The sequence below is a fragment of the Meriones unguiculatus genome (assembly GCF_030254825.1).
Source record: "Meriones unguiculatus strain TT.TT164.6M chromosome 13 unlocalized genomic scaffold, Bangor_MerUng_6.1 Chr13_unordered_Scaffold_34, whole genome shotgun sequence".
In the NCBI taxonomy this organism is placed as follows: domain Eukaryota; kingdom Metazoa; phylum Chordata; class Mammalia; order Rodentia; family Muridae; genus Meriones; species Meriones unguiculatus.
The window spans coordinates 899,955-972,043 of record NW_026843646.1 but is presented as its reverse complement, the minus strand read 5'-3'; the positions used below and the strand labels follow the sequence as shown (position 1 = coordinate 972,043).

The 72,089-nt window shown below is 40.1% G+C and overlaps 1 pseudogene; it reads right to left on the bottom strand.

The window, feature by feature from the left end:
* Nucleotides 1-25,465: 25,465 nt before the first annotated feature.
* On the bottom strand, nt 25,466-61,121 carry LOC132650896 (zinc finger protein 431-like; annotated as a pseudogene).
* Nucleotides 61,122-72,089: the final 10,968 nt, after the last annotated feature.

Genomic DNA, 72,089 nt, shown 5'->3' with positions numbered 1-72,089 from the left:
CTTCTCTCCCCCAGTACTACCCTCCATTCCTATTCCCCCTATTCCCTTTCCCCTCTTGAAAAGGGAGGTCATTTCCATTGAGCTAGTTTTACAGTTCTGTTGGATCTCAGTGGATCAAAGTACACAAAGGCCTTTCCACATTGCTTATACTCACAGAATTCCTCTCCAGTAAAGATACTTTTATGATAATGATGACTCTAGATTTGTGCAAGGCCTCACCATTTTAACACATTCAAAAGTTTTTCCTCCATTATGAATCCTTTCATGATGATGAAGATTATACAAATGTGGAATGGTTTCACCATGTTAAAAACACTCACAGGCTTTCTGTACATTAGGATTTCTTTCATGAGTGTGGAGATTATTCTGAAGTCCAAAATTTTTTTTTTCACATTGGTTACAGTTAGACATCTTTCCAGTATGTGTTCCTTTATGTATTAGGAGATGTTATGTGCAAAGGCTTTACCACATAGTTGTATTCATATGGTTTCCCTCCAGAATGTGTTGTTGTCTTAGGAGATGACTGTTACTTGCAAAGGCTTTATCACAGTAATTACCCTAACAAGGTTTCTCTCCACTGTGTGTTTTTTCATGTTTTTGGTGACTACTCTGTTGTGCAAGGGCTTTATCATGTTGAGTATATTTATAAGGTTTCTTTCCAGTATGTGTTGTTTTATGCCGTTTGAGATTATTCTTTTCTGCAAAGGCTTTACCACACTGGTCACATTCATAATGTTTCTCCCCAGTGTGTGTTCTTTTATGGCTTAAGATAGTACTGTTTTGTGAAAAGGCTTTACCACACTGGTTACATTCATGAGGCTTCTCTCCAATATGTGTTCTTCTATGGCTTTTGAGATGACTGTTTTGTGCAAAGGTTTACCACATTGATTACATTTGTAAGACTTCTCTACAGTGTGTGTTCTTTTATGCCATACGAGTTCAGTGGTATAGAGGAAGGCTTTACCACATAGAGTGCATTTAGAAAGTTTCTCTCCAGTATGACTTCTTTCATGCCTGCAAAGATAATTAGCACATGTGAAAGATTTACCACAGTCATTGCATTATACTAATAAATATATTTATCTATATGAATTAATTTCATAATTTTATCTAATGGTAAAGAAGCATCAAATTTTAAATTTTTATCACTTTATTTATATTCATGTCTTTTCCCTTCATTATGGGTATTTTTGAAGATCCCTGTGATGGTAAGAGCATTTGTTACGTGGTTCACTTTTATAATATTATTTTTCACAAGAGGTTTTTTGTATATACGAAGAGTATTGTAATAATTCAGAGCTTTACCACAGCAATTCCGTTCACAATTTTTTGTACTGTATGAATGACAATTCCTTTGCAAAGTGAGCCAGGACATGCAGAAGAAGTTCCAAATTCCTAGTATTCATAGGTATTTTCAGTTGTATGTGTTTGCTGATCAATTCTCAGTGAAGTTGCAAAACCAATTAACAGTAACCGTTTATAGCATTCAGAAAATCTACTCAAAGTGGGGACTACTACAAAATTAATTGTTCTTGGAGAAAGGCAGGTCCACTGCTTCTTTCAATATCCCTATGTTCATGTGTCTTAGAAACATTGTGACATATGATATGACAATTTAAATTACAAGAATAAGAAAAGATTCTCCATTGAATTAACACAGTTGGTTTTTTGTTCATCATAGACATGTCATACAGCAATTAAGGTTTCTCCACAACAATATTCTTGACTCTCATAAGCTCCTCCTTTCACTAAACATTACAATGTTTTGCATGAATATGAGTAACACTGGTTATACTATGAAATATTTGTGTATTAGAACGTTTTGGACACATACTAATCACCTATTGTATACCTCTTACAATATCTGAGTAGATAGAATGAGACTAAACAGATTGGCAATTCAACTCAGTAGCTGTAATGTCCATATGATTCAAATGGTATTTTCAGTTACAACATTATTTTATTTTCTTCTATCCTAGGGGAGTGCCTTGCAAACACAAATCAGATACCTGAGATTGAAGTACATGGAATTGTGAGATTTTAATGATTATCATTACACTTAAATCAGTGCTGTTTTTACACTGTTGCTTTTCTTTAAAACTTCCAGGACACAGCCAGGTGTGCTGGTCTATGCCTTTAATCCCTGCACTTGTGGAGGCAGAAGTAGGCAGATCTGTGTGATTTTGAGGTCAGGCTGGTCTAACAAGCAATTCTATGTCAAGCCATAGCTACATAAAAAAACTATTTAAGAAACAGAAAATAAAAACCTGCCAACAAACAAACAAACAAACAAAAAAGCAAACAGAAAATAAAAACCAGCCAACAAACAAACAAACAAAAAACAAACTTTCAGGACACAGTAAAATTTATTAAGATTCATATCTGTATCAGCATGCAAATAAATTTACCTTTTATTACTGTAGAACTTTGAAAATATTCTTCAATAGTGTGCTCTTCCCAATTGTAGCCTAAAATATAGTACCAGGAAATATATATTGTTGGAAATATCATATTATTATTAAGGCAAAACTTAAATCACTATCTTCTGTGACCCTTAGAAACATACCTGATTTATTCACCTCATTCCTCCTCATTTTCAATTGAAATTACAGAAGAGGATCAATAACAAAGTAAGAATTGTCTCCTTATTTTTAAAAGAAAATTTGCTGTCTTACCTATAGCAGTAAGGTTTTTACAAGTCTCCAGCATCACATCTTTGTAGAGTTGCTTCTGGGAAGGTTCCAGCAAAACCCACTCTTCTTGGCTAAATTTCACGTGCACATCATTGAAGGTCACTGAATTCTAAAATATGCCATACATTTGTATGGCAGAAAGAGTGGCAGCAGTATAAATTTATACTTCATTGGCAATATAATCATATAATTCTAGTGTTTCTTCCATTTATTTTCTGACACAGAAGTGCTAGTGTTAGACAGTTGGGTTCTGTGCATCAGGAGAAGGAGGGGAGAAGAAAAAGCCTAAAGGTTAGATTGTAAGGAAAATCAAAGGTGTGCTTTGAAAACCTGTGTTAAAGGAGTTTCATTAATTTATAAGACATGAATATGAAGTAGCCATTAGTTGGGTTCTTGAGCAACCTATGAATCATCTTCAGTTACTTGGGCGAGTAGGTCACAACCCTGTCATGAGACAGTTGGAAAGAAAAAAACACAGTCATCATATTTTATCTGCAACAAATGAGATGTGGCTATCAGGAGACAGTGAACAGTTGGTGGCATCAGTCAAAAGACAACATGGCACTGAATATCATGTTTTGACCAGGGATCAGAGATGTGGCTTATCAGTATGTGAAGAAGGAGGCTCATATATATGTGGAAGTGAAAGTGGACTACAGTGAATACATGGATAAAAATAATGTGAGTGGCAAGCAACAATAATCATAGCTGATAACATCATTTTTTGAGTGACCAGACAAAAGAAAAGGCATAGGACACATGATTATTCTTTGATCATTGTTTTGTATATTCTCCTTTCTAAATCATGTATATAATCTATAGGTTAAAAATAAAAAGTAAAACACTTCTATTAAAAAAGAAGTGTTGGGGGGGCGGAGCCAAGATGGCGACTAGCACACACAGTTTCTGAGTGGTGGGATACCTGATCTTCTGAGTTGGAGAATGGAAGGACCCCCAACCCAGGAAAACCACAGCGAGGCTTTCTGAACACCAGGGAACATCGCAGAAGTTGAAAACTTTGGCCTCCAGTCACCGAGAGACTTGCTTGGGGAAGGAGAGAAATGATCCTTTGTTCTTGCTGCACTCCCTTCCCCCAGACCTCCTTCCTCCTCGGCACAGTGGCACAGCGGACTCATCTTTCTCAGCACAGACCTAACTGCCTGGGGTATACAGCCACTGAGACGGAGCCCCAAGCACTTTAGTGGCAGACAAAAGCCAGCAGTACATGCCCCGAAGTCCCAGATTCGCGCAGCAGCTGCACCATCCTCCCAGGGCGCGAATCTGCTAGACACCATACTAGCTCCGCAGGATCGCCATCACTGACTTTACGGCCCGCCCAATCCCACAGTGACAGAGAATACGCTATATACTCACCAAAACCAGGCAGAAATGTCATACAACCTGGACACACCAGGCGCTGGGCCTCCCAAGCTTGGAGAGCACAACAAAGAGATCCCAGGACTTCCCAGAAAGCATAGGGACTAGCAACCCAGTCTCCAGTTACAGCGGGAAGTGGCAGCAGAGCAGCACTGAACTGGCGGGGCACCACAGCCCTCCAGTTTAAGACTAACCAGGGCCAAACCAGAGAACAGAGAGCCTGGTTACCCCATCCCTGCTGAAGTGACCACCCTGAAATCTCCAGCTGCAGCAAGACCTCAGAACCTGACAGTGACAGCAGCACAGAACTGGCGGAACACATCAAAGAAGCAGGGCCAAACCAGAGAGCAGAGAGCCCTGGATACCAAGATCTCTGCCAAGAGACCTGCCTGTACAGCTAGTCCTCAGCACACGCTGAGAGTGCTCAGCTTCCTGAAGAACTCTCCAGACACCAGAGAGAGACAGCACCAGTCTGATCTGCAGAATCCAAAAACAAACAGGGAAGGTTTCAGATAAGCCAATGGCCAGAGGTAGGCGAAAGAACACTTCCAACATAAATCAGGACATCATGACTTCACCAGCAAACCCCAAAATTGATGGATACACCAATTCAGCAGAAGCACAGTAAAATGATTTTAAAGCCATGCTTGCCCAATTATTTGAGGCTCATAAGGAGGAAATAAACAAATATTTCAAAGAGATGGCCAGTCAATTGGAGGCAAAGAAAGAAGAAATAGACAATATCCTTAAAGAAACACAGGCAAACATAGCCAAACAAATAGATACACAAGTAGAGGAAAAATTAGTGGCATATAAGAAGGAAATGAAAAAAGAAATAGAGACCATCATAGAGAGACAGGAATCCATATTCAAACACATGAAAGAAATGGTGCAAGGCATGAAAACTAAATTAGAATCAATAAAGAAAACACAAAATGAGAAAACCCTTGAGCTGGAGAACTTGGAGAAAAGATCAGGAACCACAAAAGTAAGCATCACCAACAGAATACAAGGGATGGAAGAGAGAATCTCTGGAGGTGAAGACACACTTGCAGAAATGGATACTTCTCTCAAAGAATAAGTAAAATCAGAAAAGTTCCAATCACAAAATATCCAAGAAATCAAGGATGCTATGAAAAGACAGAAATCTAAGAATAATAGGAATTCATGAAAAAGAAGACTCCAGACTCCAAGGTCCAGAAAATGTTTTCAAGAAAATCATAGAAGAAAATTTTCCCAACTTAAAGAAAGAGATGTCCATAAATATACAAGAGGCCTACAGAACTCCAAATAGACTAGACCAGAAAAGAAACACATCACGTCACATCATAGTCAGAACACTAAATCTACACAACAAAGAAAAGATATTAAAAGCAGCAAGGGAAAAAGGCCAAGTAACATATGAAGGTAGACCTATCAGAATCACACCGGACTTCTCATCAGAAACTATGAAAGCCAGAAGGGCCTGGGCAAGTATCATGGAGACTCTAAGAGATCACAAATGTCAACCCAGACTACTATACCCTGCAAAGCTTTCAATCAACATAGATGGAGAAAACAAAATATTCCATGACAAAACTAAATTTACATAATATCTACACAGCAAACCATCCCTACAGAAGATACTAGAAGGAAAACTCCAATCCAATGAAAAGAAATTCACCCAAGAAAACAGGGCATACAGATAATGTCCCAACAAAAATGAAAAGAAAACAAGCAATGAAACAGGGTTAGATCATTGACTCCATTACAAAAGGAACTAACATGCATTGGTCACTATTATCTATCAATATCAATGGACTCAACTCACCAATAAAAAGACACAGGCTAACAGGATGGTTAAGGAAACAGGATCCAACATTCTGTTGCATCCAAGAAACACACCTATGCAACAAAGACAAACACTACCTCAGAGTAAAGGGCTGGAAAACTGTTTTTCAAGCAAATGGTTCCAGAAAACAAGCTGGAGTAGCCATCCGAATATCTAATAAAATAGACTTTCAACCCAAGTTAATCAAAAAAGATAAGGAGGGCCACTATATTCTCATCAAAGGAAAAATCCACCAAGAGGACATCACAATCTTGAATATCTATGCCCCAAACACAAGAGCACCGACATTCGTAAATGAAACATTATTAAAGCTTAAATCATACATTGATCCTAATACCTTAATAGTGGGAGACTTCAACACTCCACTCTCACCAAGGGACAGATCAACTAGACAGACACCAAATAGGGAAATAAAAGCACTTACAGAGTCCCTAAATCAAATGGACCTAATAGACGTCTAAAGATCATTTCACCCAAACTCAAAAGTGTACACCTTCTTTTCAGCACCGCATGGAACCTTTTCCAAAATAGACCATATAGTGGGTCACAAAGCAAGCCTCAACAGATATAAAAAGATTGAGATAATCCCTTGTATTCTATCAGACCACCATGGACTAAAGCTGGACATCAACAACAAGGGAAACAACAAAAAGCCGACACGCACATGGAAACTGAACAACTTATTACTCAATGACAGCTGGGTTAAGGAAGAAATAAAGAAAGAAATTAAAGACTTCCTAGAATTCAGTGAAAAGGAAGGCACAACATACCCAAATTTATGGGACACATTGAAAGCAGTGCTCAGAGGAAAATTTATAGCACTAAGTGCCTGCAAGAAGAAATTCGTAACATCACATACAAACAACTTAATGGCCCAACTGAAAACCCTAGAAAAAAAAAGAAGCAGATACACCCAAGAGGAGCAGACGGCTGGAGATAATCAAACTAAGGGCTGAAATCAATCAACTAGAAACAAATAAAACTATCCAAAGAATCAATGAAACAAAAAGCTGGTTCTTTGAGAAAATCAACAAGATAGACAAACCCTTAGCCAAACTAACTAAAAAGCAGAGAGAAACTATCCAGATCAGCAAAATCAGAAATGAAAATGGGGACATAACCACAGACATTGAGGAAATCCAAACAATTATTAGGTCATACTACAAAAGCCTATATGCCACAAAATTTGAGAATCTAAATGAAATGGATAATTTTCTTGAAAGATTCCATCTACCAAAACTAAGTCAATCAGGTAGAAAGACTGAATAGCCCTATATCTCCCAAGGAAATCGAAGTAGTCATTAACAGTCTCCCCTCCAAAAAAAGCCCTGGACCAGATGGCTTCAGCGCAGAATTCTACAAGACCTTCAAAGAAGTGCTAACTCCAATTCTCCTCAAGCTATTCCACAAAATAGAAACAGAAGGAACACTACCAAACTCATTCTATGAAGCCACAGTCACCTTAATACCTAAAGCACACAAAGACCCAACAAAAAAAGAGAACTTCAGGCCTATCTCTCTTATGAACATTGACGCAAAAATACTTAATAAAATACTTGCAAACCGAATCCAAGAACACATCAAAGATATCATCCACCATGACCAAGTAGGCTTCATCCCAGGCATGCAAGGGTGGTTCAACATACGGAAATCCATCAATGTATTCCACTACATAAACAAACTGAAGGAGAAAAACCACATGATCATCTCCTTAGATGCCGAAAAAGCATTTGACAAAGTCCAACATACATTCATGTTTAAAGTCTTGGAGAGATCAGGGATACAAGGCACATACCTAAACATAGTAAAGGCAATATATAGCAAGCCTATAGCTAACATCAAACTCAATGGAGAGAAGCTTAAATCAATCCCACTGAAATCAGGGACAAGACAAGGCTGTCCATTGTCCCCATATCTCTTCAACATAGTACTTGAAGTCCTAGCCAGAGCAATAAGACAACTAAAGGAGATCAAGGGGATACAAATCGGAAAGGAAGAGGTCAAAGTGTCACTATTTGCAGATGATATGATAGTATACATGAGCGACCCCAAAAATTCAACCAGAGAACTCCTTCAGCTGATAAACACCTTCAGCAAAGTGGCAGGATACAAAATCAACTCAAAAAAATCAGAAGCCCTCCTATATACCAAAGACAAAAAGGCTGAGAAAGAAATTAGGGAAACAACACCCTTCACAATAGCCACTAATACCATAAAGTACCTTGGTGTGACTCTAACCAAGCAAGTGAAAGACCTGTTTGAGAAAAACTTCAAGTCTCTGAAGAAAGAAATCGAAGAAGATATCAGAAGATGGAAAGATCTCCCATGCTCATGGATTGGTAGGATTAACATTGTGAAAATGGCCATACTGCCAAAAGCAATCTACAGATTCAATGCAATTCCCATCAAAATACCAACTCAATTCTTTACAGACCTTGAAGAAAAGATTCTCAGCTTCATATGGAGAAACAAAAAACCCAGAATTTCCAAAACGATCCTGTATGACAACAGATCATCTGGAGGTATCTCCATTCCTGATCTCAAGCTGTACTACAGGGCAACAGTAATAAAAACTGCATGGTATTGGCATAGAAACAGAAAGGAGGATCAATGGAACTGCATAGAAGACCCAGAAATAAATCCACACACCCATGAATACTTGATATTCGACAAAGAAGCCAATTCCATTCAATGGAAAAATGACAGCATCTTCAACAAATGGTGCTGGACTAACTGGATGTCTACATGCAGAAAAATGAAAATAGATCCATATTTATCACCCTGCACAAAACTAAAGTCAAAGTGGATCAAGGACCTCAACATAAAACCAGATATCCTAAATCAATTGGAAAAAAAGTGGGGAACAGCCTAGAACTCATTGGCACAGGAGACAACTTCCTGAACAGAACACCAACAGCACAGGCTCTAAGAGCAACAATCAATAAATGGGACCTCATGAAACTGAAAAGTTTCTGTAAAGCAAAGGATACTGTCATCAAAACAAAACGACTGCCTACAGATTGGGAAAGAATCTTCACTAACCCTTTATCTGACAGAGGACTAATATCCAGTATATACAAAGAACTAAAGAAGCTGAAAAGCAGCAAACCAAGTAATCCAATTAAAAAATGGGGAACAGAGCTAAACAGAGAATTCTCGACAGAGGAATATCGAATGGCAGAAAAACACTTAAAGAAATGCTCATCCTCATTAGCCATCAGGGAAATGCAAATCAAAACGACCCTGAGATATCACCTTACACCCATCAGAATGGCCAAGGTGAAAAACTCAAGCGATAACACATGCTGGAGAGGTTGTGGAGAAAGGGGAACCCTCCTCCACTGCTGGTGGGAATGTAAACTGGTACAACCACTCTGGAAAGCTATCTGGCGCTTTCTAAGACAAATAGGAATAGTGCTTCCTCCAGACCCAGCTATACCACTGCTAGGTATATACCCAAAGTTTGTTCAAGTACACAAAAAGGACACTTGCTCAACCATGTTTATAGCAGCTCTATTTGTAATAGTCAGAACCTGGAAACAACCCAGATGTCCATCAACGGTGGAATGGGTACAGAAATTGTGGTATTTTTATACAATGGAATACTACTCAGCAATCAAAAAGGAGGAAATCATGAAATTTGCAGGCAAATGGTGGGATCTAGAAAAGATCATTCTGAGTGAAATATCCCAGAAGGAGAAAGACAAACATGGGATATACTCACTTATATAGACCTATAAGATATGATAAACATAATGAAATCTATACGCCTAAAAAAGATAATCAATTGAGCGGACATGGGGTAAGATGATCAATCCTCGTTTAGAAAGACAGATGGGATGTGCATTGAACGTATGACAGGAGTCTACTGAGCGCATCTGAAAGACTCTAACTAGCAGTGTTTTCAAAGCAAAGACTCATGACCAAACCTTTGGCAGAGTACAGGGAATCATAAGAAAGATTGGGAGTTAGTCTGATGGGGAAAGGATAGGAGCTCCACAAGGACCAAATATATCTGGGCCCAGGGTCTTTTCTGAGACTGACATTCAACCAAGGACCATGTATGGATATAACCTAGAACCTCCACTCAGATGTAGCCTGTGGTAGCTCAGTAACCAATTGGTTTCCCAAAGTGAGGGGAACAGGGACTATTTCTAACAGGAACTCAATGACTGGCTCTTTGGTCTCCCCACCCCCGAAGGGAGGAGCAGTCCTGTTAGGCCACAGAGGAGGGCTTTGCAGCCAGTCCTGAAGATATCTGATAAAACAGGATCAGATGAATGGGGAGGAGGTCCCCCCTATCAGTGGACTTGCAAAGGGGCACGGTGGAGATGAGGGAGGGAGGGAGGGAGGGAGGGACTGGGAGGGAATGAGGGATTGGGACACAGCTGGGATACAGAGTTAATAAAATGTAACTGATAAAAAAAATAAAATAAATAAAAAAAAGATTTATTTATTTTATGTGAGTGCTCTATTTGCATGTATACTTGCATGCCAGAAGAGGGCATCAGATCCCAGTACAGATGGTCATGAGCCACCATGTGGGTGCTGAGAATTGAACTCAGGACCTCTGGAAGAGCAACCAGTGCTTTAGAGTTAAGACCACTGAGCCATCTCTTTAGCCCCACTCATATACTTTCTATACATGGTCATGGTGCTAGACAGAAATAATGCCCCAAACCACCAGTGGATAAGAAAAGCCTGGTTTGTACATACAGTGGAGGGTTATTCAACAGTAAGGAAGAATGCATTACTGATGATCTGATTTAGAAGAAGGGAGTACTAATGATACAGCAGGGATAAAACTAGGAAACAAGCCAGGGGATGGTGTGGTGGCTCACACCTTTAATACCAGCACTCAGGAGCCTGAGGCAGGCAGATGTCTGTGAGTTCTAGGCCACCCTTGTCTACAAACAGAATTCCAGGACAGCCAAAGCAACATAGGGAAACCCTGTCTCAAAAACCCAAGTAACAAGCAAAACCCAAAAACCTAGGAAACAATATACCAATCATGATTAATTCAAGTTATATTGAAGAGTTTAAGTTAGCCTGAATATAACTCCATTTTGAAATAAAGATCATGACTGGAAACTGAATTCAGGTACCAGGAAATATCAAAGAATGTACACCTGGCAGAAAACAAAGTTAACTCTCCTAGCAACAGCCTCCAGGAAATGTAACAGAATAAGTGCTTCATAGAAAATAGAGACAAACTCCCTTGTAATAATCAATGGGAATCAGTTGGAAATCGGGTGGGAAAATTCAGATGTTTCAGATATGCTTGAAAAAAATAGCCATTGTGATTATATGTAGCCATTGTGATTGTGTGTCTCAGAAAAGGTCACCGCTCACTGCTAAACTTCACTCAATTCTGTAAGCCAAGACTTGTGCTCCCCTGCTTGTTGCCATGGAAACCCACCCCCTGATCAGACTTTCCCTTTAACAATCCTATTCACTCAAAGCTCATGGTCACACTTCTCTACTGCTGTGTCAGTGGGACTTGGGTCCTGAGTTTGATCACTCTCAGAATAAAGCTCTCTTGCTATTGCATCACGTCTATTACACCATCTCCTGGTGGTCTCTGAGGGTCCCATGAACCTGGCATTACAATATGAAATAGGCAAACCCATAGAATCAGAAAGCAAGTGTTATTGGCAGGGACTAGAGATGGAAATGGTAGTGTCTGTTTAATGGATTTTAAAGAAGAAGAAGAAGAGGAAAATATTTTGAAACTAGATAGATGTATTCATTGTCCAACAGTGAGATATATTAAATGCCACTGGAGTGTACATATAATTTGATGATATATAAACTTTATCACAGGTATAAAAAGATTTAAAAAATTATGTGTGTGGATTTTGCATGTTCATGTTCCCCATGCATGTCTGTTTCTGGAGGAGACCAGAGGAGGATCCCATGTACCTGGTGTTACAGATGGATTGTTGTGGACTGTCAAGCAAATGCTGGGAGTCAAATCTGGTCTTCTGGAAGAGAAACACAGTGCTCTCAACTGTGTAGTCATCTCTCCAGTCCCTTATCTCAAATTTCAAAAAGAAGGTAAAATTGGTGGGGGAGGGGACCCCACATGAATAATTTTTAAAAAAATTACACACAGTCATGTGGTGTCCCTCCCCTTCTGGTAGCTTCAGAGAACATGTGGGAGATTACAGGGGGCCAACTCTGACTTCATAACTCTGCTGTTAAGCCATGGAACAGGTTGTCTCTCGAGGAATTGAGATTACTCTTTTCTGAAAAGGTAGAGGAAGAGCTCCCAGGGACATGACGGGGAAAATGTCTACAGGAAATGTGGTGGGAGGTTTTTTTTGCTTTAATTATTTTGAAAACCAACCTACTCTTCATCACTTATGCTGACTCCCCCGGCCGACGAGGAACCATTTACAAAGGAGGTCCTGACTTAAAGGACCCCCTCAGTTTCAATTCTTCTATCATGGCCCGGCCCAACTGGGCCGCTCAGACCCCTGCTGAAAAAGTCTGCCCTGTCACTGGGAATATAGCTTAATGGTAGAAGGCTTTCCTAGCATGTATGAGACCATAAGTTCAATTACCAGCACGGAATCGGGAAGGGAAACGCTGGCCCATAAAAGCGAACTAGTCAATCAGAGCGTCTGAGCTCATGACTCTGAGTTCACAGCTCTAGTCACTAGCATTCTGCTAGTCATTGGCAGAGGGTGTATGTGTTGCACTAAGCACATTGGCATCTACTATATACAACATGTAAGGATCAAACTCCTCAGCTAATGATGTCCTTACAAAGATAGTTTTTAAACCACAGGTTTTGAAAACTTCAGTCTTAATTTGGGTACATATTCAACTACTAAAACTCCATGATCATTAAGAAGTGACAAAGTAAACTCATCCAAGTGTTGTGCCAGCCAAATCTGAAAACATCAATAGCGGATATTTTGACAACAGTGACTCTCTCTGACATGAACTGATTGGCCTGCTCTTTGATCACCTTCCCCTGAGGGGGGAGCAGCTTTACCAGTCCACAGAGGAAGACAATGCAGCCAGTCCTTATGAGACCTGATAGACTAGGATCAGAATGAAGGGGAGGAAAACCACCTCTATCAGTGGACTGGCGGAGGGACATGGGTGGAGATGGGTGGAGGGTGGGTGGCATTTGGGAGGGGAAGAGGCAGGGAGCTATGGGGGGGATACAAAGTGAATAAATTGTAACTAATGGAAATTAAAAAAATAAAAATAAAGAAATAAAAAATAAACTCATTTGACTAGGATAATCTCTTGACTGGACAAAGAGCCCGATGAATTTATTCGATTGTGTTTTCACAGCAGAACAACTTGGAAGTTAACACCTGCTTCAGCTACCAGAGCCTTGAAACAAAAAAGCAGTGAAAGTCAGGTGGGCAGGGCCGGGGGGGAGGATACAGGGCCATTTCAGGAGGATCCCTGGGATGCCTTGATGCCCTGTCCCTAGGAGGAACCCAACTCTCTTGGGCACTCAGAGGAAAGCACAAGGTGAACGCCCCCAGCCCAGGAATCCCAGAAACCATAGGCGCTTCTGAGGATTGCACAAGTCTTTTCCTCCCCCTGCCAGCTCGGTGTCTTGTTTCTAAAATCCCCCTCTGCACAACATAAGCAGGAAACGTGCAGCAAAAACCTTGGAGGTGCAAATTCCAACCTTCCAGCAGAGGGCGGGAGAATCTCTGCTGTGCGACCAGTGGCAAGCAGGCAGCAGGGAAGTGCAAACTTTCCAGTGACCCCGCGACCCTCCATGCCCTTCTCCCCACACTGCAAAAGAGAGAAGGCAGAAGGAAAGACCCCTGATACAGGAAAATAAAGAATAGGGGAGGGGGGCATTGAGGCAGAGGCCGGGCATCTAAGAGCTCGGCCTTGGTGGTAAGAATGCGCCCAGCCGCCCACTGTCCAAGCCGAGGGTCCGAGAGGCCTCGGAGGAACCCGAAGGCGGAACCCTCTCGGGTAGGGTGGGGGAGGGGCTGTCACGAGGCTCGGCGCAGGCGCAGTGCGGGCCTCCATTGTCAAGTGTGATGTAAGTGCCATTGCTATAGCTACAGACGCTGAAGGGAAAACTCTGAGCTCCTCCCGGACCTCATGGGCGGCGGCGGCGGCTAGGGCAGCGACGGGAACCCTCTTCCAGGCACTCCGCTAGTGGACTACTTCATCTTGATCGGGTGAGACCAGGAGAAGCCAGGTAAGGCTGTGGGGTGGGAGCTGCCTGGGCCCCGCCTCCCCTGGCTCTGCCTCCGCCTCCCTCCTCCGCTCTGCCTCCCCACGGGCTCCCCCTCCGCCTCTCCCCGCCCCCGGCTCCGCCTCCAGCCCTGCAGCCTTCCAGTAGGCTGGGCGGGGTGGGGCTTTGAGGCTGGGTGGCGGGGAGGCTAGAAGGTTGATTCCCACGGTGGAGGAACAGCGGGTCAGGTGTCAGAGCCTAGCTGGCTGTGGGCACGTGTGAGGGACCACCCGGCAGGCGGTCGCAGGGTTAAGCCTCAGCATTGCAGCCAGGGGCTGGCGGGCTAGGCGGGTCGGGAGTGCCTGCCCGTGTTCAGACAAGAGCTTCTGTGCTGGCTACTGGTACCCGGGACCGCCCCCTTTGGCCACCAGTGATGGGAGGGCGGGAGCATATTGTGTGGAGTTCCTAGGGATACACTTTGCGCCCTGCATCCTGAGGAAGAGTGATTCAGGCCCAGGCCTCCTGGAAAGGAAGTACAGAGAGTCCAGTTCTGCCTCCTGCCTGCCCTGGGGCTCGTGGGGTGGGGGAGCTGGGACATTCGGGTCGAAAGAAAGCAGGGTACTTGGAAAGTCCACAGAATCCATGCACATTTCTAGGAACATTGTTTGAGGACCTATGTGCAGGCATTCCAGAATGAAGTGACTCTTCTTAAGTAAAGACAGCCACTGCAGGTGCTCTCTTTCTCTCACTTAGCTTCCACGTGATTTGATTGTTCTCTTTATTCCTCAGAGAATTCTTCATAAGGAACAGTTTGGCAGATACATTGTTGTTTATACTTTGATGGACTTGCACAACCAGGAGTATGAAGGGTTCATGCCGGCTTATTTTCCTATTTGTATTTCTTTGTGTTGCTATGTGTAGATAATCAGGATGTAATAACAAGGTTACTGTAGAGCTGGGAAAGCTCTTTTATTTCAGGTTTAATCCAGTTTTACACTTGCAAGGAATTTTAGCTACCAGCCCAGCATCCTCTTGTCTCAGGAGGTGCTTAGGTTGTTTTTGGATGATTGTTAGTCATTGGTAGCACTAGTGTACTAATGTTCTACTCTTCTCTCTTTTCATTGTTTATTCATCCCTAAGAAATTGTTTAGGAGAAGGAACCCTTCACATTTTTTTTCTCATTATTACCTAATTGAGGTCATTTAAGAGAATCGCTTGCAGGTCGGTAGGATGGCTTAGCAGATAAAGGCTCTTCCTGGGCAAGCCTGGAGACCTGAGTTTGATCCCTGAATTCCTGAAAAGGTGGAAGGGACAGAGTTGTCATCTGACCTTCCCATGTGCTCACTAGTATTCATCCTTTACCTACATCATGAACACTCCTCCCACTCACACATACACAATAAAAAAATAAGACTGTGGGCTGTATTTAGAGAATCTTCTTGCTGCTCCAAAATGTCATGACATTTCATTTTTCAATCTCTTACATAGTCTTATCCAGACTGCCAGTGTGGAGAATCAGCTTTGTTTTTAATCTTGTTCAGTTTTCAGTTACATTGTTCTCCTTACAACAATTTTATTTAGTTTGTTTTTTTGAAACAAATTCTCTCTACAGAGACCTGGTTGTCCTGGGCTTCCCTATGTAGACTAGGCTGGTGTTGAACCTACAGAGATCTGCCTTCCTCTGCCTCCCAAGTGCTAGAGTTAAAGACCACGTGCAGCTTTCCCACAACAATTTTGAAACAATAACAAACTTGAAGATTGTTCCAACTATGTACAGTTAATTGCTCTTTCACTTTGGACATTTTGAGAGGAAGCTGCTGACCTTTTGCCCTGTCACTCAGAATGGTTTAGTGTTGATTTTATACAAACAAGAACTTTGTCTTACATAATGACAGTGCAGTTATCAAAACGGGTAATTCACAATGACACATTATTGCATTTAATTTGGGCTATGTTGACTATGTTATTATTCACATAATTGTCGAGGAAGTTGGTACATTTAAGTGTTGTATTGTTTTCTTATCTCTTTAGTCTCTTTCAATATGGAATAGTTCCATCATCTTTTTCACGATCCTGTCACTTTTGATGACTGTGGGTCAATTGTATTTTGTTTTCATTAATTTATTTATTTGTTGATTTTACATCCCACTCACAACCTCATTCCCTCCTCTCCTCTGAGTCCCGCCCTCATCCCATTCACCCATTTTCCCCAAATAGCCACCAACCAACCCACCCTGTCACATCAAGTTACATCAGTATTAAGTGCCTCCTCTTTGACTGAGGCAAGACAAGGCAGCCCTGCTAGAAAAATGGGATCCAGAGGGAGGAACAGAGATAGGAGCCCAAGTCAGAGACAGCTCCTTATCTAGTTGTTAGGGGACCCACTTGAGGACAAACAGCCCATCAATTTCATATGTGGAGGGGTCCTAGGACTAGTCCAGGCATGTTCTTTTATTGGTGGTTCAGTCTCTATGAGGCCCCATGGTCCCAGGTGAGCTGGATATGTAAGTCTTCTGGTGTACTACCCCCCTCCCAGGTCCCTAAATCTTTCCTCTAACTCTTTCAAAAGACTCTCCAAATTCTGCCTAATGTTTGTTTGGCTGAGGGTCTCTGTAACTGTTTCCATTATCTGTTGGATGAAGCCTCTCAGATGATAGTTAAGCTAGTCCCCTATCTACAAACATAACAGAGTATTATTAACAGTGTCAGAAGTTGAGTTTTTCCCATGGGTTAGGTCTCAAGTTGTGCCAGTTATTGGTTGGCCATTTCCTCAATCTCTATTCCATCTTTTATTCCTGCATGTCTTGTAGGTGACAAATTTGGGTGGAGGGTTTTGTGAGTTGATTGGTGTCCCCCTCCCTCCACTGGCTAAAAGATGGGTCCACTTCAGTCTCAATATCCCTGCTGCTGGGCATCTCAGATACACAAGAGAACCACATATTTTCCCAGGTACCTCCAGAATTTCAGGTCTTCATCTTATCTCAGAGATGCTGCAACACTAATTTCCCTTCTCTCCTAGCCCTCTCATCCCCATCTGCACTTTTCCCCCACCTGATCCATCCTGTTTCTCTCTTCATTCCCTCTCCCACCCACTTCCTCTCTCCCTCCACTTCCCATGTCTGTCCCCTCCTTAGTGGGATTCAAGTATCCTCTCTTCTACCCTCCATGTTATTTAGTTTATTTAGGTCTGTGGGTTGTAACATGGTTATCTTGTACTATATGGCTAATATCCCAGGTTAGTTATTTTTATAGTCTCTCTATAAGCTCTCTGTGTTCTCATGCATCAATACATAAACTGGGACAAGGGTATCACAAAAGTGTAACACATTGTGTCCTATCAGGTGGGACATATTTTCACTTTGCTTACTTGTAATCAGTGTTTTCCAGGCTTTTCTGCTATACAGTTAACACCCTGCACCCCCATGAGTACCTTGACATTCTGTGTCTTTGGTGCTCATCAGAATGTTAATGCATTTGCCATACACTTACATCAATATGGATTCATGATTTATGTGTCTTCTGTAGTGGACTTGACTGTTACTGTTTGTTTTAGTCTGCTGGAGCTAAGTGACAAATGATTTATAAACAAAGGCTTTACTTTTCATAGTAGTGAACTCTGGAAAGTCTAAAGTTAAATTATGAGGTCTAGTTGGGTCCATGCTTGTCTACAGTCATGTTCTCACTTTAAACTCAGTGTTTTAAATGGCCACATGATTTTATAGGATCTCTTCAATAAAGTTATGAACCTATTTATAAGGGCTTCACCTCCCAGACCTGAGTACCTCCCAAAGATCTCATACAGTTATGTTACTTTTGGTCTCAGGACTTCAATACAGGAATTTTGGGAGGATATAGATATGCAGATCATTTTGATGTTTAAATTGTTTTGTCATTTGACCAATGAGAGCTTATATATCTGGCTTCTGTGTCTTTTTTTCTTTCCATTTTTCCCTCCATGTCCCCTCCCTCCTCCTCTCACAATCCCATTCTCCCTCCTCCTTCTCCACACATGTGCCTCCCCAAGTCCACTGATAGGGAAGGTCCTCCTCTCCCTCCTTCTGATCATTGTCTATCAGGGCTGATCAGGAATAGATTCACTGGATTCCTCTGTGGCCTGGTAAGGTTGCTTTCCCCCCAGGGGGAAGTGATCAAAGAGCAGGCTAATCAGTTCATGTCAGAGACAGTCCCTCTTCCCATTACAATGGAACCCAGTTGGACAATGAACTGCCATTGGCAACATCTGTGCAGGGTTCTAGTTTATCTCCATCAATGGTCCTTGGTTAGAATATCAGTCTCAGAAAAGACCCCTGTGCCCAGATATTTTGGTTCTCTTGCTCTCCTTGTGGAGCACCTGTCCGCTCCATGTCTTATTTCCTACTTCTTTCATGAAGTGCTCTGCACTCTGCCTAAAATTTGGCTACAAGTCTCAGCATCTTCTCTGATACCCTGCAGGGTAGAGCCTTTCAGATTTCCTCTGTCGTAGGCTCCTATCACATTCCCTGTTTACTCCCTCTTCTGATGTCCATCCTCTTTGCCTTTCTGAATGAGGATTCAGCATCTTAGCTAGAGTCCTCCTCCTTCATAAGTTTCTTTAGTTGTACAGATTTTAGTATGTTTATCCTATATTATATATCTAATATCCACTTATGAGAGAGTATATCCCATGTGTGTCTTTCTGCTTCTGGGATACCTCACTCAGGATGATCTTTTTCAGTCCCCATCATTTGCCTGCAATTTTCATGATTTTCTTATTTTTTTATTGCTGAATAATATTCCATTATGTAGATGTACCAAAATTTTTGTATCCATTCCTCAGTTGAGGGGCATTTGGGTTGTTTCCAACTTCTGACTATTACAAATAAAGCTGTTACAAACATGGTTGGACAAATGTCTTTGTTGTATTCTTGAGCAACTTTTGGATATATGCCTAGGAGTGGTATAGCTGAATCTTGAGAAAGCACTATTCCTAATTGTCTGAGAAAGTGACAGATTGATTTCCAAAGTGATTGTACAAATTTACATTCCTACCAGGAGTGGAGCAGGGTTCCTTTTTCTCAACATTCTCTTCAGCATGTATTGTTATTTGAGCATTAGATCTTAGCTATTCTGATGGCTGTAAGGTGAAATCTCATGACTGTCTTGATTTGCATTTCCCTGATGACTAAGGGCATTGAGCATTTCTTTAAGTTTTTCTCTGTCATTCGTCTATTGAGAATTCTCTGTTTAGCTCTGTGTCCCATTTTTTATTGGATTACTTGAATTGTTGCTGTTTAACTTCTTGAGTTTTCTATATATTCTAGATATTAGCCCTTTTGTCAGATATAGGGTTAGTGAACCCTATATTCTTTCCCAATCTGTAGACAGTGTCCTTTGCTTTACAGAAGCTTTTCAGCTTCATGAGGTCCCATTTATTGATTGTTGCTTAGAGCCTGTGTTGTTGGTGTTTTGTTACACCAGCCAAGACACAAGACCTGAGAAAGATATTTTCCTGGCACAGTCAAGAGGAGCACAAGAGGCCTTTCCAAAGCAATGATTTTCTTCAACAAAGCAAGCACCAGGATTTAACTTAGGGCATGTGGATATGTTCAAATGTGGGTTCCCTACTCAGAGCCATGCTAAATTAAGTCATATTCTGAAAGTGATCATATTGTAAAATCAGAAATAAAAAGGCACTTTTGGCTCGAAGTCATGTGGAAATATGTGTAAAATTTTTAAAATGGACAGAAATGACACTGAGATGTTTAATTGTGATCACAAGTTCTTAACTGAAAATGAAGTAAATGAGGCCATGAAACTAGACTGCACAGGAGGCAATGCCATCTGGTAATCATGACGTCTGATCTATGAGGGGGATGTTTCAATGCTACTTTTCTCACTTACACAAAGGACAGAGAGCACAAATTCAGAAAAGTTCTAGCATCCCTGTGTATACTATCCCTCAGGAAAAAAATCTATAACTTTAAATATAGTTTTCATTTTGAAATCATTTTGATACATGATATTTCTACATAGCCATGGCTGTTTTAGAACTGTCCATGGAGCTGGGAATGGTGGGACACACCTGTAATCCCAGCACTCAAGGAAGAAGAGGCAGACAGATTTATGTGATTTTGAGGATGCCTGGGACTACAAAGTGAGTTCAGAACAGGCAAAGCTACACAACAAAGTTGTGTCTCAAAAACAAACAAACAAAAACAGAGAACACACTCTGTGGAACAATCTGGCCTCAGTCTCAGAGAGATCAGCCTGCCACTGAATCCTAGGTTTAGGATGAGAGGGATGCACGTCTGAGCCAAGCTGTGATTTTTAAGTGGTCTATTCTTGAATGAATGAATTAAAGGATAAAATAAGATGTACAAAAGAACCATTTTCCTTTTAATGAACAGCAATAAGTCTTCAAATTCTACCAAAAAAAAAATTCTGTCATCTATAAGTGGCTGCATTGCTTTATTAATTTCATAATTTATAACTGGATATTAGACATATAATATAGGATAATCATACTAAAATCTGTACAGCTAAAGAAGCTAATTAAGAAGGCAGACCCTGGGTAAGATGTTCAATCTTCATTCAGAAAGGCAAACGGGATGGACATCAGAAGACAGAGAAAACAAGGATCTGGACAGGAACCTACCATAGAGGGCCACTGAAAGACTGTATCGAGTAGGGTATCAAAACATATGCTAAGACTTATAACCAACCTTTGGGCAGAGTACAGGTAATCTTATGAAAGAAGGGGAAGATAGAAAGAACTGGAGGGGACAGGAGCTCCACAAGGAGAGAAATAGAAGGAAAAAATCTGGGCACAGGGATCTTTGGAGACTCATACTCCAAACAAGGACCACAAATGGAGATAATATAGTACCACTGACAGATTTAACACATTGCACTTCAGTGTCCAACAGGGTACCCTAGTAATGGGAAAAAAGACTGTCTCTGACCTGAACTGAGGGCCTGGCTCTTTGATCACCTCTGCTTGTGGGGGAACAGCCTTACCAGTCCACAGAGGAAGACAATGAAGACAGTCCGGATGAGACCTGATAGACTAGGTTCAGATGGAAGGAGAGAAGTACCTCCCCTATCAGTGGATTGGGGGAGGGGCATAGGAGAAGAGGGAGAGAGGGTAGGATTGGGAGGGGATGAGGAGGGGTCTATAGCAGAGATACAAAGTGAATGAACTGTAATCAATAAAAATAAAAATAAATTTAAAAATGCTGGAGTGTGTTTGTGTATACATACATGTTATTGTGTATACGTGCTAGTGAGAGTACAAATTATTGCTATTTATTATCTACATCCCATATATAAGTTCCTGACATGGAACACATAGAGTCTTGGCCAATGACCACACTGGCCCTTATTTAGCCTGAAAATATATTTATGTATCTGCTAGTGTGTGAATCTGCATATACAGCAGCCCAAATATAGAAACATTAGAAAAATCTGTAGCAGTGACATGGACTACTCAGAGATTGAGCTCAAATCATCAGGCTTAGCAATAACTAATAATTTACCCACTGAGACAATTCTCTGACATTCACTTGCAGTTTTGAGAAAGTCTTATGAACAAGTCTTTACTCCTAAGAAAGAACCAAAACGAACCAAAATGAGACAGGAGTGTATAATTTTCATTTGCAAGTAGCATTTATTATTCAAATCATTTTATATTTTTCCATCCTCAGATGACAATATATTCATAATTTGAATAAAATACAATATTGTACTGATGTAATGTTTCAACTAAGTTTTATGAATCTCAATGAGCTTAGTGGGAAGACTTTGTGTTGTGCAAAACTGACAACATAAACTTGAAGATCATATAAGTATGACTAAAATAAACCCCACAAAGTGTCACACAGTCTTCATATATCTGTCATAGCCTAAGAATGAATAGTCCACTAAACACACAACATGTTTTGAAATAAATCTCATTGCTGTTACATTAATTAGCACCTCTTAGATAAATCTCTAAGAAGGCTAGATAAATCTCTAAGAAAGCTAGATAAATCTCTAGGAAGATGATGGGCACATAAACACACAAAGACAAAGTGTAATCACATAATGGAAATTAAAACAAATTCTTAAACAAATATATGTTTATATATAGTAAATATGGGAACATGTAGAAGCATGGAACTTTAAACAATATATACATATATATACACACACATACTATTAACCATTAATTAAATATTGATATCCAAGCAAGGACTAAAAACAAACATCTTAAATGAATTTGTGAAAACATAAAAAAAAATACCACACATTCTCAGAGACCCTTCTTTTAAAACTATGATCACACACTGCCTGATATAAATAAGCAATGGACCACATAGATGATGGAGATCCCATTCTATACATTGCACAGAAAAATACCTATTACCAGGTTGAAATGCATTAAAACATGAATAACCACCACAGAAGGAATATCAGAACAACCTAATAAACTTCTGTGAATGGATTTGCTACACATACAGAAAATTCAATCCCTACTCCAATGTTTCAAAATTCAGACCACAATCAGTTGGTGATCTCCTCCATTACATTTAAGGGAACATGGTAAATAATTTACTTCCTGCAAGGTTATGATAAAAACCTTCGAAAAAGTTTATTTTCTTGAAAGTAAATATATTTATTATGTCCCAAATAATCAATTCTTTTGTATAAATAGGGTTCCTTCCTTTTATGAATTCTTTTGTACTTCCTGACGTCACAATGATCCATAAAGATTTAACATATTTACAGTACTAGAGACATGGCTTTGCAGTTAAGACAAATTTCATTCCCAGGACCTAGGTTAGGTTTTGAGAACTTTCTATAATTCCTGGTATAAGACAGTCTCGTCTCAAGAAGAGCAGATGAAAAGGTCTGGTCTTCATGGAAACTAGAATGGAGGGACACATAAACACACAAAGACAAAGAGTTATCACATAATGGAATTTAAAACAAATTCTTAAACAAATGTATGTTTACTCACAAATGTTTTACTTATATAAGCATTCATTACTGAACACAGGTGTTGAGGCAACTACAGGCTTACCTACAAATATTTTCTTCATCATGAATTCTTTCATGTAACAGAAATCAAACACATAGGTTTGAAGTCATAGAAATGAATCGTTCTCAGTTGGTGGTATCATTTTTGAAATTTTAAGAAATGTATCTCTGTTGGAGAAAGTATGTTATTTGGGGGTGCTTGATAGTTTTCAGCTTTATACTTTCTGTAGTTCCCACTCTCTGCTTCATGCTAAAGGTGGAGGTTGTGAGCTCCAAGTTTCCTACTTTAGCTGCCATGTATGACACTTGTTTTGCCCAATTTAAAGTGATCCCATATCCTCTCTCATATCATAAGGCAAAGTAAACATATTTGGAAGTTGCCTTAGACCTTGTGTTTGGTCACAGAAAATGCACTAATACGCAACATAAATTTTACAACTGGCTGATTTATTTCATGTAATTGAAGTGAATTGTGAAATAAAAATGGATTATCTTATTGTTTCAATTCATATGCCTTCGGTCCATGAATCTTCAATTGGAAACAAAATAAGGATGGATGTCACAAATACATGCATACATTGTTGACACTTGTTAGAATTTTCCTGCAAAATAATCTAGTGTAATTGAATGCAAGTTGGTGGGTCAAAGAACTTAACAAATCTTTTATTCTAATAGATGTTCTACAGAATGAGTTCTTTTAGGTTCTCAAAGACTACCCTGATATGCAAAGGCTTTAAGATGTAGCCCACACAGTAAGGCTTTTACTCTTATATAATGGTAGCATGAAGCAGAAAACCTTACCATACTGACTACATTCATGGGGTTTCTCTGCAGCATGACATTTTCTCATGATTTCAAAGAAAACCCTATGAAAAGGATTTACCACATTGCTTATTCAGAGGGTTTCACTGCAGTGTATGTTCTTTTATGTATTTGGAGATAACTGTATTAAGAAAAGGCATTATCACATTGAAGACATGTGTAAGGTTTCTCTCTACTATCTGCTCATTTGTATACTTGAAGATGATTTTATATGCAAAATATGTAAATGCAAATTGTATGTGGGAAGATGAGAAAGCAATTTGTCCTAAGTATTTCCTTTTAGTTACCAGCATTCATTGATTTATAGGATTTAAGTTCATAGTCCCTAGGAAAGCTGTAGACTTCTCAATAGCTGACCGACTTTAATTACTTAGCTTTTGTTGCCCAAAACATGACTGTTCCATACCATGATTTCTGGACCCCTAACATAATGACTGACCCAAACCACAGATTCTCTTTACTAAAACATAGTACCTTTTCCTAACCACAAAAGAACAAATGGATATGAATGTTTTGACTGTTAAAGCTACATTTTGTGTCAGGTGACTTCCTCAAAGACATAAACAAATCCCATATGCCTAAACCGTGACTGATGGAAATAATTCAGTTGTAAAACGCTAAAGATGTTTATGATTTTCAAACTCAGAACCTCTGTAACTTTCTGGCTTATTGGATGGTTAGGCATCACAGTTCAACATTATGTGTCCTTCATCAAACTGGATGACAATATTTTCTTTTCATCTGTATTGACCTGTTTGAGTTGTATTGGATTCAGTGAACAGAAGAACACAAAAGCCTTACCATATTAATTATATTCTCAGATTTTTCTCTCCATTTTGAAACTTTTATGAGGATGTAGAATAAAGATATGTGTAACGGTCTCCCATTTTAACATTCATAAATTTTCTCTCTGTATGAATTCTTTCATGATGACAAAGATTATACAAATGTGGAGTAGCTTCACCATGTAAATACACTCAAAGTCTTTCGTTCCAGTATGAATTCTTTCATGATGTTGAAGATGATTGTGAACAGCACGTTTTCATTAGATGACAGGCTTTACCACATAAGTTACATTAATAAGGTTTCTCTCAAGTGTGAGGTCTTTTATGTATTAGGAGATGACTGTTACATGCAAAGGCTTTCACACATTGATTACATCCATAAGAGTTCTCTCCAGTGTTAGTTCTTTTTTGTATTAGGAGACTACTGTTACATGCAATGGCTTCACCACCTTAGTTACATTCATAAGGTTTCTCTCTAGTATGCGTTCTTTATGTCATAGGAGATTACTATTACATCAAAATGCTTTATCACATTGGTTTCATTCAAAAAGTTTCTATCCAGTGTGCTTCTTATATGTACATGGAGATTATTATGGCATGCAAACTTTTTCACACATTGGTCATATTCATAGCGTTTCACTTCAATAAGTGTTCTTGTTCAAGATAAGTCTTACATGAAAAGACTTCATGACATTAGTTATATTAATAAGGATTTCTGCAACATGGATTTTTATGTCTTCAGAGAACACTTATCTACGAAGGTTTTACCACATTGGTTACATTCATAAGGTTTCTCTCCAGTGTTTGTTCTTTTATGTATTAGGAATTGACTGTTCTGTGAAAAGGTTTTACCACATTGGTTACATTCATGAGGTTTTTCTCCAGTGTGAGTTCTTTTATGTACTAGGAGATTACTGTTCTGTGCAAAGGCTTTACAACACTGGTTACATTCATAAGGTTTCTCTCCGGTGTGAATTCTTTTATGTACTAGGAGATTACTGTTCTGTGCAAAGGCTTTACCACATTGGTTACATTCATAAGGTTTCTCTCCGGTGTGAATTCTTTTATGTACTCGTAGATTACTGTTAGATGCAAAGGCTTTACCACATTGGTTACATTCATAAGGTTTCTCTCCTGTGTGAGTTCTTTTATGTCTTTGGAGACTACTGTTATCTGCAAAGGCTTTCCCACATTGATTACATTCATAAGGTTTTTCTCCAGTGTGAGTTCGTTTATGTACTAAAAGTTTACTGTTATATGCAAAGGCTTTACCACATTGGATATATTCATAAAGTTTCTCTCCAGTGTGAGTTAATTTATGTATTAGGAGATGACTGTTACGTACAAAGGCTTTCCCACATTGATTACATTCATAAGGTTTTTCTCCAGTGTGAGTTCCTTTATGTCTTAGGATATCACTGTTAGATGCAGAGGCTTTACCACATCGGTTACATTCATGAAGTTTTTCTCCAGTGTGAGTTCTTTTATGTACTAGGAGATTCCTGTTCTGTGCAAAGGCTTTACCACATTGGTTACATTCATAAGGTTTCTCTCCAGTGTGAATTCTTTTATGTACTCGTAGATTACTGTTAGATGCAAAGGCTTTACCACATTGGTTACATTCATAAGGTTTCTCTCCAGTGTGAGTTCTTTTATGTCTTTGGAGACTACTGTTATCTGTAAAGGCTATAGCACATTGGTCACATTCATAAGGTTTCTCTCCACTGTGAGTTCTTTTATGTTTTTGGAGATCACTGTTCCATGCAAAGGCTTTCCCACATTGATTACATTCATAAGGTTTTTCTCCAGTGTGAGTTTGTTTATGTACTAAAAGTTTACTGTTATATGCAAAGGCTTTACCACATTGGATATATTCATAAGGTTTCTCTCCAGTGTGAGTTCTTGATGTATTAGGAATTGACTGTTACGTACAAAGGCTTTACCACATTAATTACATTCATAAGGTTTTTCTCCAGTGTGAGTTCCTTTATGTCTTAGGAGATCACTGTTAGATACATAGGCTTTACCACATTGGTTACATACATGAGGTTTCTCTCCTATATGTATCCTTTTATGTCTTAGGATATGACTTTTATTTGCAAAGGCATTACTATATAGGCTACATTCATAGTGGTCCGCACCAGTATGCATACTTTTACATGTCTGGGGACTACTGTGATGTGCAAAGACTTCATATTGAGTATCTTCAGGGAGTTTATCTGCACATTGATTGTTTTCATACCTGCAAAGATAATTGGCACATATGACAGCTTTTCCACATTCATTACACTAATGGATGTTTTTGCCACATGACTTAATTTTGCAGTTTGAATTAAAAGTAAAGAATAATTACATTTTGAATTTTCATCATTATTTTTACATTCACAGTGTTCTCCTCTACTGGTTGTTTTGCTGAGCCAGCAATCAGCTAAGTACTGATGAAATCATAGTGTTGTTAGTTCTATGGCTGATCACCTGTCGTATATTTTGTAAACCTTTGCTCTTCCTTACTTATCTATTGGAAATAATAAAGAGCTAACAAGTGATAGCAGGGTGCAAAATGCAGGACAGAACTTCTGAGTGAGAAAGGGTTGCTGGGAAGAAGAAAGCAAATGACACACCATTCACCAGCATGACAGTGAGGTTAACAGATGGACATGACCATGAACAAAGAAGTAGAGCTGGCCATGCATCCGGACACTGTGCTAGGTTTGTGTTAGGGAAAAAAAGGTTCAGAATCTGCCCAGTAAATTGCCTAAGCTTTAAAAAATTAAAAAGCCTCTGCATCATTATTTGTACTGCTGGAAGCTCTAAATAGCCCATATAAAGCATAATAGGTATCAATTTTTAAACATCTACTCAAAATGGGGACTACTATACCTTTTAGTTGTTCTGGGTGGTACATTGTTTCTTTCAATATACACATATTAAAATGACTTGTACTCATTGTGATATATGATATAATTATTAAAATAATAATAATAAATGACATGGTTCCATGATGCATTCACACATTTGATTTTTGTTCATCACAGACATGTGATATAGGGATTATGGTTTTTCCACAACAACATTCCTGACTCTAAAAAAACTGCCCTTCTCACAAAACTTAGCAACATTACTACAAGTATATGAGTAACCCCATTTTATTATGGATGAGTTGATTAGTATAATCTTTTGGATATACTTTCATCACCTATTTACTGTGAATACATTTAGCAATATCTGAGTTGTAGGATACTAAACAAATTGCAGTTTTACCTCAGCGCTAATGAGTAAACAATTTAAACATTGATCTTGTGTGAGTATTATTTCCTTGCATTCTTTCTTAGAGGAGTGCCTTGCAAACACACATCAAATACCTAACGTGGACGTACATAGTTTAGTAACAAGTTAGTCATCATCAATAAATACACTTAAAACAGATCATTTACACTGTCCCTTCTCTTTCAAACTTCCAGAACATATTAAATTTTTTTTCAGAACCATATTCATATCAGCTTACAATGAAAATTACCTTGTATGTCTTCTAAAATTTTGACAATGCTCTTCTATATTATGACTTTCCCAATTGTATCCTAAAATACAGTAACAGAAAATGTATGCTTTATTATTGGAAATAATACAAAGTTTAAGTCGTGATCTATGGTCAATCAAAGATCGATTCATCTAATTCTTCCTCATCCTCAAGAGAAATTACAGAAGCACATCAATAATGAATAGTGTTTCCCCATATTTTAAGAAGTAAAGAAAATTCATTGCCCTGCCTATTGCAGTGAGGTTCCTGTAGGTCTCTAGCATCACATCTTTGTAGAGATTCCTTTGGGAAGGATCCAGCAAAGCCCACTCTTCTTGAGTGAAGTTCACATGCACATCATTGTAGGTCAATGCAGTCTAAAATATCCACACACATGTACAACAGAAAGTATGATACTTAGAATACTGGAAATGTATCCTTCTTTTACAATATTTTCAATGTATTCTGGTGGTTCTTCTACTTAGTTTCTGACACACAAGTTGTAATGTGATCACCAACTCTTTTTCGGAGTAAACTCAAGAGTGAGGTTCACCCCTCTAATTTCTGCATCCTTTTAGTAGGATATAGGCTTACAAGAGAAATGTCAATTAACAGATAAAGAGAGAGAGAGAGAGTAAAGAGAAAAACAGTACAGAGCCCACATGAGAAAAATAGTATAAATGATTCCTGACTCTTATAGAATGGGCAGGCTGGGTGTATTATCTGATGACTTTAATTCCAAAATCACTCAGGAAACAGAGGCTGGTGTATTTCACAGAGGTGGACGGTAGACAGCTCTTTGCAATAAATTCCAGGACACTCAGGGGTACATAATAAGATCCTGAACAATATGCAAAAATTAATCAAACAAACAAGATAAAAAACCTTAAAGATCTTTCTCAACTTTTTATAAAGAGTTACACATTCACTCCAGTTCTGCATACATGTCTAGAAACCTGAAGTACCTCATTTTAAACTGTAATATTAATATGATCTTTTTAAAAATGAAATGTATGTTTGAACAATTACAAAAGGAGAGATGAAAATATTAGCAATGTAAATGTTGATCATAAATAAGCAACATGGGTATGGAGGTATGGCTCAGTAGTTAAGAACACTGTCTGTTCTTCCAGAGGACATGGGTTAAATTCCCAGCACACATATGACAGCTAATAGCTGTCTGTAACACAAATATATTCAATAAAATACTCGTAAAACATATGCAAGAATACATCAAAGATATACACGATGAAAAAATTGGCTTAATCTTGGGAATACAGGGAGAGTTCAGTATATGAAAATCCATCTGTAATTCACCATATAAACTGACTGAAAGACCAAGATCACATGATCATCTCATTAGATGAAAAAAAAGGCTTTGACAAAATTCAACAACCCTTCATGTTAAAAGACTTGGAGAAATCAAGCATACAAGGATTCAGGCACACACTTAACATAATAAAGGTAGTAAAAAGCAAACTGAGGGCTAACATCAAATTATTTGGAGAGAAACTTAAAGAAATTCCACTCATATGAGGTACATATCTCCATATCTCTTCAATATACTCCTTAAGTCCTAGCCAAAACAATAAGACAACTGAAGGTTATAAAGGAGATACAAATTTGAAAGGAAGAATTCAAAGTATCACTATTCGTAGATGATTTCTTAGTATACCTAGGTGACCCAAGAAATCCTACCAGGGAATTCCTACAGTTGAAATACACTTTCCACAAAGTGGCTGGGAGCACAACTAAAATTTTCATTATTCCTTCTGTATACAAATAAAAAATGGGCTGAGAATAAAATTTGGGAAACAACACCCTGAACAGTAGCCACAAACAAGATGAAGTGAAAGACCTCTCTGACTAGAATTTGAAGTCTTTAAAGAAAGAAACTGAAGAAAATATCAAAAGATGGAAAGATCTCCCAAACTCATGGATATATAGGATTAACATAGAAAAACAGCATTCTTTTTTTAAATATTTTATTAATTACAGTTTATTCACTTTGCATCCGTCCTCCTTCTCCCCTCCCAAATGCTCCCTTTATTCCCTTTCTCTAAAGCAGCATTCTTAAAAATGGAGTCTACAGATTCAATCCATTTCCCAACAACATTCCAACACAGTTCTTTACAGACCTTGAAAGAGCAAACATTAAATTTAAGTGGAAAAATAAAATACCCTTGATAACAGTACAATCCTATAAAATTGGAATGACACAGAAATAAACCCACACCCCTATTGGAACTTTACTTTCAACAAAGAAGCCAAAATTATACAATGGAAAAAAGACAGCATCTTAAACAAATTGTGGTAGATGTCCGCACATAGAAAAATGAAAATAGACCCTTTGTATGACCCTGCAGAAACTGAAGTCCAAGGGAATCAAAGACCGTCACATAAACCCAGAGACTCTAAATCATATAGAAGACAAGGTGGAGAAAATTCTGGAACTAATTAACACAGGAGAACAACATCAGCACAGGCTCTGAGATCAACAATAAATGGCATCTCAAACTGAAAAGCTTCTGTACATCAAAGGACACTATCAATAGAACAAAACAGCAGTCAACAGATTGGGAAAATATCTACACCAACCCTACATCAGACAGAAAAGTAATATCCAAAGAACTTAAGAAATTAAACACCAACAAATAAAATAAACCAATTTAAAAATGGGGTTCAGAGCTAAACTGAGAAGTCATAAGAGAGAAAAGTCAAATAGCTGAGAAACACTTAAAGAAAAGATCAAAGTTCTTAGCCATTAGACAAATGGAAATCAAAATGACTCTAAGATTCCATCGTACACCAATGAAGTTGCTAAGATAAAAAAACTCAAGTGACAACACATTCTGGTGAGGATGTAGAGAAAAGGGAACTTTCCTCCAGGTCTGATGGGAGTGCAAACTTGTACTACTTCTCTGGTAATCAAACTGGTGCATTCTCAGAAAATTGGGCATATTTCTACCTCAATACCCATCTATACCACTCCAGGGAATACATCCCAAAGATGTTCCATTATAGAACAAGGACATTTGTTCTACTATGTTCATAGCTGTTTTATTCATAACATCCAGAAAGTGAAGAATGGATAAAGAACTACTAATACATTTACACAATGGAATACACCTCAGTTATTAAAAATAAATCATGGAAATTGCAGGCAAATGGATCAAACTAGAAAAGATCATCCTGAGAGAGGTAACCCAGACACAGAAAGAAACGCATTGCTTATAAGCAGATATTAGACCTATAGTACAGCATACGCATTCTACAATCCACACCCAATGAAGCTAAGTAAGAAGGGTCCATGGGAGGTTGGCAGAATATCACTCAGAATAAAAAAAGAGAACAGACAGCAGAAGTAGATGAATAGAGGGAACTGTGCAGAAGTTAGAATGGGGAGGGAAACAAATGTGGGTAGCAGATGTGGGGAGAATTGTAGTAGGACATGAGAGGCCTGAGAACAAGAAGGGTAACTGAGGGGGCTTCTCCTTGGAGTCATTTGACAGGGAAGTTTCATGAGAGGACCTGGGTGTGACTAGGTGTGACTCTAGCTGAGAATCCTAATGGAGGGGCAGGAGAAGAGAGACATGAAAAATTAAGTATGAAGTGACCACCTCTTAGCCAGTCAGGACTAGTGGAGAGAGGGAACAACAACTGGACAACAAAACCCACTATCCAAAAATTACCCTGACTGCAATAAGTTTAGGGATAATGATGGAACAAAGATTGAGGGAATGTCCAACCAATAATTGGGCCAACCTGAGACCCACACTACACTAGAGAGCCAGCCAATGAAACTGTAAATGTTGCATTGCTGAGCTTGTAGAAAAGAGCCTAATTATGCCTGTTACCTCAGAGGCTCTACCCAATAGCCAATGGAGACAGATACTGGAACTTGCAACTAAGCATGGGGAGGATTTCTGGGGGTCTTATGGAAGTACTGGGGGAAACATGGAAGAACCCGAAGGGGATAGAAAGCCACAAGAAGACCAACAAAGAAAAGTAACCCAGACCTGGGGGGGGTTAAGAAAATGAGACATCAACTAAGGAGCATGCATGTTCTAGACCTAGGCTTCTTGAACTTATCTGTACTAAGGGTAGTTGGGTCCATGTGGGTTGAGTGGTAAGTTGAGGGGACTGTTTCTAAAAGGAACTCTACTTCCCGCTTTTAGAAAATCTCCCCCTGTCAAGTGTGCCTTGAATGGCCTTAGTGGATGAGGATATGCTCAGTCCTGATGTGACTTGATGTGCTGCAATGGGGTGATACAGGAAGACTAAGGCTCTATTTTTGTGAGAGGGGAGGAAGAAGGGTGAGGGTGGACTGAGAGCAGAGGAAGGAAGGATCACACTTTGGATGTAAAGTCAAAAAACAAACTAATCTCTCTATAAAATTTAATACACTCAGAGAGAGAGACAATGGAATTGAAAGGTGATAACGGAGGGGGCTGTAGGTGGGACATGAAATAAGCATAATAAATAAAAATGAAAAAGAATAATATTAATACATTCTCTGAAATATCCAGAGGGAAAACTGGCAACATGACCTTGCCCATCAAATTAGAATTCGTCCAAATAAACCTCCAAAACTGTCATCAAATCTTCATATATCTGTCATAGTCTAAGAACACAGTCATATTATACATCTATAACATGCTTTTTTGAAATTAATCTAATTATTGTGTCATTATATAGAATCTGTAGGAAATTCTCTTACAAGGCAGAACTTCAGCACGATGTGACATAAAGAAGTATGTAACTTCAAACAATACATATATACATACATACATTTTATTAAACATTTTAATGTTAATGTCCAGGAGCAAAGTCACTTTTAGCATACTTTTTTTTCTTCTAACCTGCTACTGTGCTGCTGTGATTGAATCCCCTAACCACCAACATCTCAGGTCATGAATGGGTTTACTTTTTTGGCCCATCATTTTGAAAACTAGGATAAAAACTCAAATTTCAAGAAAACTAAGGCAAAAATCAGGGCAAATATTGTTTCCTGTCTTGCTCTCGTTTCTTCATTGTCTCAGGCTCAGCTAGCTTTTTTATGCAGCCCAGGGCCACTTAATTAGGGATACTGCCATCCTCAATTGAAGAACCTTCTATAGAAATCATCAGTCAATGCAATCTCTCGTTTACATAGAAACCAGCCATTTTCTCATTAGTTTACTTTTTCACCTTATAGCCTGCTCAAAGCTCTGTACCTCCTCTCCTGCTGTTATCATCCCCACCATCATCCTTCACTCCTCCTCCCCTTCTTCAAAGGAAAGGGGAGACTCCCCATAACAAATCTCAGCACATCAAGTTGCATACAGACTAAGTGCATCTTCTTCCACTGAGACCAGAGAAGGCTTCCAAGCTAGGGCAAAATGATTCATAAGCAGTCAACTGTGTCCATGTCACAGACAGCCCCTGTTTCAGATTCTAGGTGACCAACATGAAGACAAAGCTGACCATCAACTAGACATGTGTAAGTGCCTAGGTCCATTCCATGCATGTTCTTTGAATGGTGGCAACCAACAATTTTAGGCTGGCATGCTGTGAACTGAATTTATCATGTAAAAAACTCACAGTATTATGAAACGCAGGATTATGAAGATATATTACGGACACAAAAATATGACTTCTGTACTTACTGTTCAGCAAAAGTGATGAAGATTGTATACAATATGTGTGAAGGAATATAGCAAAAATTCCAAAACATAAGCCCAACAATATACTCAAGTTTTCATCAAGACACCTAAGGAAACTCAACCAAGTAAAAAAGGTAGACCAATGTTTCCTATGATTATATACATATAGAAATTAAATAAACACAAACATCACAACTCCCACAAAAATAACTCAAAGTAACTCCTACACTGTTCAAATTATGCTCTACGTACTACTGACCTTATTTTCAAACAGAGTCCCCATGACCTGTCTCTCTAAATGGAGGTTACCAAAATGACAGACTATGGCACTGTAGCCCTGCATGGCCCCCTAGTGACTGCAGGCAAATCCAGTCCCACTGATGCCCCTAAACAAAACAGTGTTAAATAATAATTTTATAACTGTTTCCTGCCACATCTATTATGTCACAAGCTGTGAAATCTGCCCTAGTTAACTATATAACACAATGTGCATCTGTGACACCACTGCAGCTCAGAAACTCCTTTTAACCCTGAAATTGAGTTCCTTAAGTCCCAGAAATTTGACCTTCATTTTTTCAAGTTGTCTTCCCACTTCGCACACATAAATAGGAAGCTCATTACATGACTCAAATGAGTAATTTTTAGAACTCAGCTGTGGTACAGGCTTTACCTTAAAATTTTGGGAATTTTAACCAAGAGGAAAGCAAAGTCATGCTGCTGGGAAGCAATAGACTGGGATCTAAGAGACCTGTACCAATAAAGCTTGCCTTAGAAATATTTTTCCAAAAGGCTGAAGATGCAGCTGTTCTAGAATTAATATCCACCCCCACAGTGAAAGTACACCATACATAATTAAATGGTTAACTAAAAAATAATCTCTTTAATAGGAGCACGTATCTAGCTCTACTTAATGCTATAAGTGAAGTCAGCCTAAAACTGATTTTGTATTCCATACACACAGTCTTTCTTAAGTCTCTTAATTTTAGGCTTCAGTTTATACATTAAACAATTTTAATATGGACCAGAGATTTCAAGTCTAGCCACTGAAACAAATGGGAGATTTACACAGCAAAGATATTCCTTGAATGATTTAAGTACTCCACTTCCATAATACAGCAGGTCATTATTCAGTGTCAAGGTAGAAGAGAGAGGACTCAGTGGTTTCAAATGTTAAGAAAAGTAGAAGGTAGAAAAAGTGCCAAAACCATACAATGAAAAAAAAAGACATCTTAACAAATGGTGTTGGACTAACTGGATGTGTACATGTACAAAAATGCAAACAGACAAATACTTATCACCCTGCACAAAACTAAAATACATATGGATCAAAGACCTCAATATAAAAACGGACACACTAAACCTGTTAGAAGAAAAAGTGGGGAAGAGCCTAGAACACATTGGCACAGGAGACAACTTCCTGAACAGAACACCAACAGCACAGGCTCTAAAATCAACAATCAATAAATGGGACCTCATGAAACTGAAAGGCTTCTGTAAAACAAAGGACACTGTCATGAGAACAAAACAGTTTACAGACGATCTACAGGTTGGGAAAGGATCTTCACCAACTCTATATCTGACAGAGGGCTGATATCTAGAATATATAAAGAAATTAAGAAGCAACAAATCAAGTAATCCAATTTAAAAAATGGGATACAGAGCTAAACAGAATTCTCAATAAAGGAACATCAAATCACAAAGAAACACGTAAAGAAAGGCCCAACATCTTTAGTCTCATGGAAATGCAAACCAACACAACCCTGAGATTTCACCTTACACCCATAAGAATGGCTAACATCAAAAACTCAAGTGACAACACATGCTGGAGATTATGTGAAGCGGAACCCTCCTCCATTGCTGGTGGAAAAGTAAACTTGTACAACCACCTTGGAAATCAATCTGGTCTTTTCTCAGACACTTAGGAATAGTGCTAACTCAAGATCCAGCTATACCACTCCTAGGCATATATCCAAAAGTTACTCAAGTATACAACAAGGACATTTGCTCAGCCATGTTCATAGAAGCTTTATTTGTAATAGTCAGAAGCTGGAAACAACCCAGATGTCCCTCAACGGAGAAATGGATACAGAAATTATGGTACATTTACACAATGGAATACTACTCAGCAAAGAAAGCATGAAATCAGCAAGCAAAAGGTGGGATCTAGAAATGATCATCCTGAGTGAGGTATCCCAGAAGCAGAAAGAGGCACATGGTATATACTCACTTATAAGTGGATATTAGACATATAATATAGGATAATCATACTAAAATCTGTACACCTAAGGAAGCTGATCAAGAGGGAGGACCCTGGTACGATACTCAATCTTCATTGAGAAAGGCAAACAAGACAGACATCGGAAGAGGGAGAAAACAGAAAACAGGACAGGAGCCTATCACAGAGGGCTTCTGAAAGACTTTACTCAGCAGGATATCAAAAAATATGCTGAGATTCATAGCCCACCTTTTTGCAGAGTGCAGGGAATTTGGGGGAGGAAGGGGGAGATAGAGGGACCTGGAAGGAAAAAAAGCCCCACAAGAGCAACAAAACCAAGAACTCTGGGCACAGGGGTCATTTCTGAGACTGATACTCCAAGGAAGGATCATGCATGGAGATAACTTGGAACTCCTGCATAGAAGTGCCCCATGGCAGTTCAGTGTCCAAGGGGGTTCCCTGGTAGAGGGAACAGGGACTGTCTCTGACATGAACTCAATGACTGGCTCTTTGATCACCTCCACCTGAGGGGGGAACAGCCTTGTCAGTCCACAGAGGAAGACAGAGAAGCTGGTCCTGATGAAACCTGATGGACTAGGGTTAGATGGAAGTGGGAAGGACCTACCCTGTTATTGGAATGGGGGAGGGGCATGGGAGAGAAGGAGAAAGGGAATGTGGGATTAGGAGAGGAAATGGGAAGGGGATGCAGCTGGGATAGAAAGTGAATAAACTAATAAAATAAAAATTAATAAAAATAAAATTAAAAAAATACAACAACAACAAAAAGCTAGGGTGGGAAAGTCTTGCACAAGCTACATCTTATCCTAACTAAGCTTCTTGAGAAGAATAGCATCTTGTACACTACTTCCTTGAAAGAAATGGAAGGAAACAGGAAACGTCTATGAATTGATCAGAAATTCTCATACAATGGGATAAAATCATGAGGAGTCTAAAAAAACAATACTGCATGAGGGAAACACAAGATCTCAATAACATTATTTACCAACACCACAGTGACTTTGGAACTGATGAGGGTATCTCCATGTGTTTGAAAGAGGTGGGTTCTCAAAATGAGAAGCAAGCACTCCTCAAATGTCCTTACCCTGCTGCTCACTCTATTTCTGGTTTTAGAAAAGGAACAGTGCTTTATTTTAAATAACTCAGAATCTTGGGGAAATCTCCCAAGGCCTAGGCCACAGGATATACTGGCTCTGCAAAGCATATTTGAGGAGTGTGAGAAGTTAGATTATTCTCCATCATGAGGACCTCAAGGAAGGTTTTGTTTGGTCAGGGCAGCCCTCAACACAACAGTGTTTTCTCTGTTCAACTGTTTTCATCAGATGTCTTGCCCGTGTGGCTGAACTATGCTTTTCTTAAGAAGAAAATTGCAACTTTATGGCACATCAGGCTTTAATGTTGGCTCTGATTCTGTAATGGCCCACTAAGCAGCTTGTTAGATGTCTCTTTTTTGACATGGAGATGGGCCAATGGTTGGTATGAATCAGGGGCTTTCTCCTTGGTTATGGCTGGAGACAAATTTGTTGACTATCCTCTTGAGCAAATGGGTTTCCTAGCATCCCAATGTCTAACAGGCTGGGTTGGCATGCTACTTATCTGTTTTAAAACAGCCCTTAGCTATTCTACTTGGTGTGATGTCCTGTCACCTAAGCACTGAAAATTTCTGTACATCAACTGTTCTATGAATTTACATCACAGCTTTACACTGAAGTGCTACTCAATACATATGTTACCTACAACTTCCACTAAACATGCATACACATAGTGTGTAAGAGGTGGCCTCCGGAGCCCAACCTCCCTCAAACAGCTCTTCCATTTTATTAGCAAGATAAATCTAACTTTAAAGTCCCAATGTTGCAGTGCCGTTTTCCACTGAACACATTGAAACATTTTCCTAATTATCAGTTAACTGGTTAAACTTGCTGTTACTTTAACCAGGTGCCTTAAATTGTATAAGTAAGCCCTCACTTACTAACAGTCAGAGGACACACTTCTCTGTTGCCTTATCACCTTGAGCTCTGGAACAAATGTCAAGTGATAAAAATTAGAGGCCTTAGGTTCAAGGCCGAATGTCTTAGAAAACATTTAAAAGTGTTGAGCCCAGGTGTACTGGATCAGCATAGCCTCCAACATAAACTCCCTTGCTTAACCCACATTTGATTGGATGACCCCGACTCTCTCCAAGGGGCCCTCACATTGTGAATTTAAACCTTTAAATATACAATAAAGCATACCCTGGGGCACCATTCAGATCTGAACTGGCCACTTTCCTGAGCTCAGAAAATAAAGCATTCATTCTAACCTCCTGTTCCAGAAGTGAGTTCTCTCTGTTCGGAACCAAAAGTCAATATACTCAAGATATTCAGATGCCCGGCTATGTTCAGGGCTAGGAAAGGGGGCCTCTCTGGTTGCTGTTTCTGGTTGCCAGCTCCCACCCAGCCTCAGGAAGGACCCTAAACAGCTTCTACTGCTGTTCAGCCTCCTGCTCCACCAGGCTGGGGGCAGTGGACACACACCATGTTGCAACTTCGGAACTTGGCTGAAATCCCCTCACAGTACACAGCAGCAGCGCTTATACTAGAGCAGACCAACCATTCAACCCTGCTCAGCTAAAGAGCGAACTTGCAGCAAGGCGCCAGGAAGAACCCGCCTCTCCCTCTGACTGCAGGAATGAAAGCATCTGATTGGCCAATGAGTCTTAAGTGACATGAGCACCTCCCTTAGGATTACAGTGTACTGAAGGGACAAGACTTAGTGATTCCTGGTCCAGGCTTCTCTTTTAGGACCAAACTTTCTTCAGATCTGGACATGTTTGCATTTCATCATCATTTGTGCCTGTTCTCCCATAGCCTACCCTGTGTCTTTCAGCACTCAGGATACAATTACCCTCTTCCTCCTCGAATCAGCTTGCATAGCTGCACAAACATTATTCAACCTGTAGCAGAGTGAACACTCTGTCCAACAGGTGGAAGAAGGCCAAGAATTTTAAGAATTAAAGAGAGATTTAAGAAAATGCAAAGAGTTTTTTGTTCTGTGACTTCAGGTAAACTGGAGCCACTTTTCTCCTGGAAGAGACCCAGGAGAAAAAAAAGCAGGGAAAACATGACACTTTGGAGTACTATCATCAGGTAAAACTTCTTCCTCAATAGGAAGATGAAGAACACAGAAACCTGCACTAGTGAAGGCTCTCTGCATGAAATGACCTGACAGAATAAATTTTTCTGTGTATGTATACAGCTAATACATATATATTTATGTATACACACACAGACGATTTGGTATTTTGAGACAGGGCCTCTTCTTTTAGCCCTGGTTGTCTTGGACTAGATCTGTAGACCAGGCTGACCTTGGACTCGCTGAGACTGGCCTGCTTCTTCCTGCCAGAAGGCTGGGATTCAAGCCCTGTGCCACTAAATCCATCTTAGATTTTCTGTTTTATTTTATTTTTTTTTAAAGACCGGGTTTCATCATGTAGGCCCGTTTGTGCTGGACTCTTTGTCAACGAGGCCAACACTGAACTCACAGAGCACAGCCTGTGTCTGCCTTTCAGGTGCCTGGATTAAAGGCTTGTGCAAGCATGGCTGGCAAGACCTTAGACTTTTAAGGATATGTTTAAAGGAGGGTTTCTTATCTAACTAATTTTTTTAAGATTTTTGAGTAGGTGGATGAGGAGACCTCTGACTATTATTATCTGTATGTGTCTGTGTGTGCATTAAATCAGACATTGTTGCCATGCTCACAGACCTTCTTAGATCAGAGTTTTTACTCTTATGCCTAAGAAATTTTTATTTTATTTTATTTTATTTTATTTTATTTTATTAGAAAAACATCTCCCCAGGCAGTGAGTTCTGTGCTGAGCATCACTTGCACTGTGGGTCTGATCCTCTGAGGGCAAGGAATCATATGAAAGAAGAGAGACTTAGTATCATCTGGAGAGGACAGGAGCTCTACAAGGACCAAATATATCTGGGCACAGGGGTCTTTTATGAGACTGTATCTCCAGTCAAGGACCATGCATGGATATAACCTAGAACCCCTGCTCGGATGGAACCCATGGTAGCTTAGTAGCCAAGTGTGTTCTATAGTAATGGGAACAGGGACTGTTTATGACATGAATTCAATGGCTGGCTCTTTGATCTACCCCCCACCTCCAGGGAGGAGCAGCCTTCCTAGAACACAAAGGTGGATATTGTAGTCAGTCCTGAAGATACCTGATAAGCTAAGGTGAGGTGGACCTCTCTTATCAGTGGCCTTGGAAAGGGGCATGGAGGAAATGAGGGAGAGAGGGTGGGATTGGAAGGGAGTGAGGGAGTGGGCTACAGAGGGAATAAAAAGTTAATAAACTGTAACTAATATTAAAAAAATAAAATAAATAAAATAAAAAACAGAGAACAGATCTCAATGTAGAATTCTCAACAGGAGAATCTCAGATGGCTGAGAAACACTGTTCAGGTTCAGCATCCTTAGCCTTTAAGGTAATGCAAATGGAAACTACTTTGAGCTTTAAATTTACACATGTTAGATGGTGAAGTTTAACAGGACAAGTGAAAGCTCACTCACACTGACAAAGGTGTTGGGGAAGGGGGACACTCCTCCATTGCTGGTTGGAGGTCAAACAAATACAGCCAACATTGTATTTTCTCACACAACTGAGTTGTTGTCCCAGGAGGTTGTATGAGGATGCCCAAAAGCCCGGGCTGATGTTACGAGAGAGCATTGCTCTCTGAAAAACAACAGCAGGGCCACACTCTGGAGGAAAGCTTATACACAGTGCACTGAAAGTGGAGAGGTGGACGAAGTGCAGGTTAAAAGATTTCACCCCTATGTTCTAGTCTCTTTGGGGTAAGACAGTACTGTACAGGCTATCAAAAGAGAAACCTGGACATAAACCCAGAATAAAAACCACTCCACCTAAAATCTGTACTGCTTACAAGATGTAAAGGGGGCATGATTATACCAAACTTGCTTGAGTGGTGAGCTAATGTTTGGTTTAACTTGCAGCACAATCCATTAAATGGAACCCACTCCCTTGATGGCCAAGAATGTCTCCAAGACATAAACAGCAAGGACTGTGTTTGTATGTGTCCACTCCAGGTCCACTGCAGAGATGTCTTGGCTGTTAGTTCTATATTTTTGTGAGACTCCTAACATTAAGAACAGGTATAACTTTGACTCTCTCACCTGCTCTTGAGACTCTTTTTCCCCTATTTAGGGTTCCTTGTCCATCCTCACTGTGAGGTCTGTTGGCCTTATCTTTTTTGTATTTTGTTTGGCAGTCCTATCTTAGAGGCCTGTTCTTTTCTGAAATGGATACAGAGGAAGGAAGTAGATATGGGGAAAGAAGGGAGGTATGCTGGATGTGAGAGAAGTGGAGGGAGGGAAAACAGTGGTCAGAATATATTGTATGAGGGAAGAATCCTTTTCAATTAAAAAGCATTAATTTAATTTTCCTACCTAAAAATGCAAAGAAGAGAAGCAATCAAAGAGAAGTGAAATAGTGAAGACAAGGAAAAAAAAATCATGATGTACAGTTATTATTCGGTGTGCAAAGAGGGGAAACATCATTCAGGAGTTTAACAAGCTTATTCTTTAGTCTTATCTAGATCTATGAAATCAGATGTTTTGCTCTCACCAATATGAAATATATATCACACAGGTAAAATGAGGTAATTTTCTGCTGTTGTGTGGAATTACAGGGGTTCCTGCTCACTTAATTCCAAAACAGTACTCTTTCTTCTCTATAATAAAAACTAAAGTTTGGAGCTAGAGAGGTGGCTCAGCAGATAAGAACACCCTCTGTTCCTTCAGATGTCCTGAGTTCAATTCTCAGAAACCACATGGTGGCTCACAATCATCTATACTGAGATATGTTGCCCTCTTCTGGCATGCAGGTACAAATGCTGATAGAACATTAATTAAATATATAGTCTTTAAAAAACAAAAAAATAATTTGAATAATATTCACAATAATGGAAATAAGCACGTAATGTTATACACTATTTATGCATTAACTATATAATACATTAAGTATATACAAACTGATATTTTAAAATGCTAAGTGTTTAAACATGTTTTCCCAGTAAAAATAAACATGTCATCATCTAAGGTGGGTTAGCTGATCAAAACAAAACTAAGTGTTACTTGTCTAAGACTATTACATTTTTATTCAACTGTAATTTGTCATTATTTCAATACAAACAAAACAAGTCAGTCTGTTTCTTAACTCATTTTCACTTCATGCAGCATGACTCATTGGCAGAAAACTCTTACGCCATCAAAATAAACCAACATTCTGCATTTTTATAGTATATTATATTGTAAAAGTACATTTGCTTTTTATTTCTATAACAACATTTGCTCTAAAAAGCCTGACATTTGATTTTCCTTCTCCACATACCAAATAAAAATATATTAAAAAAATTCTTTGAAAGTGATTGCTTCTGCTAGGTTGTGTTGTTTCTGCCCTTCATTTTCTATTGTGAACTATAAGGTAGACAAGTTGACTAAAGCTCTCCTACCCAATGGACAAATGGGAATGTAGCAAGATTGGAATCAGAGAGAGAGAGAGAGAAGTTTGTTGATTTGACACTGCTTATGCTGTAATTATACACTGTTTCATGACCAATAAAGCAATGACTGTGAAAGTCTTTTATAAGTGTGTAATCCCTTTACCATTGCTATTGTTGTCATTCATTTATCATACTGTCCTTCTGAGTCACAAACCATGACCTCAACAAATAAGGAATTAGGTTACTTTAAAAGTTATCCACCACAAACATAAACACAATAAACATGAGAATTCAGATACATTTTATAACTAATCAAAAGTACATGAAACTTTACTGAGAAGACTGCTGGGATCAATAGCCATTTTGTCATTTTATGAGAGCTACGTGCAATGTAGGCACACGTAAACATGGATACAATGAGAATGTGTGAAAAAAATGGTTTATTGTAGGTTTTTTGTTTGGGTAATGAGGAGGTGTGGGTGTAGGTAACACCAACAAATGCATCAGATTACAAATAATAAATCCTTGCAGTTTTACATGAACTATAAGAACACAACCTGATGTTCCTTAATTTTAGTACGAATCTGTGGGAATTCCTAAATTCTGCTATCAAGAGATTATTTTGTATGCTAATACATGATCCCATACCACATTCAAATTTATTATTCAATTGAGAACCATGTTTTATTTTCACTTTTTTTCTTCTTAAATTATACATGGGGGGATAGCTTTTGTGACCATAGCAGTGTATTTTGTGTCAGTAAACTCTATACTGAAGTCTTCTTTCTATGGCTGTGTAAATTATTTCATTACTTTCAATTTTATATACTAACTATAGTTTGCTAAACAAATGATTATGTAGGATATCATTTACACTTTTATACTAGAGTAAACAAAACCAATGGAATGATGTATTTTTAAAAAAGATGTTGGCTATTTTCTATTTCAATATGAATTCACCAGAATCCAAAGAAAATTTCTATGAATTTCTAAGAGGAAAGCTGATTCCAAAGCTATGTCCCATGAAAAACGACACAGAATTCCAAATAGGATAATGAAGTAAGAGTACACACATATGCAGCTGTGACCTCAGAACATGTCTCAGAGCTACAACTATCAAGAATGTGTACAACAGTTGCGACCAAATTAGGAGACAAAGAGAAAAAGCCAAAATCATAAGCCTAAAAATATATTCAAGTTTTCCTCAAAAGGCCCAAGGAAACTCTGCCAGGAAAAATGTGACTTGTCCAAGGTTACTTATGTTTATATGTGTATAGAAATTAAATAAGCACAGACTGCAAAACTCTTACAAAAGCAACTCAAGCTGACCCCTAAAGTATATTTCTGACAAACCAGCTACTGTAGATCGCTCTTCTAAAAGGAGAGACCACATGCTCAATGGTCTGGAGCTCACTGTGGAAAAAAAGTGATCAAAAAAGAGGGCTACGATTCTAAAGCCCCTCATGCCTTCTTGTGGTTTCAGGCAAATCCAACACCACTAAAAGCAATACACAAACCAATGTGGTGAGTGTTTTCATGTTTGCTTACTCCCACATGGATTGTGCCATAAGATATGGAATCTGCCTTATCCACCTCCCCAACACTAGCACATCTTAAAAACCTCTGCATCTCAGAAATTCCTATTGTGTCCTGAAATTAAATTTTCCTGAATCACACCACTATGGCTGAAAGAAAGAAAAAGATAAAAAGATTCCAAACAAAAATTGATAGAGGATTCACATCACCCACTTTTTCCAGCTTCAAAACTATTTATAAAATTTGCCACACAAACCTGAATGTGGAATGCAAAGTTAAGAACTTCTAGAGAGCAGACCATCAGTTTTCCAATTTCTCTTCTTACCACACACCAAAAACAACGTGTGTGTGTGTGCACACTGGACAGTGATATTTTAACTATCACAGCTTTAAGCTGCCAGGGATGCAGAGGAATTCTCCCAGCCCCCACCCACTGCCCCCAAGGAATCTACACTCAAGGAAGAGTCAGAGACCAGGGACCAATCCCCAAGTCACCACATAGATCAACAGAAGGACAGTTAACCCACAGTCTCAGCATCACAATATCAGACTCTGAGAGCTTAGCAGACCTTTTCCTCCTGGTTTTGGTACAGTGGCCCACACACTCACCATTGCATACTTTGAAGTCCCCCTCACAGTTCTCTTCAGCTGCATCAGAAAAGAATCCTGGAAAGAAAATATGAGCTACCTCCCATTGGTGCTGCTGACTGATAGGTCTGCCTAGAGTCCCTCATTTCCTTTGACCACCCAGCTGGGCTTAAGGACACTAACAGCTACTCTACTGGGGGATGAGATCAAATAGCTCAGAGAGCTGAGACCTTCCCAACTGGGTCCACACCTTAGGCACACACAGAGCCCTACTCTAAGAAATTTGTATTTTAGTATGACTTTCCCATCTCCAAGACACAAGGAGATAGTTCCTCTTCTACTTCACAGGGTCCTTTGTGTGCACATTCCAACACACAATAATTGTTCAGTGTCACTATCTCTACATTATAGCTGAGAAATCCTGAAGCCAAACAAGTCAAAGTCAAACAGTAACAATTAAAACAAAAATTGATGAAGAATATGAAAGGAGTGGTAAATGGGAAATGAATGAAAAAAAAGAAATAAAAAGGAAAGGTCATAAATGATTCTAGGTATGGTGGGGTAGAGTTTATTATAGAGAAAAGGGACAGAATAGCCAGATGCAGGGACATCTGGGAGAGTCCAGAGGAAACATGACTGAGCATTATGAGGAAAAGTAGGAGGGGAGAGGGGAAAGCTAGACCAAGAGGCCTGGATAGTAAATGATAGATGAAAAAGCCCAGGTAACCAAAATGGTTGGATTACATAAGGAAGACCACCCAGGGGAAGGGGAACTCAGACCCTGGGCTAGAAGGCTGGGGATGCCAACCATTACCCTATCACAGGTAGAAACAGAGGGATTCTAGGAGAACCAGAAGCTGGGCCTCCTTTGATTTGTTAAATAGGTACCTCAGATATTTGTCCCAGCATTTGAGACTTAACAGTAGGGAAGAATGAGGGGGTTGAAATTATTTAACTATAATCTCAAAAATTGTAAAAAGTTAAAACACGCTTCATGCTCCAATAGTATTTTGGTACTAGACATGCGTAGCAGAGCACACCAAGAATTATAAACTCCTTTTCTCTAGGGGTGCACCATTGTTAGAATAATAACATTCCATTTATGCTTGGCCACACCAGATTATCCAGTTCTTCTTTGTTTGTTGAACTAGTGTAACTACAGATATTTGGTTTCTAGAAATAAGTTTAGTTGCTTTTCCAGAATCTTGATTGCCTTGGTCTGTGAACTCCAAGGATTGCCAGTTTGGACATTTCCTAATCATCTAAAATTGAATAACTGACACTTCTGTCCAAGCAGGAAAGCTCTCACCATCCTTCTTCTCCATCCCTTTCTGTGCTATGATGACACCAGCTTCAAATTTAGTCACTGAACTCAATTCATACACTGGTGCTTCTTTATTTGTAATTACCCACCCTATGAAAGCCAGAGATGTTTGAGGAACCTCATTCACTGGTCCCTTTTCCATTTCACTGAGCAGGATAAGGTCCAGCCTGAAATGAGTTGCAAGACACTGGGCCACAAAGGCAGGATTAGGTGGTTCAAAGCAAGTCTTAACTATATAGCATGAAGGCTGAGTTTTGGAAGACATTGCTCTAAACAGAAACTAATGAAAAATCCATTTTTAATTAGGAATGAAATTCTTTTTAAAAGATATTTAATTTTATTTTCTGTGCATTAGTGTGTAGGTGTCAGATTGTTTGGAATTGGCATTACAGACAGTTGTGAGCTGTTACATGGGTGCTAGGAATTGAATCTGGGTCCTTTAGAAGAGGAGGCAGTGCTCTTAACCACTGAGCCATCTCTCCAGTCCCAAGAATGAAATCCTTAATGACTGATAAATGTTGGAGAAGAGAAAGAAATAAGAGATTAGAGCAGTGATGCATAAAGAAAATAAAACTTACTAATTAATACCAACAATTGACTTTTTTAGAAAGAGAAATATAATTGAAAAACTACATAGGTATATTTACTGAGTTTGAACAAAAGCAGCCCCTTCTCTGGTAGAGCTAATAGCATTAATCAGATACTGATTTACCTTGATTCTACCTGCAGTGTTAGCTGCTGAGATTGGTAACCTGACATACAAAGCTACCGCAAATAGCTGAGTCTCAAATTTCTGAGCAGACTTAGCCCTATCTATGAAGACGGCACATAAATGCATAGGATAGACCTACTTGCAAATTCAATATTCACTGGTTCAACCTAACCTGCCCAAATTGAATACCCACCAATCTGGTCTGTTTTCACTCACATGCAAGAGTTAATGTGTGCTAGATATTGAAAAATCACTAACTATGTGGGGATCATATCCTTCTTCGTAGCCTGATCCCTGCAGCTGACTGCCTTAAAGTTTAGTTTTTGATCTAGCTATTGCCTACCCTGTTTCACCTAGCAATTGTACATAAAGAATTGTTCTTACTGTTGTGAACACAAGGCAGAAACCATGCTCCACATGCAAATCCTTTCACTGTAACTACAATGGACAGTATTACACTCCCAAACATGTTCCTGGCTTTTGAGAGGGAACTCCATTTTATTCTCAATGCATGGAGAACTTAGTGAAAGCTCTCAAGGCCTAGGCCCCAGTCTGTTACTGGCTATGATAAGAATGATAATGGGTTTGAGAAACAACTATGCCATTTCCCTCATATGAAGGCCTCACGGAATGCCTTCATTGATCCAGGTCAGCCAAGAACACAAACAAGTTTTGTTTTGTTTTGTTTCTTTGTTTTTTTCCCCTTTTCAAAGAGATATCAACCAGTATAGACTTGCCCCTGTGGAAAAATTATTCTTTTCTCAAAAAGAAAACTGGATCTTTAGGTAAATGAATTTTAATTCAGAACATGGCTGTTCTGGCAAGAGATCACATCCAAAGGCTATAAGATCTAGTTGGAATTCAGGCACACCTTTAATACCAGGAGAAAGAGATAAGCAGATCTTTGTGGTCAAGGCCAGGCAGGTATAGAGCAAGCTTCAGGTATGGAAAAGTTTAGGTCTGGGTGTGGTGGTGCAAACCTTTAATCCTAGCCCTAAGGAAACAGAGAGATGCAGATGTTTGAGTTCTAGCCATTTCTGCTCAGGCTGTTCAGCTGAGTCAGTGAGTTGAGAGGCAATGCTGTCAAGTTGAGTTTTCAGAATTCAGAAAAAGTTTTACTGGGAGACTTTTACAGACACAAGTTGAAGACAGAAACTAGACACAGGTGAAGACAGACAGATCCAGAGAATGAGAACCATCCAGAAGATTATAACATATTGCCAAAGTTAGTATGAGGCCAAGCAGAACAATTCAGTCATAAACTAAGAAAAGCCAAATTGATTCAGTCACCTTGGAGGGGAGTCTGAGCCAGAACAGCTGAGTTGAACAGGCCAGCAAGATTCAGGAAAAACTAGAAAGGATGAGCTTATTCAGCACTAAGTCTCAAAGGATGAAAACATTCTCGATTACATTGTATGGAGGCTAGAGGCTTGCAGGACTAGGCCTAGGTTAGCAGATGAAGGCACTAAGCGCCTGGAGGACAATTATTTCAGGGGAATAAAAGTTACTTTAACACCTTTATGTCACCACAGGCTGTAATGTTGGTAGTGACCCTGTAGGATCACCTTGAGCAGCTTGGTAGAGGCCTGTTGTTTGATATGAGGATCGGCCTGGTAGCTGGTTGTAAATCATAGTTTTCTCTCTCCTTTGCTAGGGTTGGGGCCAAATTTCTGGACAAGCTTGGTCAACATGTGTATGCTAGGATGCTAATCTCTAACAGGCCTGGTTAGCATACTATTTACCTGTGGGGTGATTTGGAGGCAGTCCTCCCCCTGGCTAAATTCTATTTAGTGACACCTATTATTTCCCAAGTATTGGCTATCCTTTACATCATCAATTCTACTCTTCCTCATCACAGCTTAATATTGGAGTGCTACTCAACACATAAGATGGCGTTTACAACCCCCACAAAACTACCTCCGAATGGATCTCACACTTAAAGATTAATTGCTAAGAGCAGAACTTGTAGAGGATGCAAGAAAAACTGGAACACCAAAGACAAATTAAGTACTCCGAGTTTGGCGTCCCACCATGAGGATGATTCTGCTCACAAACCCCTGATGCAAACGCTCTGCATGGATGCGGCCCCCTCAGTGAAGTGACTCAGATACAACCGCTGGGTCCAGCGATCGCCCAGGACCACAATTTCCCTCCCCAGTGGCCGCCGATGACCAGCCAGTTCCAGAAGAGACCCCGCACAGCAGCTCCAGCCACTCAGCCACCTTCTCCTCCATGAACTCACCATGTTGCGACTTCGGAGCTTGCCTCAGTTTCTCTCACAGCACCCAAGCAGCGGCAGCAGCGGCGCTCAGAGCACTTCAAAGGGAACCACACGAGCCTACTCAGCAGTGGTAGCTGAACAAGCAGAAAGGCATCCAGAAGGACACGCCCCCTCTCTTGACTGGCAGGTCCGCTCAGAGACCCTGATTGGCCAGAGAGTCTTGAGTGACAGGAGCCCCTCCCTTAGGGCTATGGTGTCTCCCTTAGGGTTAGAGTGTGCGGAAGGGGCACAGCTCTTTAGTCCCTGACACTGACTTCCAGTCCAGGACTGCGCCTTCTCCAGATCTGCGGAGATTCGCATTTCAGCAGCACTAATGCCTGTCCTCCGATAGCCTATGTCTGCCTGCACACCCAGCCTCCAGATCGCCCAGCCCTCCCACCCTGGCCACTCAGCCACTTGCTGCTCCCCTCTGTGGGAGGGGACCCTAGGCTCCCCAACTCAAGATCTCAGGGTATGCCTAAGCTCCCACACAGCAGCACTCAGGAGGCAGTTCTGCTTCTTCCTCCTGGTGGATCAGGCTTCCATAGCCCATTACTCAACTGCAGTGAAGTTACCCATCTGTCCCACAAATGAAAGGGATCCTAGAATATTAACAAGACAATTTTTAATTATTTATACATTTTATAATTAAAAAACAAAATACAAATTTAGGTGACTTCTCTATTAAATTACCATGGCGTTTAAATGCTTTAGCAGTAATATACACATATATAATGTAAATATAAAACGTTTGAATCACATACTCCAAGAAACCCATTCCTAGATGATTAACATATCTAGAGAACATATTCAGTACAATCAAACAATTCTGACAAAATGATTGCAGGATTCTTAAGTTGTGCTAAATCATATTCATCTTTGGTGGAATGTCTAGTTTATAGTGATTTACAAGTACCACAAAGGAATTTATTAGATTTTATAAATGACTCTCACAGGAGTTATATAGTCTTCTCAGAAAACAATATGAATTGTGTTTTGTAATAAATACAAAATGCATGCTAGGCAAAAAGTATAAAAGCTGATAACAGAATTTTGGTTGGGACTGTGTGTTCCTTATATATTTCATTTCTTAATGTTATGAATATTTTATATTTTTTATATTAAAATTTATTCACTTTGTATCCCAGCTGTAGCCCCCTCACTCAATCCCTCCCAGTCTCATTATTTTCCCCTCATTTCCATCCATGCCCCACTCTATCTCTCTTTTCTGAGACTGATTCTCCAACCAAGGACCATGCATGGAGATAACCTAGAACTGAGCCCATGGTAGCTCAGTATCCATGTGGGATCCATAGTAACGGGAACAGGGACTGTCTCTGACCATGACTCAGTGGCTAGCTCTTTGATCACCTCCTCCTGAATGGGGAGCAGGCCATAGAGGAAGACATTACAGCCAGTCCTGATGAGACCTGATAGGCTAGGGTCAGATGAAAGGGGAGGAGGACCTTCCCTATCAGAGAAATTTCAAGAAACAAGATTTGTGTTTTGTGGCTTCATACTGGGCTAAGATAACTGCACCTACGTTTCACCTGGTACCTGTGAACATCCTGAGAGAAAAACAGTTAACAGATGACAAACTTTATGGAGCAGTGTTTTTAGCAGCCATAGCAAAATGGGAAGGGAAACAAAACAAAACATCTGTATTAGTAAAGATTCTCTAGCTGAACAGAACAAATGGAATGAATGTACATATGTAGAAAGTGGGTTTATTAGAATGGCTCACAGGCTGTGTTCCAACTGGTCCAACAATGCCTAACTACCGATGGAAAGTTGAAGAACCCATGTTGCAGGATTATTTAGTTATACTGTGAACCCTGAGATGGTATCCTGGAAAAATCTGTCTCTAGTTGTGGAGTGGTTTAGTGTAAGCATACACCACAAGTTCTCTGTTAAAACAGGCTTGGATAAACTCAACCATAGGTCAAGAGGCCAAGCAAGCAACCAGTTGGGAGAGATTCACATGAAGTGGAATGTAGGGACATTCAGTTTGAGAGGATTTTAAAAAAGCATGGAAGGAGAAGTAGTTTTTGTTTTGTTTTGTTTTCTGAGCCTTTGGCTGAGTAGGAAGGTAGGCTGCCTCCTTGAGATAGCAAGTTTTCACCTAGGCATCTGACTCCAGCATCTTTATTGGTGACATCAAATGTTTTGGATTTTGCTTAAAAACAAAAACAAAAACAAAATACAGTAATGGTTCAGCCAATGTAGCTGGATGTCTCAGATGGTCTTCAGTATATACCATAATTCTTAAGAAATAAGCTTTAATGCCAGTTTTTTTTTTTTAATGAGCTTGCTATCCAGAGGTAGGGCCAGCAGACAAAGAAAAAGAGCTGCCATCTCCAATATTATATGTATGTATTGTGTGTGTGTATATATATGTATGTATGTTACCATCAGAGACTGTGGATGAGATGAAAGGTGGGTTTTATCACAACAAAAATCTAGATCTAGATTGAAGAGTTTTTCCGCTTCCCAACAGTTTCGGTTTTAGTTAATTCCAGACATATAGTCAATTTGGCTGCCTAGAATAACCATCATAACAGTGAAAACAGAAGAGCTGAGAAAGATTTTTTTTTTTCCTGTGGCAGTAAAGGAGATCATGGGAGTCTTTTCCAAAGCATGATTTTCTTCAACAAAGGAAGCTTTGATGTTTTACTTTGGGAATCTGGAAAAGTTCAATTATAGGTTTGCCTATGTTAAAGCATGCTAAGTTAAATCCTTTTCTTAACATGGTGGTAGTGTGTAAGGAGATATATTTAAGTGCATCTTAACTCAAAGTCATGCAGAAACATATGTAAATTATAAAAGTGGACAGAAATGCCTCTGGAATGTTCATCTTGTACCACAAGGTCTAAGATGAAAATAAGGGACAGTGGATATCGTTTGCATGCGGCCAGTGCTACCTGTCAATCATGTTGTATGATTTCACAGATAGAAGTATCAAGGCCATTTTCTCACACATACAAAGACAGAGAATACAGATTCAGAAAATATCAAGGAAGTCACCAATCAGCACCATGGACACTATTATTAGAGAAACAGCTTTGCTGAGCTAGTCTAACCTCACAATGAGCCTGATTTTGCCTATGAGATGGCTGGTTCAGAGGAATTATGCAGCTACTTTCATACAGGAGTAGAAAGAGTTCATTTTAAGTAGCCCTGGCTGCTGTCTGTCTCACTGCTGTGATATCTCTGTAGAGATTACTACAATTTTAAGCTTTATTTTTATTTTATATACATGGGTGTTTTTCTGTGTGTGTCTATGTTCAGTAACAACAGAAGCCAGAAGATGGCAGGAGATGACATTGACTGGAATTAGAGCAAATGGCTAGCTACCATGTGATTTCTGGAGATGGAACCTCTATGTTCTGTACCAATATCCATTGTTCTTAACTGCTAAACTATCTGTATAGCCATGTTCTAATTTAATATGTATTTTTATATATTTTGATTAAAATATATTACATTGCTTTACCCATTTCTTGTCCTTTCTCTATCCCTTCTTATTCTTCCCAGGTGATTTCTTCCATGCTAAGTATGGGTGAATAAGCATGCTCAAATATTTGAATAAAACTTGCTGAGTCCCTTTCTGTTGATTGTGTATATATGGTTTCAGGACTGACCATATTGTATTGGAAAAGCAATTAGGAAGCTCATCCTTGTTTGATGCTAATTATCCTACTTTCAGGAAAATTCCACTCTTCAATGAACAAGATGTTGAATCACAAAGGTCCTTGTACCCACAGATCACTAGGGAAACCAGGAATGTTAAACATGCAAAGGCCTCTTCTCAGTGCATTAGATAAAATAACTGCATTCAATCCAAAAGGTGGGAGTGGAATTTGTTAATGACCTCTTTGCTAGCTGTGGGGGCAGACCTCACCTACCTCTTGCTACAGAGGCAGACTTTACCAAAATTTTCCAGAATGATTATCTCAGACTATTTCTTTCCTAGACAGTTACCCATCTGAGTGACCAAAGACGTGCCCCTATATGAAAAGGGTGACAGAATACCCAGTTTTCTGTGATCTTTGGATCTTGGAGGGGACAGATGCACCCCTCTCTGTAACAGTTTTCTATGAGGACAAGGTAGGTATGTTGTGCCCGATTCGAGAGATACCAAAAGACTACTAGGAGTCCAGTCCATTGAAAATCACACGAGGATCTTTATTCAAGCTAAATCTCAGGCTGCCAATCTTCCCCAACATAGCAGGTTAGAAAGTGAGGCCCTGAATCTCAGGGAGGCAGACTTTTTAAAGGAAAAAACGGCAAGCGGGGGATTCCAAGCCTTAGAGCTACAGAGAAGGATAAGTTTTGGGTAGGGGGTTCAGCAACCTTTTGGTTAATTGTTCCAAGCCACCTGGCCAAACCTACAGATAGCAATCTACATGATAGCCAACTGGGTGGAGTGGAGGATCCACTAACACATTCTGTGGCATTTATGATAACATGTGGGGTGGAGGCCTGGCTATAATTATCTATTTACACATTTTGTGGTATCCACAAAACCTGCAGGGTGGAGGGCCATGTGGCCTTTTCGGAACCCAAAGGTGGTGATCAAATCATTCCAAGGTCAGTCAACTTAAGACAGAGTCTAAGAAACAAAATGGAGCCACCCCTGCCATCCTCAGTTCCTTCAATACAAACAAACTACATCTGAAAAGGCCAGAATGAACCTGAGTTCTGTGTTATTTGTATACCACTAGCTTAAGACAGTCACACTGTGAATCCCAAATCTGTCTATAGATTAAAAAATTCTGTTGCCCTGGAACTCAGTATGAATGGTGAAATTACCATCCTGACTCACAGGGACCCACAGCCCTGCTAATGCATTCTCTAATTCATGTCTCCCCACAAGTGTCAGTGGATGTACCCTGAACTGAAAATGGCAAGACTGAAGAGCTAGCAAAGAGGGAAGCTCAGGCAGAAGGGTCTATGCAAATGAGTGCAGGTGTCCTCAGTCTCCCGAAGAACGCATTTTGCGCAACAGGAGCACTGCAGACACAATGGATTGTCACAGGACACCGCATAAATAACATGCGAATTTTTAAATGCTCATGGTGTGTACTGTTCGGCTTTAAATTGAATGAGTGCAGATGAGAAATTGGGTAGGTGATGCATTTTCCATTGTTAATGGTTTTTAAACTATGAGAATATTCACTCCGAAGCATTCCTGAGACATAAACAAAAAGTTGGGAAGATGACTCAGCAGTTAGGACATTGGCTCAGCGGCCTCCCCACTATCTCCCGGGCCCAACAGCGGATACGCACCACATTTCTGAACTGTAAACACAAACCTGGAAAAAACAGGAGCCATTTACCCCTTTCATTGATCAATACAGAGTGCACCAAAGTCAGGGAACTACAAACAATCCCAGAGTGCATTGTGGCCACAGCAAGCTTCTGTGAGAACTACAAGCATGGCTCCTCAATGAGAACTACAAACATGGCGGGCTGCAGAGCAAAGACTTCTGGGATTGTTTGCAGTCATCTCAGCTTATGGCCAAGCTGTAATGCGGTGCAGGCGCAGAAATACAATTCCCAGAATGCTACGGACACTGTTTATGCCTTCACAAGCTTGCCTGGGTCGTTTTCCCTCAAAGGTAGGGTAGCCTGGACCAGAAGTCGCCCTGAAGCTCTTTTCCACCGCTGCAGAGGCCCTGGTCTGGGAAGTCACCAACCGACCAGGGCACACAGCGTTTCCCCGGGTCCCAAGGTTCTGGAAATGTCCCCTCGCTTTGCCCCTCGCCTTCTTAGGAATCAAGACCTTTCTAGGAGCATCTCCGTGACGTCATCGCCCCGCCCACTGGAAGTCGCTTGTGTAGAGGCAGAAAGTGCAGTTTGCATTCTCCTGCTCAGAGGCCGCACAGCTGGTCTATGGGAAAGGAATCCTGGGGTCTTGCCCCCCCTTTTTTTTGTAATCGCGGCCCTCCCAGTCAAAGCAGCGCAGCTCTCTCGGGAAGGCAGAAATGTGCTCACCCTGATAAATATTTTTAAAGATTAAACAACAACAACAAAAGGCGGCGCAGTGGCATACACCTGGGATCCCAGCACTGGGGAGGCAGGGGCAGGCGGGTATCAGTGTGTCCCAGACCAGCGTGCTCCAGAAAGCGAGTCCAGGACAGACAGGGACACAGAATCGCTATTTCTTTCCCAGTTGCCAGGTTGGATCCCCAGGGACAACAGGGTGGTGCACAAATGTCTGGTTCCCTCCGGTGATGCGCATGAGTCCATGAAGACAGAGCGCTCCTGCACCTAATAGCTAGATTTATATATGTGATAATTTTAATACTATATATTTTAATTTAGTAAAGGCAGAACTGTCTCGAGAGCCCACATCCTCTAGTCCTGTGGCATCGTTGGATGAACCACTGAAAGATAAAGGCCTTATTCTGCCCTAAGCATAGAGGGACCCTGTGCCAGAATTAAGCTAAACAGAGTGGAGGAGAGGGGGATGCTAAGGCGATTACCTGGACCCCTGCACCTGTATCCAACCTCTAAAAGTTGTTGCTGCAGGCTATGGAGGACACAGGTTTTCCCTTAATTTAGAAAAAAAAAAAGCCTGAGAGAATTTATTCCAAATTTTAATACAAACAAGTAACTGACCTGTATTATACATGCACAACAATTTCAGTTCTTCTCCTCTGCTCACACACACAAAAAGCATATACTGTATATGACGCTACTTCACTCTTGGAGGAAAAGATGGCTGTGCTTTGGGCTCGTTTTGTGTTTCTGAGTTTTCTGCAGTGCTGTAGCAGTTATGATCCCACAGATGATGACACATACGGTGATCAGGTGTAGCCACCCAGGTACATATAGGAGCAAGGTGCAGCAACTTTGATACAAAGGATAAAGACAAAAAAAGCCATTCCTGGATGTGTAAATGGACAAACACACACACACACACACGCACACACATTTGAGGACCCCTTCATTCCTTCTCAAATAATAAGGGTTCCAGGTCCAGATGTAGTTTTGAACAAGTTTTGTTTCGTTTTCATTTTAATGGCCCACATACAGATAAAAATTTGGTCAGGGATTTGGTTCTGGCTCCTGATTGGTATCACATGAGACCAAATTCCCACTGTTCTCCATTTCTTGAGGAATAACTGAGGATGCATATGCCTTCAGTCATGGCCTCTTAAAAGACTATCATATTATTTAGTGTAGTTTAAATAGCAAATGATGATGTTATTCCTATTACTCAATTTCATCTCTGGTGAAAATTCATATTCTGAGGAACATGTGGAAGGTTTTCTAAAACAACTCTCCCTCCCCTACATGCACCACTTTCACACACTCAAAAAAAATACAGCATTATTCTTTTCCCATGTCTGACAAAATCATAATTTCTGAAGAGCCTATGCTGCCAAAAACTCACTAGCTAGCACCCAGAACACATGCACCTATCACGGAGTATAAGAACCTTTGATACAATGACCATCATCATCTACCAAAATGGCCAGTATGAAACAGACCATCACAGAGAGGATGCCCACTGACCAGTGTTATAGTGGAATTCAAATAAAATTATAGTCTTTAACCCAATAATCACTCTGCATGGTAGACGGTCCAGGTGAGTCAGTGAGGGTGACTTGTGCTTATGAGGGTAGCATCACTCCCAGCAGCCACAGAAATAGACATGAAGCTCAGCTCTTCCTGCCAATCTTCACATTCTCCCAAACTGTGCTCAGCCTAAACCCAGAATACCATCAGCACCCCTACCTTCCAGCTAGCTCCAAATGACAGTGAAGCATCTCCAACAGATCCAAGAACATGAACACTTCCTGATGTGTGCTTGACATCACTGAACCAGCCAGGAAAATGTCTGTTATTATCCTGGAAGTAGTAACTGCATGGCTTTCACCACGATCATACAAAATGTTTAAATAATGTGACATCTTCCAAAACACACAACAGGAAGCATCAATGTAACTTGGTATTGTTGCTTTTTTTCCTCTCTCATTCATCACAGCAAATTCTCAGTGTAGCTATGATTTTCTAGGTCCCAAAGTTCCTTTCTTACAATCCTAATATCTTCTCAAACCAAAATGAATGTTATAACCCAGCAGCTATTTGTTTCCTCCTGAGCAAACGTAGTTATCAAAATGGAATTGGTGAATTTCTTTTGGATGGGGTCACCGAAGCTGGTGCACCTCTCCAGAGAAGATGGAAAAGAGTAAATTCCCTAGGATGGTGTCTTAAAGTGAATCAAGTATGGCAAAGCATAATAACAGGAGCCATGCTGGCCCTGCCTTGATTTCCAGAGTCTTCAATATTTCACAAGGACAAACAGTGAGGTCAACCAAATCTCAGCATATGGTTCCTATATTATCATTTAAGATATGCTCAGGAAAACAATAGGTTTTTTAATTAGGATTTCCCCCAAATACCTTCACATTGGCTGTTTGTGCAAGAAGTGCCCACAAATACCCAGTCTCATGGGTCTGAAAAAGGTAAGAAATAATGGTCAGAGAACCAAAAAACACCCTTGAGAGAAGACAAATCCTGTACAATTGGAATAAGGACACATAAATAAACCCACACTTCTACTAAAACTTTACTTTCAACAAAGACAAAACCATACAATGGAAAAATGACAGCATTTTCAAAAAATAGTTGTGGTCTAACTAGATGTCTGCCTGTAGGAAAATGCAAATAGATCCTTTTGTATATCACCATGCAGAAACTCAAGTCCAAGTGGATCAAAGACCTTGACAGAAAACCAGAGACTCTAAATCATTTAGAAGACAAGGTAGAAAAATGTTTGGAACTCAGTAACATGGGAGACAATAGAACAAATCAGTGCAGGCTCTGAGATTAACGATTAATGAATGGGATCTCAAGAAACTGAAAAGCTTCTGTAAGTCAAAGGACATTATCAAAAGAACAAAACAGCAGCCAATAGATTGGGAAAATAGCAACACCAACCCTACATCAGACAGAGTATTAAAAATCCAAAATACACAAAGAACTTAAGAAATTAAACACCAACAAATCAACTAATCCAATTTAAAAATGGGGTTCAGAGCTAAACTGAGAATTCATCACAGAGGAATCTCGAATGGTTGAGAAACACTAAAGGAAATCATCAAAGTCCTTAGTCATCAAACAGAAATCAAAATGACTCCAGGATTCCATCTTGCACCACTTGAATGGCTAAGATAAAAAACTCAAGTGACAACATATGCTGGTGAGGATGTGGTAAAAAGGGAACATTCCTCCACTGCTGATGGGAGTGCAAATTTGTACAACTTCTCTGGAAATCAATCTGGTGCATTCGCAGAAAATTGGAAATAGTTCTACCTCCAGACCCAGCTATACCACTCCAGGGAATGTATCTGAAAGATGTTCCATTATAAAACAAGAACATTTGTTCTACTATGTTTATAGCTTTTTATTCATAATAGCTAGAAACTGGAAACAACCTAGGTGTCCCTCAAATCTAGAAGAATGGATAAATTACTTCTGGTATATTTACACAATGGAATACTAATCAGTTATTAAAAATAAGAAATCATGGAAACTGCAGGCAAATGGATTGAACTAGAAAAAATCATCCTGAGTGAGGTAGCACAGACACAGACAGAAACACATAGTATATACTCACTTATGAGCGGATATTAGACCTATAATACAAGATAACTGTACTACAATCCACAGATCCAAAGAAGCTAAATAACAAGGAGGGTCCACAGGAGGGTGCCAGAATGTCACCCAGAATAGAAAACGGAATAGACAGCAGAAGTGGATGAAGAGAGGGAACTGAGCAGATTTTTTTTTTACTCTAAGACAGGCTATTTATTGTCCACAAAAGAATCTTTTTTTATGTTTTTTTGCCATAAATATAGATTCTATTTTATTTGAAATGGTTGCTTTGGATACAGTCCTCTTGTATATATATCTTATGGCACTGGACATATTCCATGAAATCATAAAAATTTTGGTTATTGAACTTGCCATATTTTTACATATTTACACATATATCTTACAGGATTTCATCTCACACTAGGAAAGCATTTGTTGAAAGACATTCAAATTAAATGTCTTCAAATGAGTGCTTTCAGTCTCCAAATCATTTAAGATACAGATATATACACATACACGTTGACAGAACCTTTTTCCATTTTAATTTGTACTTTCAACTATAAGGTGAAAATGTTTTATTGGCTTGATGACAGTGAATTACTTACCAATAATATAAGATATGATGCTACCCTTGCTTACCAGTGAGGCTTACCTGGCATGAAAAAAGCCGGTCCATGTTTCTGTATGCTTTAGATCCCATTTCAAATTTGTTCAACAGTGTTTTATGGAGGGCACAGGACACTGCATTCCATATGGAATAGCTGGGCTCAGAAAGGGTCACCACATAATTTTCTTCTGTTAATCTCTATAGAAATTGGGCATGGGTCATGATTTTCACATAGTAAAGCAGGAGATGCAATCAAACCTGTCAATCCAGAATTTATGGAAGTAAAAATCTCCTGGGTACTGGGAGGCTGTAGAAGACTAGAAATAGCTCATTAAGTCAGGGATAACTCTTGTTTTCAAATACGAGAAGCTTCCTCAAAAAGTTCATCAAGTCATTACTATTTGATAGGGACTCAAAATAAAATGTGTTGGTTTGCCATGTTCTACACCTTCCTTCTGGTTGAAAATAATTTATTTACCATGTGGAAAAACTTCAGTTACTTATGTGAGTACAGAATACCTGCACTTTTACCTGTGTATGTTGGTTCAAATTCAGCAAATCAACACCAAATAGTACCCAAGTTTCAATTAGCTGGCTGTTTTTCTGCAAAGCCACAAAGATCTTTCTTTCTTTCTTTCTTCCTTTCTCTTTCTTTCTTTCTTTCTTTCTTTCTTTCTTTCTTTCTTTCTTTCTTCCTCCCTCCCTCCCTCTCTCTGTCTCTCTCTTCTCCTTCCTTCCTTCCCTCTTCTTCCTCCTCCATCTCTTACTTTTTCTCTTTGCCCATTAGACCAGCAGAGGTGGCCAGATCCTTCTGTACTGAGTCCCCAGCACCCTATCAACTAAGCCCAGTGCACCTTACCTACTCAACCCCCAGCCCCCCCCACCTCGCTCGTGCACCCGCGGGGCCCAGCAGAGGGCACCAGAAACTTGGGAACTCAGCAAATACTACCCAAGTTTCAATTAGTTGGGAGTCTTTTTCTTTCTTCCTTTATATTCTCTTTTTCTTTCTTTTCTTCCTTCCTCTTCTTCCTCCTCATCAGAGGACGCCAGAACAACATATACAAGGTCTTGCACAGCCTCACCCCGGGCTGGGTGCACCATCTCCCCCAGGAAGCACGCAGGCCTGGTGGGAGCAGAGGACTGTGCCTTTTCTCTTCCCGCCATGCCCCTGCCTGCGTGGCCGCTCAGGAACTCCAGGCGGATGGATGGAAGGCGAGGGGTGGACAAGAGAGGAAGGCGGGGAACCCCAAATCCCTCCTACTCCCCTTCCTCCCCGCCCGCACCCCACGTGTGAGCAGGACTATGTATTCATAACTGCTTGGGATAAGATGATTGCTGACCTGGGAAAACCATTCCGGGTAGCAGGGCATTTCTGGCGGAAGTCCCGCCCCTTATGGCTTCGCTTCCGTATCCGCCCCGCAGACTTCCAGGCTCAGAGACACGGAGGCCGCCCTACCATCTCCCTGGCCTCTGCCACGGGGATGAAAACGCAAACCCTCTAGTCACAGACAGACCTTTACCCCTTTGTTTCTCACTTCGGAGCTCTTGCTGGTCACGTAAGTCCCAACGATCCCAAGATGCTTCACGCCAGAAACCCCCCACCCCCTGCCTGAGAACGACAAACAAGGCTTCGGAGCTAAGACTTCTGGAATTGTATCTGAGAACTACAAAAATGGCGTCCAGGCGGCGCGATGCATCCTGGGATTGCTCGTAGTCGCGAGCCTCCGTCTCTCCCTGTCGGCTGTCTGGACTGTGGCCCAGGTGTTGCCTACAAATCCCAGAATCCCCTGCGTGCTGTTCCCACCATCATAAGCCTTTGTTCCTAAGCTTCTCACCTGGTGCCTTGGCTAGGACCCTGGAAAAAGGCTCTGGAAGCATCTTCTAGGTGCTGAAGGCCGCTGTGGCACATCTTTGTCCTCAGACCTTACACAGCCTTTCCCCTGGTTCTGGTGTCTGTAAATCTCTCTCTCTCACACCATACTGTCCCTGGCATCACAATTGGGCAGGAGCTTTGTGACGTCTACTCCTCGCCCCCATCCCATAAGTTAACACGCTTGGCTGCTGTTTTTATTGCTCCTGTTACTACATTAAAATGCCCAGTCCCTGGTAGCTGGAGAAGGGGTCCTTGGGTCTCCTTTAATTATGTCAGGTGCTAATCTCAGAACAAAGGGCCCCTGTTTTATAACCCTTTGAAATTTTGGCTAGATGCTGTTTTGTTTGTTTGTTTGTTTTGTTTTGTTTTTTAGTAAGGGAAAAAGAAGTGGTCAGTTTTAGTTTTCCTCCTTAGCAGCTGTGTAGCCAGTCTCTAATTCTAGAGAAGAAATACTGGGCTCCCTCCCCTATTTCTTTTCCTTTGAATAATTCTTCCTGGTCAGTTTCCTGGATTGCCTTGCAAACCTTAACAATGTATTATAGTTAAAACATTAGAAACACAAAATCTTAAAAACTGTTATTAAAAGGTGCATTGACAAAGATCAAGTAACTTACTCATGCTGCAAGCCTATTAGAATAATACCAAACTGTTTGACATTAACTTTAACATAAGAAGGAAATCAAAAGATATACTCTAACTCCCAAAACATCGTAATTGTTAGTCAAGATGTTTTAGTCAGCAAAGGTATGTACCAAAATGAAGGAGTTTTCTTTTATGGTAGAAAACTTATTAAAAGAGTTTATGTGTACAAAGACAGCTCTATAGACAAAATTAGCCAAAGCAATAAAATAACTAAAGGAGATTATTGAGATACAAATTGGTAAGTAGGAAGTCAAACAATCACTAATCACAAATGATATGATAGTATAAAAAAGTGACCCCTGAAAATTCTACTAGAGATTTCCTACAGCTGATGAACATGTTCAGCAAAGTGATTGACACAAAATTAAATTAAAAAAATCAGTAGTCCCCCTGTATACAAAAGAATATGCTGAGAATGAAATTATATAAACAACACCCTTCACAATAGTCCCAAATAAAATAAAATTTCTTGCTGTAACTCTAACCAAGCAAGTGAAAGACATGTATGACAAGAACTTTAAGTCTATGAAAAAAAAAAAAAGAAGAACTGGAAAGATTTCCCATGTCCGTGGCTCAAACTTTTTTCGTACACCTGGTTACCTGGTTATGTTTTTATGAATAAAAAGCCTAACTTAGAAACAAACCAGCATCATATTCTGGCTCCTGATTCCAGATTATGGTCCTGAATGGTCAATTTTTGTTTAGCATTCAATAACTTCCATCAGTCTGAGTTTGGTGTTTGAGCAGTTAGTGTGTGGCTATTCCTGAACCTATAACACCTCCACAGGTACAGGTGCCAATGTGAAAATTCTGCTAGCTTTTATGTAAACTACCCCCATTATACCTTCTCAGACTGGGTAATATCATTGGATCACTGGACCAATTGTAATTTGGGTGTTGACCAAAACTCTATTAAACACCTGACCTCCAAAGGCCCCTACTTTATGTGAAGTGATGCAATATTTCTTGGTATCTCCAGGAATCCATATTAATTCAGACCTAGCATATAATAGATACAAGAAAGTTTGATTTTTCCTTTACCCTTGGATGAAATTACTCTTGTAAAAGGTAGTAGGGTCCTTCTGGGCAAGGACTGCAGAAAGGCTAAAAGTAAAACTTTTAGGGGATTTGTCAGGCTCCTTCTTCAGGGAAACCTTGTAGTCCCTTCATTCAAGAGGTACTAGATTCATTCACCACTATCCCACATGTTTAAAATCCATTCCTAAGATTTCAGTTTACCATCACACAGCTTTTTAAAGTAATTTATCACATGGAGTGTCTGCACAAGGTAATAAACTCCTTTATAACATGAACTGAAGGCAGTTAGCAAAGTTTGCTTAAGGTGTTTTCATACATCACTAAACTTGTTAGTTTAGTGCACTTGTAGACGCATTCCTGTGTGAAAGCACAATAAATAATACAGTACATTTACACATGCTTAAGTTTGTTTAAGCAATTAACCTCATGGTGTCTTTGCACAAGGTAATGACAGCCACACGTAGAAGGCAGAGGCCATCTTGTTTAACACATATATTTCACATTTCTTTAAGTTATGAGAATCAAATTTATGTTGTCATGTTTGCACAGAAAGAACATTGATTATCTAGCTGTCATACATATCACGTTGCTATAGAACTACTGCATGCTGTTCTTGTCTTCAAAAATTGTGTAAGAATGAATTAAAAAGTAACAGACCAATTACTATTGCACAGGAAATGAAGACATCAAATTTACACAAGTAATGGTTATTGCTTATTATTTCAATTAAGGACTAAAATAAAAAGAACAAGATATAGAAGGAAAATTGTGGGAAATTGTTCAAATAAAGTGCTTGATTATTGGCTTGCCTTTACATATGAGAAGATTGGTTTTTGGCCTATTTTTGTTCCCTGGGAAATTTCAGAGTGAATGCTCCATGGACTTTAAGATTCAGTATAAGAAAGTGCAGAGGAGGGTAATCCAAGATGTTGGCGTCCAACACACACCAGATCTGAGGGGCACAGGATCTGAAATGACAAAATTGTTGAGCAGAGGGGCAGCTGAAGCCAGAACATCAACTCTGAGGCTTCCTGGGTAAGAGGGGACAAACCCATTGACAGTTTCATATAAACTTAAGCAGATACTTGCCCATGATCTAAGAGTTTTTCTGTTTTAACCCAAGAAAAATAAAAACATGCCAATATTCAAAGATCCTGTCAAATATTTATTTTATTCCGAATAACCAAAATCTGGAAACATAAATATCCACCAACTGATGAATGAATGAACAAACTGTATTTTACATTTCAATATAAACTAAGAATGTTATTGCTAAGGCTGGAGATGCAGCTCTATTGATAAGAATGCTTGCTTAGCATGTAGTAATTCCATTTCTAGGATCACAGAAACTGGCCTTGTGTGTACACGACTATAATCATAGCACTGGAGATATAGGCATGAAGATGATAATTTCAAAGTCAAGGTCATCCTTGACTATATCATAAATTTGAGGTTTGCCTGAGCTGCAAGGGAAAGTATAAATTAGCCTCCACTGAGGGAAAGCAGGGATCCCTAGAGGAATAGCTGATTACAGGGCCCCACTTGCTTAGTGTGTAAATGGCCCTATGTCAGAGACTTAATACCACAAAGGAGAACAAATGGGTGTATATGTATGCCAGAAATATCTTGGCTCAAAAGTAGTGATGCTCAAAGAATGATGGAAATAGAACATGTCAAAAAGACAAAGAAGGAGTTGGAGAAATGACTCAGAGGTTAAGAGGACTGGCTGTTCTTCCAAAGGTCCTGAATTCAATTTACAGCAACCACATGGTGGCTCACAACAAGCCCATCTATAATGAGATCTGTTACCCTCTTTCTGGCCTGCAGGCATATATGCAGGCAGAGCACTGTATAAGTAATAAAAATTCTTTTAAAAAAGACATGGAAGCCAGATATATAAGCTCTCATTGGTCAAATGACAAAACAATTCAAACATCAAAATGATCTGCATATCTATGTCCTCCCAAAATTCCTACATTGAAGTCCAAAGACCCAAAGTAATAGAACTGCATGAGATCTTTGGGAGGTACTTAGGTCTTGGGAGTGAAGTCCTTATAACAGGTTCATAACCTTACTGAAGAGATCCTATAAAATCAAGTGGCCCTTTATAACACTGAGTTTGAAGTGAGAAAAGGACTGTAGATAAGCATGCCCCCAACTAGACCTCATAATTTAACTTTAGATTTTCCAGAGTTTGCAACTGTGAAAAGTAAAGCCTTTATTTATAAATCATTTCTCACATTGCCCCAGCAAACTAAAACAAACAATAACAGTACAGTCCACTACAGAAGGCACATAAATCATGAATCCATATTGATGTAAGCATATGGCAAGTGCATTAACATTCTGATGTGGACCAAGACACAGAATATCAAGGTTCTCATGGGGGTGCAGGGTATTAACTCTTCAATAGGAAATCCTGGCAGACACTTATTACAAGTAATCAAGGTGAAAGTATGCACCACCTGACAAGACACTGTGTGCCACTGTTGTGATACCCTTGTCTAAGTGTATGTATCTATCCATGATCCATGAGAGCACAGAGAGCTTAAAGACATTCTACAAAAATAACTAACCTGGGGTATTAGCCATATAGTAAAGAATAACCATGGTACAACCCACAGACCCAAATAAACTAAGTAACAAGAAGGGTTCAAGAGAGGATATTTGACTACCACTAAGAAGGGAAAATAAAATAGACATCACAGACATGGGAAGTGGAGGGAGAGAGGAATTGGTAAGAGAAGGGGATAAAGAAAAAAACTGGAGGGGGTTTCAGGTGTAGAAAATGTGGGGATGAGAGGACTAGAAGAAAAGGAAAATATGTGTTGGGGCATCTGTGAGACAAGATGAAGACCTGGAATTTTGGAGGTGACTGGTAAGATATGGGGGTGATGCTGGCTGAGACTCCTAGCAGCAGGATTATTGGGACTGAAGTGGACACATCATGTAGCCAGTGGAGGGAGGAGGACACCAACCAACTCACAAAACCTCGACCCAAGTTTGTCTGCCTACAATATATGCAGTGATAAAAGATGGAAAAGAGATTGAGAAAATGGTCATCCAATGAATGACATGAGACCCAACTCATGGGAGAGACCCAACTTCTGACATTATTAATAATACTCTGCTATGCTGGTAGAAGGAGACTAGCATAACTGTCATCTGAGAGGCTTCATCCAGCAGAAAATGGAAACAGTTGCAGAGACCCACAGCCAAACAAACATTAGGCAGAATTTGGGGAGTCTTGTGGAAGAGTGAGGAGGAAGGATTGAGGGAGCTGGAGGGATAGGACACCACAAGAAGACCTACATAGCCAGGTAACCTGGGACCATGGGGCCTCATAGAGACTTAACCTCTAACAAAAGAACATGCCTGGACTAGTCCTAGCCCCTCTACACATATGAAACTGATGGGCTGCTTTTCCTCAAGTGGGTCCCCTAGCAACTAGAGCAGGAGCTATCTCATATTGGGACTCTGTTGCCTCCCTCTGGATCCTATTTCCCTAGCAGGGGTGCCTTGTCTTGCCTCAGTGAAAGAGGTGGTACTTAATCCTGATGTAACTTGATGTGCCAGAGTAGGTTTTTTGGGGGGAAGGGTATATGGGGAAAGTGGGTGAAAGAGTGGGACTGGGAGGAGAAGAGGAAGTGGGGTTTTGAGTGGTATATAAAATAAACAAATAAATTAATGAAGTGATGTGTAGTGACAAGATCATTAAAAACATGAGGGAACTGTTCCATATTGAAAGAGACCAAAGAGATAATGAAACAATGCAACACTTAAATGTACCAACTTCTTCTGACATTTTTGTAATGACATAGTCATTCAAACCAAAATTAAATGGAATTCTATGTCAGCATGAATTTACTATTTTGATAACTGCACTGTCATTATGTAGGATAACATTCTTGTATAAAATTGTAAATAAACCATTCCAAGTGACAGGGCATAAGGTCAGCAGCTTCCTCTCAAAATGTTCAAAGTAAAGCAGCAATTAACTGTGTACCATACTTGGAACATTTTTCAAATTTGTTATTGTTTCAAAATTGTTATTGGGGAAGCTGGGCATGGTCTTTAACCCCAGCACTTGGGAGGCAGAGAAAGGCAGATCTCTGTAGGCTCAAGGCCAGCCTGGTCTACATAGGGAATCTCAGGACAGCCAGGGCTCTGTAGAGAGAATTTGTATCAAAAAACAAACTAAATAAAAATGTTGTAAGGAGAAGAACAATGTAACTGAAAACTGAACAAGATTAAAAACAAAGCTGATTCTTCACACTGGCAGTCTGGGTAAGACTATGTCTGTAAGAGACTGAAAAGTAAAATGACATGACATTTTGGAGCAGTAAGAAGTTTCTCTAAATACAGCCCAATGTCTTATTATTTTTTTATTATTTTGTGTGTGGGGGGTGTTCATGATGTGGTTGAAGGTTGAATACTAGGGAACACATGGGAAGGTCAGAAGACAACTCTGTGCAATCATTCTTGTCTTCCACTTTTTCATGAATTCAGGGATCAAATTCAGGTCTCCACACTTGCCCAGCAAGAGCCTTTATCCACTGAGCCATCTGACTGACCTTTGAGAGGTTCTCTTCAGTGACCTCAATTAGTAGTATTGAGGAAAAAAAATGTGAAGGATCCCTTCTCTTAAACAAATTTTTAGGGATGGATAAATAATAAAAAGATATGAGTAGAACAGTGGTACTCTAGGGCTACCAACGACTAACAATCATCCAAACACAACCTAAGCACCTCCTGAGACAAGGGGCTGCAGGGCTGGTAGCTAAAATTCCTTGCAAGGGTAAAAGTGAATTAACCTGAAATAAAAGAGGTTTCCCCAGCTCTACAGTAATTTTGTTATTACATGGTGCTTATCTATGCATAGCAACACAAAGAGACACAAACAGGAAAATAAGCTTGTGTGAACCCTGTATACTCTTGGTTGTGCAAGTCCATCAAAGAATAAACAGCAACGTATCCGCCAAACTGTTCCTTATAAAGAATCTCTGATGAATAAAGGGAGCAATCAAATCATGTGAAAGTTAAGTGATAGAGAGCACCTGCAGTGGTTGGCTGGCTGTCTTTTATTTAAGAAGCATCATTTCATTCTGGAACGCCGGCACATACATTCTGAAACAATGTTGTGAGAAATGTGCAAGGCTCCTGTCGCCTTTCCCAGTACATTCGTTAGACTGGGATGACCAAGCTCCCCCACCCCACCCCACGCAGCACTGGACTCTCTGCATGTCCTTTCCTGGAGAACTGGTCCCAGCGTCACTCTTCAGTGTGCTCCTTCCCTCCCAACCCCAGCGGCCCTAGGGTGCGGTCCCGGGTACCAGCAGCCTCCACAGAAGCTCTTGGCAGAATACCCACAGGCTCTCCCGACCCGCCCAGCCCGCCAGCCCCTGGATGCAATGCTGAAGCCTCGCCCCGTGACCGCCATCCTGCGGGTCCCTCACACACCACAGTCAGCTAGGCTCGGCTGCTCCATGATGGCCGACACCCGTGAACCCGCAGCTTCTCCACCACGGGACCCAACCCTCTCTCCTCCCGACCTCCCAGCCGGGATGCCAGGCCCAGCGCCACCTAGCCTACCGGATGGCTGCTGGGGGCGGAGGAGGAGCGCAGAGGCAGAGGCAGGGGAGGAGCCCAGCCGGGGGGCGGAGCCTGGGGAGCGGAGGCGGAGCCCGGGGGAGGAGGTGGAGCTCAGGGCGTGGACAGGGGAAGAGCCAGGGTGTGGAGGCGGAGCCCAGGAGCGGGGGAGGAGCTCGGGGATGGAGGCAGAGCCTGGGGGTCGGAGGCAGAGCCCCGGTGCGGAGGTGGACCCTGGGGGCGGAGCCTGAGGCGAAGGCGGAGCCCAGGCGGCGCCCGCCCCACACCCTTACCTGGCTTCTTCAGGTCTCAGCCTACCACGAGGAAGTAGTCAGCTAGCCAAGCCACGACCGCTGCCACCGCCCCCGGGAAGAGGGTTCTCATTGCTGCCCTCACTGCCGCCGCCCACCAGGCCCGGGATGTGCTCAGCGTTTTCCTTTCAGCGTCTGTAGCCATAGCAACGGCGCTTCCATCACGCTTTACAATGGAGGCATGCACTGCGCCTGAGCTACGCCTCACGCCAGCCCCTCCCCCGCCCCTCCTGAGTAGGTTCTGCCTTCTGGGTCAGGTCGCTCTGAGGCCTGAAATTTCTGAAATCTTGTTATTAATTTTACAGGACAAAAGGATCTTTGAGATGAGTGTACATCAAAGAATTTCTCTCCTGTTCTCAAAACTCTTGTCTTAGCTACTTTTCTATCACTGTGCTAAGATATCATGACCAACGCTGCTTATAGAAGAAACGGTTGGGTACCTAGAGTTTCAGAGGGTAAGTCCATGAACATCATGGCAGGGACCATGGTGGCAGACAGGAATGGTAGGCAGAGAACCAGAGATAACAGTGGCTGAGAGCTTACACTCTGATCTACAAGTATGAGGCAGAGAGCTAACTGAGAATGCTGTGGGATTTTAAAATCTCAAAGCCCACCCATAGTGACACACCTCTTCAACAAGATCACACTTCCCAATTTTTCTAAAACAGTTCCACCAACGGGGAACCATATTTTCAAACATATGAGATTATAGGGGTGATTTTCATTCAAACAAATACACTCCTCAATAGCTTCCTATGTAGCCAAGAATTAAGATAAAGAACTTGAATGTCCCAAAGCATCCTAGACACTCAGATTCTTGTGCTGTTTTGTTGTTGCTGCTGCTGTTTTATTTCTGAGACAGAGTTTCTTATAGTCCAGGTTGACCTTCATTCCTGACCTTCCTGATGCTCCATTTACAGGCATGTGTCACAACACTTGATTTATGAACTTTTTTGTTTGTTTTGTTTTGTTGTTGTTTTGCTTTGCTTTTCAAGAGAGCATTTCCTGCAGCTTTGTTTGGACTGGACTAGGTCTGCAGACCAGGATGGACTTGAACTCACAGAGATCCAGTGTGTGCCACTAAGCCAGCTGACCTCTTTTTTTTTGATGGGAGTATTTTTATCTTTTACGTAGATGAGTGATAAGAGTATTTTACTTGTATGAATATAAGTGTACCACATGTGTACCTTATATGGTAGGAACTTGGCAAAAAAAAAATAACAGAATGTTTTGTTTTAAGATTTATTACATATATAATGTTGTGTTTGCAAGTACACCTGCATGACAGAAGAGGGCATCAGATTTCATTATATATAGAAGGTTGTGAGCCACCATGTGGTTCCTGGGAATTGCACTCATGACCTCTGGAAGAGCAGCTAGTGCTCTTAACCTCTAAGCCATCTCTCCAGCCCCACAGAAATTATTTTTCATCACTAAGTCATATCTTCAGCCCCTCTGACTTCCTTTTTAATCATTATTATTATTATTATTATTATTATTATTATTATTATTATTATTTATTTCTTCCTCCCTATTATATTCCAAACAAATTCACCTTCTTTCATTTCCCCTACTGAACTAAAATGTTCTCACCTCTGGGCCCTTGAATACATATATTCTTTATCCCTTCTGGGGTGTTAGGTCCCTCTTGGTTTTCTTTAGGTTTCATAGTGGATTTTATAGTGATGTATACATTTCTATGCGTGGTCTATAAGTTTGTTTATGGTGGATAACCCCACAAGACTGTAAGCTTCTAGAGAAAGAATGATGTGTCATTCTTTTGCATCAATCATTTTTGTGTGTTCAGGACTTAGCACGGTATTGGGTACCTAATTCACAAACAGTAACTATCTGTGGAAGGACAAATAACCTTTTAAACAGTAAATACCTTTAACAAAGTCTTCATAATCTGATAGTAATAAAAAATAAAAAATTCTCACCTAGAAGATGGGAGCATGTAGCATTTTATTTAATGTCAGCCATTGTGCTTTCTGTAATAAACTTCTCTTGAAGTCTTTTTATCTTGTTCTGTTACTGCTGTTAATAGGACAGCCTCCTCTATGCCTGATGCCTTCTCTGTGTTCTCTTTCATTTATCCCATAACAAGTTACTTCCTTTAAGCTTTAGTGAGCTTTAGCATCTGTCTTTATTATACTCAAAGACTATCTGTATCTGCCTGTTTTGTACAGAAGCTAGGAATACAGCTCAGAGGTAGAACATTTGCTTCACATATAGGAGATAAGGAAGGAGGAAGAAGGGGAGGAGAAAAAAGGAACAGGAGAAGCAAAGCATTGATTTTCTTTATACAGATGCCCTTCCTTAAATACAGGGGTTAGCAGTCTTCCTGTTTCTGACATCAAAACATTATAGAAATTTCAGATACAGCAACAATGCTACTTATTTGGTGCTAGTTTTTAACCCAGTCACTCTCCTAATATTCACTCTGCAAGTGCTTTATATGTAGTTGGTTTTATGTACATGTTCATTTTCTGGGAAGAATCTATATTTTCATTAGGTTTTATGAGAGATCACATCCTCAGAAAATGTCCTGGGCTTTGCATCCTATCATACTTATCCCTAGGAGACCATATCTGGAAAGCTGATTATCTCCTCTTTGTACAGCATTTGATGTTATGATTTCAGGATTCATCTTGAACCTTGTTTTCAACAAAATGTTGTAAACATGGCTTGAGCTTAAGAGGCATTTTGTGCCTCATGAAAAAAAAATCATCATAAAATGTCCTGTCTGAAAAGAGCATCTGAGTTCATTGTACAATGCACTCAGTAACTTTAATTTATTCACTAACATTATTAGTACTGTTTGTTGTTTTTCATTACTTTTCTAGAGATCCAAGCATGATGACCCTGGTGTAAGGGACTGTGCACACACTGTTAACTAAGACAATAAAACCACACATTCAAAACAAGCAAAACCTCTAAATATTGATAAGAATTAGGTTTAGATTTATGGCCCAAAAATAATTCAGTTGAAATGTGAGGAAGACATTGAAACACCATTATTCAGCAAGCTTTTAGAGTATATACATGTGTGTGTGTGTGTGTGTGTGTGTGTGTGTGTGTGTGTGTAAAAAAGATGAAAGGATGCATGCATAAACACAACTTAAAGAATTCTTGGGCACACACACAAAAGGTGGAACATCATTAAGCAGGATTTTTTCCTTTCTGTTTTCTTGCAAGGGAGATTTTGAATATGTTCCTTCCCTCCCCTCCCCTTCATTTCCTAGTTCCTTCCTTGCTCAGTGTGAATTTACAAACATTGCACTTGAATGGATGCAGTTCTGTGAAAGCATTGCCCAAAGGCCCCCTGCTACCTCACTTCTAGACCTTGAATACAAAATGCATTCTAGCTATTTTTTTTCTTGCACTAGTGATTTTTTGGGGGGGAGTAGACACACAGACATGG